At 39.8% G+C, this 72,089-nt stretch overlaps 1 protein-coding gene and 1 pseudogene across 1 annotated transcript; one reads left to right on the plus strand and one right to left on the minus strand.

The window, feature by feature from the left end:
* Positions 1–2,638: 2,638 nt before the first annotated feature.
* On the minus strand, positions 2,639–58,268 carry NOX3 (NADPH oxidase 3). Its single transcript, XM_045544623.1, has 14 exons — positions 58,119–58,268; positions 57,400–57,495; positions 57,176–57,286; positions 55,824–55,908; positions 47,081–47,226; positions 44,413–44,594; positions 40,547–40,676; positions 35,538–35,630; positions 33,520–33,773; positions 28,167–28,329; positions 17,578–17,724; positions 14,280–14,404; positions 4,117–4,263; positions 2,639–2,845 (listed from the first exon to the last, which is right to left on the minus strand). The coding sequence occupies exons 1-13, from the start codon at positions 58,164–58,166 to the stop codon at positions 4,137–4,139; spliced, it is 1,707 nt and encodes a 568-aa protein (XP_045400579.1). The 5' UTR covers positions 58,167–58,268; the 3' UTR covers positions 2,639–2,845; positions 4,117–4,136.
* Positions 50,487–50,574, plus strand: LOC123633598 (annotated as a pseudogene).
* Positions 58,269–72,089: the final 13,821 nt, after the last annotated feature.

Here is a 72,089-nt window from a genome sequence, read left to right on the forward strand (position 1 = left end):
AAAATGGTGTTCAAAAAATACTCTGTAATACAAGAAAAATTCCTGTGAAATATTCAATACCCAAAAGTTATGAACTTCAAAGATAAAGAAAGAGTTATTTAGGCAGCCAGGCAAAAAGAAGTAATTTACTTACAAAAGGAGGATGAAGTTGGCCTCAGACTTCACCACGGCAACATTCATAAAACACTGGAGTAATGTCTTCAAGTTTCTGAGGGGAAGAAAATATGCTCCAAGAGCACTATATTCAGCCAAATATGAGTTGAGTAAAAAATCAACAGGCTGACATTCTCAAATATGAATTAAATCAGGGAATATAACACTCATGAGCCCTGCTTAGAACATATTGCCTGACAATCAAACAGATTAGTAGCTTAGGCTCAATAAGAACTCAAGAATAGAGAAATTATGTTGAAAGAAATGGTGGTGAGCAGTGAATTCATTCAAGGTTATCCCTCTTAATTTACTTATAGAACCTCACAAAGGCTACATTTCATCAACATTTCTTTCATCCTCCTGAACAATATACAGACTTTGGAATATCTTAATTCTAGTTAATTCTCCCATCTTTCATGTTATTGTTGTTCAGTATTTTAGTTTTACTTAAAAAAAATTCCCTCTGAAATAATCATTCATCTTCTTTTACAGGCAATGCTTAGAGATTTTGACAAAAAGTTTTTCAATTTCCATGCTCATCACTGCCATTAATTGACTTTTTTCCTTCTCTGAACATATTTCAGTGAAGTAGGTAAATTTCAGTTTTCTTTTGTTTGGAGATATTTATATTTTGCCTTCAGTTTTGAATAATAATTTCACTGAGGACAACATTCTCAACTGATAGTTATGTTCCCTCTGCACCCTGAAGATATTATTTCGTTATCGTCTGGTCTCTGTGGATGCTTTTGAGAAGGCAGCTGTCAGACTTACTGTTGTTCATTTGTGGCTGCTTTAAGGTCCTCTACAGTTCATGACAGACGATGCTTCTGGATGCAGAATTTCCCTTTCTTTCCCCTTTTCCCCTTTTGCTTCCCTTCCCTTTCTTTTTCTTTTGAGACAGAGTCTCGCTCTGTCACCCTGGGTAGAGTGCAGTAGCGTCATCATAGCACACTGCAACCTCCAACTCCTGGGCTCAAGTGATCCTCCCACCTGGGCCTCCCAGACTGCTAGGGTTATAGGCGCCTTTCTCTTTCTTTCTATTCTCTTCTTTCTCTTTTCTCCTTTTTTCTTCCCTTTTTTTTCCTTTGTTTCCTTTATTTTCTTTTTCACATTTTTTTTTTTTTTTTTGCATCTCTGTTTCTCATGTATTCTCCTAGAGGAACTTTGGAATATCTACCCTTTCAAAAAATTTAAAGAGAATTTAAAATTTGATTGGAATTTTATTTAACCTAGTAATTAATTTGGAATAATTTTTTTTTGTGGGTGGAATGTATCTTTCTTTTTAATTTATTCCCTTTTTCTATTCATCCAATTATGACAATAGCCTGGCATATCTCAAGGTATTTTATAAGCAATTTCTGTAAACCTTTCTGGTGGTAAAATTTCTTTATATTTTAAATTAAATCTCACAGTAGGAAGAAATAAATTCAATGAGAAGTGCCAACTGAAAAAGACCTAAGCATTTCTATTGTTAATTGTGGAAAATGCTTCACTTTCTTCTCCTTAATTAAAATCTACATTTCTCTTATCAGTTTTGCTTTCTACATTTGTGACCCAGTGAATATTCAGGAATGTAGCTGATTGATATCGTTAGTAATATTCAATATTCCCATATAGGAACATGATATTTCTACTCATTTAAAAATGTCTCCCTATAAATGTTCATTTATCAAATCATCTTGCATAATTCTTGTTAAATGAATTTATAGGTTTGCTGTATTTTTCTATTTTGAATAGACTATTTCCTTTTTTTAAAAAAATCCACATTTTCTATTTGGTTATTGTTGTATTGAAGAAATCTGCTGATTTTTGTATTTTTTCCCATCTGGATAGGTTAGATTCTATATAGTACGTAGGGAAGTAGTGTGAAGGTCAAAAGAGATGCAAACAGCATCCCCAGAGGTTAAAAAAAAAAAAAAAGTATGGCCAAATTTGTGTTTAAGGACAGGCATATTCTAATTTATTAAACAAATTTAGATGACCAAAAAGTACATTTTATTTTCAAATAGGCAGGGGGGAAAAGTAATAATTAAATACGACCAAGAGAAAAAATTTTAATGCGTTTAATTCGCCTGCTAAAGTAAAGATTACATTTGACTGCATAAATATCTAGTTGCAAAGACTGAATCAAACTTCAATGGAGAAATAATTACACAGAAAGACTAGGTCTATTAAAATTGGTAGAGTTTGAATTATGTGCATCAAGTAATACTTAAAGATACTAAGAAATATACAGGGCAGAGTTAGTAGAAATCATTTTTGAGACATCATGGGATATACCTAACTTAGAGAATCAACATCAATATTATAGGAATCACAGAATTAACATGAATATCTGAGGATAAAGTAAAAGAAATGATCAATTTATAATTTAGAAATACTTGGAAGATCTTAAGAAGCTGCCTGACTTTGTAAAAACACATCATGTCAGACTAATTTAATTCTCTTTTATGGCAGAATGACAATCCACAAAGATAAGAAGCATTTGAAAAACATAATGTATTTTAATTTCAGTAAATGTTTTTGTTCTATTGCATATGGCATGTTATTTATAAGCTAAGAAAGCGTGGTGTGGTGTGCTGTTCTCAATGGTTAGTTATCATTCACTGGTTCCCAAATGGATGCTCATGTTAACAGGCAGTCACAGGAATTCCTAGTGGAGTTCTTCAGGGTCAATAGCTTGATTGAAAACCTAAACAAAAGATTTGTGATATCACTTATTAAATCTGCAGATATTACTAAGTTATTATATATGCTAGTGTTGGTATTCAGGGCTAAACTTCAAAGCAATCTTGAAATGTTAGAAATAAAAATTCCAAAAAATTAACCAATACTAGTAGAGAAAATTTTAAGTTGTGAGGACTACTTTGGAGAAGACTTTGGGGTAAAACAGCTGCATGATATGGAAAGCCTGGGTCAATGGAAATTTGAAATTAAAAAAAAATTCCCGGTTATTTTGTGGGGCAGAAGTTGAGTTGGGGTGTAAGTGTCAAAGATGACCATAGACCAAAATGTGGTAGTAATAAAAAGTATTTGTTAAAAGAGAGTAAGGAAGAAATATGGAAGGAAGGAGGGAAGGGAGGAATAAAGGAAAGATGGAAGGAAAGGAAGAAAGAGAAAAAAAGAGAGAAAAAGAGAGAGATAGAGGCATACATAGAATCCAGGTGTAAGGATGTGGCATATAAGATCTAAAAAAGCCACTCTTCTACCCAATACTAGTCATGCTTCTGTTAGAACATCATACCTCATTTTGGTCAATGCATTCATTTTTAAAGGATGTGAAGAAATGGAAGTGAATTTGAAAAAGAGCAACAAGAACGACTGAAGCGCTTGAATATATATCCTCGGCCAAAAGGTTAAGAATTTAGTTTAGTTCAGACTACAAAGGGGATAGATGAGGGATGATTTCATTATTTTCTCAAGTATGTAAAGGATTTTTGTGAAAGATGACCTCCGTTGTTAATTTCTCTGGTCCATAGCAGATCAACAAAAGCACGAAGGAGCTTAAGTTTAAAGCAGAAAACATCAGGTTTGGGTGTAAGGCAGGTGTCTCTGCCATCAGGGTAATGGAAATGTCAAATAATTCCTAAAAGAGACTTCAGGCCAAGCCACAAGATGATTCTCCACATCGGATGGAACATTAGGCATGAAAACAAGTTTAGGAAAGGTGACCTCTATCAGGGGTCAGCAAGCCACACCCCACAGGGCAAATCTAGCCCACCACCTGTTTTTAGATGACCCAGGAGTTAAAAATGACTGTTGAATTTTTAAATTGTTGAAAAAAGTTAAAAAAATATTTCATGATATAAGAAAATTCTATGAAATTTGACTTCAGGGTCCATAAATAAAATTTTGTTGGAGCACAACACGTTGTTATTGTGTGGGGCCACTTTGGTGTGCGACAATGGAGGAGTTGAGTAGTTGCAATTGAGACAAAACCCGACCCCTGACCTTGTATAACACACAGACTTTACCTCCAAACTCTAGAAACTTTCCTCGTTGTAATAGAAATGAACACCCCTGGGGTCAGCTGACGAATATAAGTGGCACATCCTTTGAAGTGTCTTGGAGAGTGATTTGGGTCCGCAGGAGAACACGCCAACGCTGCTGCTGCAGTAGGGGTAGGAAAAGGAAAGAAAGTCACCTGGGGCCGGGCCAGCCAGAAACTGAGACAATTATCCAGTGAGGGAAGCAGCTGTGGCTGTGAGGTTAATTTATTTTTCTCCATACATGTCCTTTTTTCTTAGATTCCCTTTCCCTACTTCCAGCACCCTGCTCTCTCCCAGGTTCCCGGAGTTCTGTTATGCCCTGAATCGCACAAGTGGATCCAGGAAGGATTGAGGCTGGAAGGGGCCACCAATACTGTTGAGGGGGTTTTAATATAGACGTGGTGTCATCTGGATTTTTGGTCAGGTGTCCTCTTACTTAGCGTCCTCTTGGATCTGTGCTTAGAATGGAATTCCCTGAGAGCAGGAACCTGATCTGCTTTATCCCAGGTCCTGGAACAGTGCCTGGCATACAGTAGACACTCCATAATGCACCTTTGCTGAATGAATGAATGAATGAATGGCTGTGCTGACTATTTATTATCTGCGTGGTCTTGGGCAAGGCACTAGACCTCAGCCTCCGCAGGTGTAAAACAAAGATGATAGCAACTGTGTTGTATGTTTTATTGAAAGCAAGATGACATAATACATTCAAAAAGTTAGTTATTACTAATATCCTGTTAAACCCTGCCTTTTTTATAGATAATACAATTTATGCTAAAGTAATAGCAACTTAATTAATTTTTCCTGTTGCAATTACTTTAATTTTCAAAGAAGGCCAGAAGGAAGAGCTGGAAAGGAAAGACATTGCTGAAAATGTCGTCACCCAAACGTTGACATCTCTAATCACGACATTTCAGCAATTGTGTTGAAGAGATACTTTTTAACATATCATGACTGTCCCAGGGCTGCTCAAATCCCTTGTGACTCTGTTTATATATAAACACTGTGTTGGTGCAGTGGTTCTGGTTGTCTCTGGAAGCTGAGATGTGTCAGTTTCTATAGAGTCTTACAGAGATCATGTCTTTTTTCCCTTGTCTTGAATATTACTAGTCCTGGTAGCATTTTTCCAATCTCTGGCATAAGCTGAATTAGTTACTCTAATCTGGATTGAAAGTTCTCAAACTTTACTGTGCATAAAATCATTTAGGCAGACTGTTAAAATGTAGATTCCTAAGCTCAAATCCAAGGAATGCATGTTTAGAAAGGACCCCAGGTGTGGTTCTGAGAAATACTGTCTGAGAGAAATTCTTTGGACCTCAGGACCAGCCCACTGTACTGCCTCTGTTTCTTCAGACCTGGCTTTTGTTGGGAAGTGCCTACACAGCCTAGTTTTCCTTAGTTTATATGTTAACATAATCTCTGCCATATGTCATAGCCACATTTGAATTATGTGTCCCAGGACTGTAGCATCCATGGTAGAAATTGATGGTCAATCCCATTCCAAACTTTAGCTTCCAAGGAACTTAATGTCTTAATTTATAAACGGTAATATGTTCAAAATGTACAAGTATTACTTTAAAAATATTATTCCCACAGCTAAATTTGAGAAAGCACTTTTTCAGAAAAATATTTTCCACTGAAAAATATGAGTTTATAACTTCCTGAAGCAATTTTAAGGTGTTTATGGAGATAAAAGGCAATGGTTAAGGTGCTCTTGGTTCCAGCACATAGGTGCTCGGTAATTTTGGGCACTTTAATTACCGTCTCAAAGCCTCCATATCCTCATCTATAAAATGGGAAGAATTACAGCACCTAGGCCCCAGAATCTCTGGGAGGATCAGACAAGACACTGCACGCCCAGCTTTTGGCCCTGTGCTTGGCACATGGAGAGCTGTCAGGAAGTGTTAGCTTATGTTATTATTCCACATCGTGTCTGCTGGTGTCTGCCTGCTCCACAAAGCTGAACAGACGCTGAGGTGTGGGGTGTTAACCCAGAGGTGATTATAGACTTACTGAGATCAGCACTATGATTTTTGAGCTCTGGACTGAAACATTTTGAATGATAGATGGGGTCAGGCAAGACCCTTCCCGGTGAGGAGTCGCAGCTTTGCTTTGTGTCTGATGCCCAGAGGTATCCTTGCATCTATTTCAAAGATGCTGTTATGGGTGGTGATATTTTTCCATTAGTGTAGATGTCACCAAAGAGATTGCCCACTGGCCCATTCCCAACAGGCTAAGACTGCCCTTTCGTTTGCAGCCACAGTAACTGTTTGCAGAACCTGACGATGCTCTTTGATGCTCTCTGCCTTTAAGACTCCATTTCAAAGGATTCTGATTGCTGGCTGCCAGGTGTACCACTGGTGTCCCCAGCAGCTCACAGCTCCCCTGCCCCTTTTGAAGTTGTGGCTATTACACTGCACAGCTAAGTCCACACTTTTCTGTACTCAGGGCCCATGACTGTCATGGTTATGCAATCACCAAAACATCTCACAAAGGCCGTTCATTATCTACCTTCAGCTGAGGCAGAAAGGTCAGCCCTTCACCGGCTCTCTGTGCATCACTGTCCCCACCCACACACGGCATTCTTTTGCTCGCCTTGCTTACCCTCCTCGGTATTTATGATTCCAAGGACAGAGGTTTCTTGTCACAAACGCATACTGTGTGAATCACAGAGCTGAGAACCCACACCAAGTGGTTAAGGCACAGATGCAGCAGCTTGTGGTTTTTCTTTCCCCCCTTTTATGAGGCAACAGACAAGTGCAACAGAACCCTAATGGGGTTGGTAAAGAAAAAATTCTTCTATAAAATTTAATTACCCACGATTGTTTAGAACTGAAAAAAAAAAAAAAAAGATTCTCGGCAAAAGAAGTATAAAAACACAAGGTGCTGTGCTTCAGTTTACAGCCTGCAAGCTGCGGAGCTTGCACATGCGTGAGGAGCTGGATCAGGGACAACGTTAATGGCATTGATCAGTCCAGGCTGCTGACTTTGATGAGTAAAGGACAAATTTTACACAAGCTGCGAAGATGGCTAACCTTCACGGCATTATTTTTAGCTCTGATAAACAATAAAGAAAATCCTCCTTTCCCTCTCCATGTTTGCTAAATAACTATTGTGTTCTTCTCTGTGGGTTTGGTGCATTTTTCAAAAACAGTTCAGTGATGCCATGCATGAAAGGCATCCAAAATATCACCCACCAGGAGATTTCAGCCCAGCAGATATATGGGCGTGTGGGTGCGCCCGGGAGTAATCCCACCACCTCGCTGAATTCCCAGGTTCTGCCGCCCTGAGCCCTTCTCGCTTTAAATTGTATGTTTGTTTTTATGTGTTGGCTTTTATGCTTGGTAAGTTATAACCCTGTAGGGGCAGACCCTAAACCCCATTTAAAAAAAAATCAAATTACTTTATACCCTGAGTGCATTCTGCAAATAAAATCGATAAACAGAAGCTTCCCGTGGATTTATGGAGGCTTAGAAAGAAGCCAAGGAGAGCTACAAACTCTGTATCAGACAATGGACACACTCCTGGTTAATCCTTTCTAGTGGGTGTTTTTCATTAGAAATGCCTCCAAATGATTCATCACATAATTGTATTTTGTACAATATCTTCTTTTTTCATAAGTGCATATGATAATTGTGCTGGCCAGCTTTTTTTGTTTTTTAATCTATCTCCCAGTTAATTTGTAGCAGCCTACAACGTTGCTTTTCCCTGCGTCCTAATTACTCAGTTGCTCATCACGGGCTGCAGATGTCCCTAGCAAAATTCACTGTTGTGACTCTTCTCCTGCCTACTTTCCACCAATTCCATTTTCTCTGGTAACCAGAGCTGTGCTGTTAGGATTCTTGTCCCAGTTTCCTTATCCTGGTCATGGTCCTCCCACCCATTCATCACTGGCCACTGTTCTAGGCTCTGAGGGTGTGGATAAAGTTGCTGCCCTTGAGAGGCTTATAGTCAAATGGGGAAGAAAAATGAAAGCAGTTGACTTGTAGCATTGGATCCCAGGGAATAGCAGAGCCATTTTTCGCCAACACTGTCCCCTCCTCCACCCCAATAAAACACTAAAACATATGCACCTTCATATGTAAATAACCTAATATTTTCCCATAACTAGTAATTTGTTAGATAACACCATCAAAGAAACTTTGCAAGGTGGTGATAAATCCACCCTGTACTCACCCGTCTCTCTAATCCCCCTATCATGAATGGAATAATTGCAGTAATTTTCATTGAATCTTCATTTGATTATAACCACAGAGCTGGTTTCCCTCTGGTGGGAAGGAACTATTTAAATATGCTGACAATATCCCCATCATAAGTTTATGGTGGCTTTATTTTTCTCATGAAGCTATATCATGCATTGTATTTCCATTTAAGTCTATTTCTTTCAATATTCTGAACATTTTAGTCATATAATGAATGTTTAGGGTATCCTGTTAGATAAAGGACCCTGTATGCTATAATCAGAATGCTAATTTCTTAAAAATATCATTTAAAAACATTTTGCACATATGCACGTACAAATGAGAATTGAAGGGTGTGCACACAAGCAAATGTGGTTCCAGATGGACACATTTACTCAATTTAGTATAAAGGTATTTTCATATTTCTGAAAACAATGGGTGGTCTAAAATACATTCATGCAATATGGATTAGAAGCCCCCAGTCATATGGTAAGTTGACACCTTTCTTCAGTGTTGGGTTGGGCTAAACTGTTCTAAAAAATGGTAGTACTCTTCTATTCTGTATTTTTTCCTTCAAGATAAAAGAGACACTTCCACTGAAGTCATGAAAAAAAAATGGCCAAATCTTTTAAAGTTTTTGTAGTAATTAATTACATAATTACCTACAAGGCATGGAGAAGTTAGCAGATAAGTCAAAAGTAGCAAACTATAAATATTATCTGAATTGCAAGATCAAAGGTTGAAAGCCTATGTAAAATCATTTTATTCAACTAATTAAAAACAACTGCTCACAAATTCAGAAGGTTGAGTATACGTACAATGTGTGTTTATCCAAAAAGTAGCTAAATGTGACAAAGATATATTTATTTTCATTCTGTCTACCTTCTTGGAAATGATTCCCTGATTTTATGAACATTTGTCTAAAGCTTGGGAACATATTGAGAATGCTTACAAAAAATGATATACAGCTTCCACTTTTGTAAAAGACACACTTCTATAGATTAGTAAGACATAGATGTCAATGCATGTGTTTAATTAGCCTACTATATTTTAATTGGGAGAATGATTTTCATTGTTTTTGTGTTTAGAGTACTTTTCTGTGTCTAACTATACAATTGTCACATGGATGTGGGTTTGAGCATATCAATAAAAGACTTGTTTTTTTATACATCCACTTATTATTTATTGATTGTCTTTTAAAACCATACTTGTTTTTGTAATAGGGCTAATATAATTACCAAAATTAATTACAAATAAAAACAATAGTGCACACTTTCCTATTTTCTACTTTCAGTCTTTGATCTATATTTAATTTTTCTTCCCCTTTCCTTATTTGTATTCATTTTGATGCCTATCAATTTGTTTCTCTATTACTGTTATTTTTGCAATTTTCTGGTTCCTTTATAGCTTGCACTGCTCTCTTTGATCTGCTTCCCTTCAAGCTTTATTTTTGGTGCTGTTTTTCATGTTCTATAAAAAAACATTTTTGCCCCTCTTCACTTTATTCTTTTGATTTAACTCCTTCTTAGAACAAGAACAGACTCCAGCTTTGAGCAAACAGGTAAATGTTTTTAAAAGAGTAAGTCCTGAGAATCCTTGGCTTTGCGCTGATGAATAGAAATGGTTGAGAGCTTACTTCAAAGACCCTCAAGAACAAAGAACCTTTTCTGAGGCCACAAACAAATCCACCAATTCCTCCGGACTCATCTTTGCCAAAAGATATGAGCTAATGACAGGACAGAACAGTCTTGTAAGAGTAGCCAAGTAGGCTTGGGAACAAACATATCCTTGACATAATAAGGGGAAAACATACTGTTTATCTCTTTAATAACCATCTTGAGGAAAATTAATGTTACTTTGTCCTTTGTGCAGAACAGTAATTGGATTGTGTGTTTCATTTATATCTGGACAAAGGCCAGGATATTGAAATACTTCTCAATATTAGATTTTCTTGTTTAAAAATTAGATTTTATTGGCATTCTCTTTCCGAGATTTCTTCATTAAAAGCTTCATTAAACATAAATCTTCTTTTACACAGCAGAAAACAAAATTATTTTAAGGAGGTCATTTTAAAAGTCTTTTGAGAGGGTGGTACTAAGCTTTTTAGGGGTGCCTTGTCTCTTCACAGGGATCTGGCATTCCAGGGATAAAATAATAATTGACTTTGCCTACACTTGTCTATTATTAGTGACATTAATGGTTGAAACTATGTAAAAAGGAACCATGTTCTAGAGTCTAAGGTTGTTAGAAATATGTTTTAAATATTCTGGGCTAGAAGTAGGCTCGCATAGGCTTGATTCAAAGACACTCAAACTTTGGGGGCCTCTTCTACCTGGGAAGAGACGAAGTCATCCTTCAGGGAGAGGGAGTTTGCATAGATACTGTGCTAAAAAGTACAACTAGGCATTAAGTACATATATGTACTTAACTTTGATTATGGCTTCTGAGAAGGAATGAACATACTCGTTACAAGGGCAACAGGGAAAATAACAGGAACATAGCTTTCCCACCTTAAAACTGTTTCCCACTCCTCACTCCCTGCAAAAAGTTGGACAGGCTCACTTCTCAGCACTGTGCGACATAATTTTCTGGGCAGAGTCTGTGCAAGCCCAGTTTTACCCCTGGTCTCTAGACGCTCCATGTTTCTGGCTCACACCTTTCCTCGAGAAAGGAGATAATTAAATGGTTTGTTTTGAAAGGCCTTCCCCACCGGGCTGCAAACTTCATGTGTAACAAAAATAAACAAATACAGTGTGAGATGTCAACAGGGGTGAGCATAATAAAGAGTGGGACTACCTAGAAGAACTTAAAACTGAGATAGATGTGTCCATGTTGAAAGCCTGTAAAGTGAGACAATGTATTCCGTGATGATTGAAAACTGAGTGTGAAACATTTATCATTTCTCCCAAAAGGAGAAAATAGCAACGGAAAAACCTGGCTGTCACATATGAGCTTCTAATATTTCATTAGTTTCTACCTATAATCTTTTTTAGGAAAATTGTAAGTGAAATGAACCCTTCTCTGCTCTGGACAAGAGTCTGATGGGTGGCCGGTGATGACTCTCGAGACTGAGAAGCGTGGGGGGCCTGGGAGCCAGCGCTGGGTGTTGAGGAGGGGCCCAGAGGAACTGGATTCGAAGGCTCTGGAAACCTGGGTGGGTTGGAAGCACCACATTTGGGGAGAAGGTGGAACGATGGACCTGAATTCCAGGCCAAGTGTCAGCAAGAGTCGAGGTAAGAGGCGAAATGGAACAAGTGGCCCTCAGGAAGAGGTGCCTGGAGAGAGTCTCCAGGGCCACTTAATGTAGGTTGGCAGCTCTTATAGGGCCTCTGTGGCTGAGCCCCACGGGGTGAAAGCCAGACTGGAAGGTGTGAAGCTGGTCCACACCCTCCCTCCCCTAACCCTGATGCTCAAAGTGAAGCTTCTCTTGGGCTTTCTGGCTGGAAATCTTTTGCTTTCAGGCTGATTCAAGGTCAGGAGTGAGTCCCCACAAGTACTCGCTCAAACCGTCTCTTCCCCAGGCTGATGCTTCTTTGGGGCTCCTGGCATGGGCTGCCGGGGTGCAGTGTGGAGAGGGTGGCAGGGGTCTCACAGGGCATGGGGCAGTTTAGGTGGGGGCGACTTCCCAGTGGAAGGATGGGATGGATTGTACGGTTATGAACCTTGGGCAGTTCCCTGGCTACTCCTTCCACACCTCTCTCGTCGCTAAACCTCCTTCACGTGGCTGGCCTGGGGAAGTCTAAGGAAGTCAATGACAGCTGATAAGAAAGAAAATGGCATAGTCTTGGCAAAGGAGAATATAAGAAAAAAAATGTAAAAAAGAGTAGCCAAACTGACCAAAAGATGAATAATAGTCAGCAGAGAAGTATCCTATGGAGCAGAAAAAATACTAAGGAACTACAAAGAGGTTAATGAAGCATGGCTTCTCTGAAGGGAGCCCCCGAGGCAGAAATGCAAGGGCTGAGGGAAGAGATGGCAAGACGATGGGGACGTCTTGGAGGGTGGAGAGGGGGTCAGAGATACCGGAGTGGACTTGCACTTACTCTTACTGGTTCAACTCCAATAAAGTGGATGGGAAAAGGGCAGGGTACAGAAGGCCTAAGTGGTGTGATTAATAAGTGGGTATGAGTAATATGTATTAAACTCCCTGACCTGCAATAGAGAGTCCATTTCCCCACCCTCCAAACATTGTGGTTCTTGGAACTCTAGTGGATCAATATCTGCTCCTTTGGTCGTCCCATCCAGTTTCACAGTTATAAACACAGTTTATGCGCTCACACCACCGGCTGAACTTCTCCCCTGAGCTCTTGCCTCTTCGGTTCCTCTGCCCACTCCCCATCTCCACATGGATGAATTGCAGACATCACAAGCTAAACTTGTCAAAAATGGAGCTCCTGGTGCCCCACACCTGCCAAGCAGCTCCTCTCACGGTCACAGCCACATTAGTGAACGGGGATTCCATTCTAGCTTGGGTCGTTCCTCACGTCCAATCCACCAACAAGTCATGTCAGCTCAACCTTCAAAAATACCCACAATCCAACCACCTATCACCACCTCCACTGCTGCCCCCCATCCAAGCCACCAGCACTGCTTCTTCCTTACTGGGCTCTCTGTCCCAGCCCCTTAACAATCTATTCTCCCCACAGAGGCCAGAGTGGTCCCATGTCACTCTTCTGCACAAACCTGCAAGTGGCTTCCCTTCTTGGAATAAAATGCAAAGTTTTACAATGACCTGCCACTGTCCCCATTACCTCTCCTAAGTGTTGTCTCCTACTGCTCTCCCTCTCGCCTCCTCTCTTCCAACCACCAGCCTCCTTGATTATGCCGGGAACAGTGACTCATGCCTCAGGGCCCTTCCCAGTTGTCCAGCGACACAGTCCCACTTTTCTTTCAGATCTTTCCTCCAGTGTGGAAACTGGTCTTTCATGAAGACAATATTAGGACATGCTGACTTTCAAGAGCCATGGATGATGAAGGATTGAAGCAAAGACTGACTTAGGAGACATGTAGCAGCGATGCCTGTTTGCATTAGTGCTTTATGCTCTACCAAGCTCTTCACTATATTCTCTCTACTTATATATTTAAACTATGAGAACAACACTATGAGTGGATATTATAATCCATATTTTACAATGGATCTCAAAAGCTTAAATAAGCTGCTTTATCCAAGGTCATGCAGACAATAACTCCTAGAAACAGGAAGTACAGGCTTCACCCCAATCTGTGCCCCCCAGAGCAAGTGCTCTTTCTTCTCTACACTGAAGTTTAGTATGTAATGATAATATCAATATAGCAATAATTGAAATGATGATGATAATAATAAGAGTGAGGATAGCAGCTAACAATTCCTAAGTGCTCCATACAAAGCACTGTTTTAGGTTCCTTACACATATTAATTCATTTAATTTTTGCAGAATCCTGGGAAGGAAGCATTATTATTATTTGCAGATTGCAGAGGAGGAGACTGAGTCAGTACCAGAATAGATAACCTGTTCAAAGTCAACCAGTAGTAAAGGGAGAGCTAGGATTTAGACCCAGATCCTGGGTCCTTAACCACTACCCTAAATCCCTGCTTGGTCTTACAACATTTTCTCTCTGCTTTTGCTAGACATGCTAGATACCGTGTACAGTTGGACGTAAGTGAATTCTCCAGTTGAGTAATTACAGATCAACTGTACGCAACAAAGATTTCTTGAAGGCATATATAGTTGAAGAAATACCATCTTTAAATTGAGGTTAAATGTGAAAAATTTCAACATAATAACTGTCAGAGGTTGTAAACCAGTTAAGCAGAGGTTTGTGGTTCTTGAAATATACCATTACCACTTTTTCTAAGGTTGATGTTTTGTCTCTAAACAAGATGTGCAGTACTGTAGATTAAACTTTTCATTTCCGCAGCAGCTTGTATTTCTCCAGGGAGGCTCCCAGCAGGCGGGGGAAAGAGAGCTTGCCTTACCTGGGGTGGTTGTAGGCGATCCGCTTGAACTCGTTGTTCCAGTGAGGTCTCCCATAGAAGGTTTTCTGCTTTAAGCCTGTGATCACATCGTTGTTTTCATCCCAATGTAAAGCTATGTGAATGGCCTAAAGTACAAAGTGTGGGATCACATGACATTTAGAAAAAAAAATGGAAACCTCTATAATTAAAGGATGAAGTAATTATGCTCATCTGTAGATTTAACACAATGTTTTTACAAGGCTAGAAATGCTTATCACTATTATCAGATACTACCAATTTTGCACTTTAGGGCAAGCATCACATCTCGTTTATCTTTGTACGGGGACTTATGAGAACAAAGTGCCTCCTTATACTTACTTAGTAGGTACGCAATAACAACAACCTAGAAAGAATATTTTTCTTTAAAAGGACGAGAGTTATAAAGTAAATATGGCTAAGAAAAAGCAAGCACTAAATGACTTTCTTTTTTTTCCTGCCAAACTTCTCAAAAGTTAATCTGTACTTGCTGTCCGCCTTCCCTTCATGTTATATCCTGGGGATTGGAGAAGGGCATTGCTAGATCAAAGTGCAATGAAATGTCCCGGGAGAAACTGCATCTTACATACAATCAGATCTGCCTAGTGGGTTGCAACGGTTCGATGTCTGCTGTCTGGTTTCGTGTGCTAGGAGGATATTGAGTCTGGCAGGCAGGACGTGGTGGCCGGAGCCTCGCAAGGGGTGTGGCTGGAGCTTTGTGCCCAACCATCTGCCTTTAAATCAAGCAAAGCCACCCAGGCAACATGGATCTAGTGGTCAATAAACAAGAGACCAGGGCATATGGATCCCTCGTAATCAGTTTTTAAGTTGCTGTCATTCGTTTTAGCCCTTACTGCATTCTGGTAACTACCTTGCTTCTTACCTCTGGGGAGCTGTGGCCCCTGTGCTATTGTCTTGGACCCATCAACAGCTCTAGAGCTCACATATTTTACCTATTGGTGCTCAATTTGCTCTCTCCCTCTGACTCTTCCCGATCCTGGCCAGCTTGGGTGACAACCCTGCTGGGCACAGCTCATGTCCCAGGTTCCCCGACGCCTGCCCTGGCTGACCGTCTCACCTTGTCTAAGAAAGCAGCCGAGGCTAGGGAGGCTCAGCTGGGAATAATGGAAGTGCCTGAACAGGCGGGGAGATACTGGCAGAGCACATCTCAGAAATCCAGGCCCAAGGGAGTTGCCATCAGGCAGGTCTGACCTCGGTGGCAGGGCCATTAAGGGAAAGGAGTTTGGGAATAGGACTCCAGGCAAAGAGAGGGTGGGAGAATATGGCAGAGGGTGTCAAGTGACACGTCAGGGAGAGGGAATAGCGTGAGCAGAGACAAAGATGTGGGAGAATGAAAGGGCCAGTGACAGGCCAGTGTGTATCCTTGGCTGCTCTGGGGCTAGAGGAAAACAATGGGGTGGGGCAGGACGGGTGTGTGGGAGTCAGGCTGGGAAGAGGTGTAAAGTACTTGCTAAGAAGTTTGGGCCTGATTTCACACAAAAAAGGACCTTCACTACTTACATTTGTGGTACAGCCAATCACCGATGTTCAAACATTTGGAATTATATTTGTTCCATATTTTTCAGCCCAATGTTCAATTAATCTCCAAACTCTGTTGATTTGCCCTTCATAATACCTCTTCCATCTGTCCCGTCTGTTCTTGTCATTTTGCCACTTTGAGGTTGTTGAATTCAGCTTAACAACTGGCTATTTCTAAAACAGCCTCTTGATTCTTTACTGACAGGATGCACCAATTATTTTTTCCTTAAATGTTGAGATTAGTGATTTCCTGTCTGAAATTTTGGAGTCTAAATAATTTCCGACATGTCATGGCAAAAATTTAAGAAGACACCTATTTTCATTTACTTGTATTTAGGAAAAAAATATGCCTTTAATAGCACACTTTTATAGTGGCAGAGATGGGAGGGAGCAGAGTTGTGTTGTCACAAAATCAAGTTCAGTTCTCAGTTATGAGAGCTTCAGTCTCAACCCCAAACGACAGGGAACGTCTAGGCAGGCACTTATGGTCAATTGGCTCTAGAAGTAAAAGGGCAAGCGTGGTTCTAGGAAGCAAAAGACAAAAGCTGTGTCTGTCCTTCACCAAATGAACCATCAGTTAAAAATCCCACTTAAATAAGGAAAATGTTTGTTTGGAAAACATAATTAACACTATATAATTCATTAAGATGTTTCAAGCCTAGTTTCCAAGGCATCTACATTTCAAATCATCCCAGGGGATTAAATATTTAAGGAGGACTGCAACTAAGACCATAAACATTCATTAAGCTACTGGATTTCTAGCAAAGTCTTATTCATTTCCAGAAGCACAGACTCAAATTACAGGGATGTTCCATAGGGCCAGTGAATGTGTGTATGTGTGAGTGTGTGTGTGTGTGTGTGTGTGTGTGTGAGTGACACACACACGAAGTGTATGTTAGTAAATTTAGTGATTAATGAAAATCTCCTGGACTCAAACACACTTTTCTTAAAAGTATGTATCAATAATAGGAGCCACAGAAGTGCCGATTAGAATACACATTGCATAACCTACTCATCGCTTCATTGTTAATTCTTAGATTTGAGGAGTTAAAATGGATTAAAATGTACTAGTTCTTTGATATTATCAACATTGAAATACTACCATTGTCAATATTTTGACATACATTATTTTTGGTAAACTCTATCTTAATATTTCATTAATACAATATACTGTAGAACAGCTGCCAAAACAGAAGATCATCTTGGTCTTAGGTAAATAAACATAGGTGTACACAATTTCTAAGAATGCCTTAAGAAAAAAAAATCTTTAGACAAATCACGTATGCATAATAATTATTTTCTGTAAATGCTCACATACTTTAAACCACAAAATGTCAAATGTAAACATCTTGGAATCTTTTCTGTTTAACTCTGAACAGCTCAAAACATAAAATTAGAACCAATTAGGAAGTCAACAAGACAATACAGCCAATCAGTGATATTCCCTTAATGTCACGCTTAGAAGGACAAATGCAAATTCATTTGGGATTTCCAAACTCTGGATTGTCTTCCATTGCCCAAGCTTTCCTCTCCCTCAGCAAGTTAACTGTAGGTCCTTTTATTGCTACAATCTGAACAGTGCTTTCTAATCTGGTTTTATTTCATTCTCCTTTCCTTTTTAAGAACATAAAAAAGAATTCTTTCATGCTATCAGATAAATATATAGCTCTTTATTGAAATTGTTCCTCTTCTGTTTGCTCCATATTAGAGGAGTCAGGTAATATTGCTCGACTCTTATCAATACCTGATTTTCATCCCAGCCAGTGAGAAATATGTGATAACTCAGAAAGTGAGTTTTCCCTTGCTCACTCATCCGTGTTTCCAGCGAGAGTAAGAGATCGGCAAACCACTCAAAAGCTCTTGCATCCCGGCAAATCCAGTAGAAATACACCTGTCAAGAGAGAAGGCAGGAGAACTGATCTGTCCCTCTTTTCATAATGTGCTGATAATCGCAGACTACTTTATCTCCATTAAATTATTTGAGCCCAAATGGGCAGTTCTGCAAAATAACATGCTTTTTTTTCCTGCCAGTGAACAAACAGTCACACTGTGATTTCTTTTGAAAAAAATTCACATTGTGTTTGAAAAAGCCCAGAGTGAATTGAGAGAGTCAGGAGCCTGTGGGCTGTGCCAGTTTCTCTGGATGAGGATCAACGCACCACATTTCTGGCTGTGCTGCTTCTGAACAAGATTAATAATCATAACTAGCTGTGCCTTTCACTGTTCCCCAAGGGGGATAAACTGCTAGACCAGCCTCCTTCATCTTTACTTATGACCTAAGCTCGGGATTTGAACTCTTCTCTCCAGAGACCCTGAAGGCTTGGGCACTAATCCACTTCACCAGTCACGGCCTCTGGAGAGTACAGATTATGGTAATTTCAGAATCAAGCCACACAAGCCAGAAATTTCCTCTCAGCGAGACATGTCAATGTCCAAGAAAGCTGGTGGGTGGTGCCTGTGCTGGGTGTCAACTGCTCTAATGAAATTATGTTTAGGAAGAATTTTTTTTATAAACTCTCTGTGTTGAGCAAATGGCATGTGCAAGAAATAGTGTGGGTTTGCTAAAATAAAGGCTTCATTTTTGTGCTCTGAGTTTTGAATGATTGTATGTAGAAGAAACCACAGGAGCTAAGTCTATTAATTCTACCGCTTTCCTCACACTCCTACCCCTGGCTGCCCACATCTTTCTCCTGTGCCTTCTCCCCACAGAGACGTCTCTGTGGCTTAATATCTGTGAGGGGCTGGTCTAGATTCCAGGTGTGGCTGGTCTGTCGCCACCTGGAAGTGTCTCCTCCCGTGGTCAGTGTTCTCCTCCCTCCCTCCCTCGCAAGCTCGCAATCATGCAATCAGTGTTACGGATGACATTTAATTAATAGATCAAATTTATGAGAAAAAAATTACAGAATATATTTCAAGGCTAAATAGCTTGTCTATTCTCTTTAGGTTTATGCAAGAATTTATAATATTAATAGTCTGAAAGAGTAAAAGCTGGAGAGAATAAACTTGTTTTTCTCAAGAGTCAGAGCCTACGTATTTGTTGGACAGCTCTTGTTCGGAAGGGCACTTAAGATATTAATTCCAGGACACGTAATCTTTCAGTCCCTAAGCATGATGACCTTCTCTTCTCTTCTTGACTCTCGTCCCGTCCTGGAGCTCACCCTGCAGCCAGTGGGCCTGTGACGCAGAACTGAGCCCGTGGTTCCCTCTGGTGAACACCCCGTGGGTCCCCACGAGCAGGTGGTCTTGTTCGTGTGTGCATCCACTGATTCAGCAACCATGTATTGAACGCTTACTTTATGTCAGACTGCTCTAGGCTCTGCAACTATAAAAGTGAACAAGAGAGGCAAAACGTTGCCTGTGCTTGTAGAGTTTGCATCTTAGAGGAGGAGGAAAGATGATAAAGAGGTAGGATATGGAATATGCCAGAGGGTGGTAAATGCTATGCAGAAACACAAGGCAGGCTGGGAAGAGTTGCAGAGTTAAGTCAAATTGTCAAGGGCGGCCTCAGTGAGAAGGGGATGTTGGAGCAAAGGCCTGAAGGAGGCGAGGGAGTTGCGTGGTTAGGGGAAGAGCTCTGTAGACGTGGGAGGACGTGCAGAGCCCCTGAGTGGGGCTTCTCAAGAGGAGCCAGGAGGTCGCGTGGCTGAGCCCAGTGAGGGAGGTAGAGCAGCAGGAGACGAGATGGGTGCAAGGCTGGGGGAGCCCGGATGTCGTCGGGCTGCAGGGTGTTGAGCAGATGAGGTCCATGATCTGAGGCATTTGGAAGGGTCCCTCTGGTTGCTGTGTTGAGAATAGGCTGGGGGGTGTGGGGGGCCAGGGAGGAAGAAAGGAAGCCAGTTAGGAGGTGGATATTGTATTCTATGTTGGTGATGAATGCCACTATCTGCTTTCTTTTCACTTTGAGTCATGCCTAATCTAATTTTTTCTTTGTAAATCTTAGCTCTCACTTTGACTTGCTTTGCTCCTGGTGGAAATGGAAGATCTACTGGCTGAACTGAATGCCGCTCTAACCAATGCACTCCCCTTCCCTCCTGCCCTTGGTAAGTTGATCTAGCTCAGAGCATTAAAGGTGGCATAGAGCAAACATCATCGACTTATTTTCTCTATTTCCCACTCTTTAAGGAACATGCTTAAAATACACCCATATGTGGAAAATAAACCAAAACATCTTTTCCAAAAAACATTTTTTCCAAAAAAAATTTTCCATTTCAAATCTAGTCCCAATCATCCTTACTTGAAAACTACCTACATCGTAGCTTCCTCCACACATGAACCTTGATCCTTTCAGAGAGAAATCCTCCCCGTCTTTACTTTCTTGTGGCCTAGCTGTGTGTCAGCGTTCTTAGGGCTTGTCAAACCTTTTATACTTTTTGCTTCCTTGTAATGGCTTTGTGTGTTTTTCCCTCCGTAATTGACTTACAGGTGACACCGGGCAGCTTTGGTGCAAGAGGCTACGGAGGGAGAATGGACAGGCTCAATAGCAGTGCTTCAGGAAGAAAAAGAATAAAAGAGACTTTGAACAGAAGAAAAGGGTATTTACTTTGACTCTCTTTCATCTTTCTAACGGTGGGGGCCACTCACTGTGAAAGGACATAAGAGTTCCACCTCTGCATTTCGTCCAGCAGAAAGGACCTGGTCAAGCGTAGAACAAGTGTCCCAAACAATAGGTTAGAACTCTGTGATCTGTGGTTTTTAACACCCACCTCACCTTAGTCTCCAAAAATAAAGCAACCCTAAAATCAGTTACCTGTATAAAGCATGGCTTTCAGAATTCTATGGCTGATATCACAGGCCAAAAATACTTAAGGTCACTTTAAAAGATTTTATTCAACAGAAAGTCATCCTCAGTAAAATAACAAAAGTTCTGAACCTTCATAGTAGTAAAGTTATTTTTTTTGTGTGTGCAGGACTCATCCCACATATTCTTGTAGCTATAGTGGATGGCCAGATTACTTAGGAGACCATGCCGGGACTGTGTCAGAGGGTTTGGGGTTTCTGTGTGGTGTGGCCTGGCAGAAGCCTTCGTTGTCACATTGTGACAGGCACCAACGATCAGATCAGACTCTACTCAGACATGTCCATTCGCTGGGGGCCTGGGTCTGAGTGACACTTAATGCCGGGCTCCCTGTGCTACCCGCCTCATGCCATGTTCCCCGAAGCCTGGGTTTCTCTTTAAGAATCCTTCAGTTGCACGTGTAGATCAGGTAACCGTGGTCTGGGGTCAATAGCTTTTTGTTGAGACAGGGTCTTGCACTGTCACCCGGACTAGAGTACAGTAGCATCATCATAGCATACTGCAAGCTCAAACTCCTAGGCTCAAGTGATCCTCCTGGCTCAACCTCCCAAGTAGCAGGGACTATAGGCATGCACCACTGTGCTTGGCTAATTTTCCTATTTTTGTAAAGACAGGGTCTCACGCTTGCTCAGGTTGGTCTCAAAGTCCTGGCCTCAAGCAATCCTCCCATCTCAACCTCCCAAAGTGCTAGGATTACAGGTGTGAGCCACTTAGCCCGGCCAATTTTTGGTAAATAATTCCAGATAATGAACTGAGAAGAGCTACCAATCTATTCTATACCAGAGCCCATGGACTCTCTAGCAAGAGTTTGATGCTTTCAGGCTATTTTATCTCAGAAACTGAAGCCATATCTTGGATAGACATACACAACACAGGCAGAGGACACTTCCATGAACACAACTTGTATTTCTTTAGATCCAAAATCACTCACCAGAAGATGAAATGGGAGAAAAAATATTTATCTACGCATTTATTTAAGGCCCAGAACCCCTCCAAGGAAGGCAGCTGTACATGAGGTGCAGGTTCTGGGTGGAGCATAGCGCAGCGCAGTAATCAAACACTGTGAGCCCGTGAGTCCCACGCCCTGCTGGCTCTGTCACCCAGGAGCTGTGTGACTGGGCACAGGCTGTTTAACTCGAGCCCATATTACCATGTATGTAAAGTGGCAATAAACACAGAACGGCAACTCATGAGCTTATCGTGGAGATGGAAGGATACGGTTTATTGAAGCATTTAGCACAACGTCTGACAGACACATTAAGTGCTCAGAAGACGTTAGCTGCTATTGTCACTATCCTCATTGTCATTTGGAGGAGCTTACGGAATGAATATGTTATGTTATATTATGCAGCAAAGGGGGACATCTGCCTGGCGTGGTGTGTGTTTCCACTGGTCACTCCTGAGTGACAGAGATGGCAGTCATCCAGAGAAGGTAAAGGCAAACTTTAGCTCTAGCGCCAGTCTCAGAATAAGAACCTCAGCATCCATCATAAAGACACAGTCTGTAAAAAGGAACCTCTTCGCTAGGGAACGCGCACCCCAGGCTCTGTGTGTGCTAAACCCACGTGGAGGCATTTTACAGGGAGCCAGGGGGGGTCTCCTGATCAATGTTTCCTCCAAAAGGAAGGCCAGTGGGTCGCAGTGCCACCTGCCCTCTCCTGGGCAGCACACCTCTGTCCCCAACGCTGTATGAAAGAAATAACAGAAAAGAAAGAAGCTCCAAACCAGAAGGGTGACAAAGGTTCTACAAAGAGGGAATCCTGACTATTTTCCAAAAAGGGGACTTTCTGCCCTGCAGAAATGAAGACTGTGACTGATATTGAGAAAATATGCTACATTCTCAATAAATGGTCGCTATTATTGTCCCAGCTCTTATGTTGTTGTTGTTGTTGTCAAGGTAATCCTGTGTGAATACAATGGCACACAAGAAAATACAAGAAGAAATATTTCTTTGTACTGACAAGCCCCCCTAATGTGTAAAACTTCTAGTTTTAAAGTGACAAAATTATAAAATTGTTTTTCTGATTAACCAGTATGAGACTGAGACCAGCCCTTCTCAATCATTTGTTGTCCTTAAGACTTTTTCTCAAAGCCTGTATCCTTAATCTTAACTGTTTCCTGACCGCAGTGCTGCTTTGGCCTGTGGCTGAGGACTGACTTTTTTTTGTGCCTCAATGTGTTCTAATTACAGTTAATAATCCTTGTTGGACAATTGAAATATTAATTAGTAGTAGAATGATTCAGTAAACTGTGGGCTATCCATACTATGGAATACTCTGAAGGCACGAAACAAAATGAAATAGATCATTAGGTATTGTCATTGAAGGTGCTCTGCGTCATGTTACGAAGGAAAACAAATACAAAACAAATCGTACATCCCTCTCCCTCTCTCTCTCTCCCTCTCTCTCTCTGTCTGCACACACACACCTCTACTTATGCGGAATTAACACCCCGTGCCTATGTGTATAGGTATGTGTATGTAAATATATGGAAAGGAATGGAATGAAATGCACCCAACTGTTTAATGGTGACCTCCTTGGGGAGCAAAGTTAGGGAGGTGGTTAGTTTGGGGAGGGAGGTGAATGAAGGCAGATTTTTGAATGTATGCATATTTTATTTGACTCTTTTACAAGAAGACTGTACTCATGTGAATAATGAACCAAGACATTAGAAATGCTAATACTGGGCACCTCCCCACAGAGCAATGGCGAGGCCGGTGGGGTACCGAAGGCTTTGGAGGTCGCCCCGGGAAAGAGGAGAAGCACTGGCTGCTTTAGGAGTCGCGAGCACGGCCCCTCCGGAGGAGGCCGATTGATTACAGCGCGCTCGCGCTCGGTGGTGAGCAGACAGGATCAATGCCAGAAGTAGCCAGAGCTCCAGTGTGAGGCAAAGTGAAAGTAAATAATTTCTCCGACCAAACAGATTAAATTAAATGCATTTTTCATTCATTAGCAAAGAGGGCAGGCCCTCCTTTGTTTTATTCATATATTTAAGCTGCGTATGGATTTTTGTCTTTCTTGGCCTCTTTTCCTTGTTCCCACCGGCCCGTGCTGTCTTTTTATTTGAATTATCTGTTTATTATATTAGGTTAAGAACCTAAAGGCCATTTTGCATGGGACACACTATAAATACCGATTATCATGGTTATGTATTATTGAGCTGATGAAGGAAGACAATTTATGAAGAAATTAGATTATCTCAGTTTTTCTATAATCTATTTTATTGTAGTTTGAAGATTACATATGCAGTTAAGAAAATGAACCAAATCTTCCAGTTGGCAGTTCTCTCCGTTCTGTCTACACGGCTGTGATATTAGGGAGAACTAAAATGTGTAAGCCAATCTATTTATGTCAGCAATCTCCCCCCTCCCTCCCCATTCACACGCACCTATTTCATTCATCATTTTGACAGTTTGCACAAGCAAACCGTCCTAATTTTTTTTCAGGAGCTCTTTTCACAAATTGAGTGTGATGTAGAATTAATCATAGCCGTTAGTCAGGAGGTGGAGGACGTTTATTGCTATAGGGCGTTTATACCCTTCAGCAATCGGCTTCCTCCGTATTGCAGCGCTAAGAATTCTCAGCCACCCTCATCCCTCCCTCATCCCACAGGGGCACAATGTTCTCATCTGCCTCCTACGCAGTGAAGTTTGGCTCTTATTTCTGTGTTGAAAATAGTTCTTTAATGTATTACAACTTTTGCCTGTTTTCATCACGGCAAGCCATCATTCTACTTATTGTTATTTCGCCTTCTCGGGATGTCTCCTCCTGACCACTTCTCTCCCTTCTTCTCCCCACCACCTCCCATGTCTTTAAAATTAAAAGGTCTTGAAAATAAAGACATTTTAAAATGTCAGTGTCGAACAGAAAGTGCTACATATGATCCTAAGGAAAGTGTCTTACTGGTTTTGCTCTTTCATTTTATTTAGAAATTTTCTAGAATAATGCACAGGAGAAGGGTAAAGAAGATACAGTCTGCTATGCTAACAACTGAGAGAACTTTGGTGCAAATTTTTTACTGCAACTTGAGGCTTGTATGTAAAAGTGTGTGGCTTATGCCGACTGGTATTTTACACATGGAGGAGAAAATCCACCTAATTGCAGTTAACCATTTAAACTTAAAATCCCACCTCCCCCCGCCCCTTGTTACAAAAGAGAACAATCTGAAAACTATAGCCCAGGCCTAAAATTGTGAAGATGCTTTAGATAAATAAGTGCTGCTTGCACAGCGGCACCTTAAAAATTACATAGATGCTGACAGTTTAGTGGAAGTGGTATTTATATCTCAAAAACATGTGGGCAGCACTGACGAATATTAGTTACAAAAACCTAATGAAAGCTGTACTCAAACAAACACAAAGTTGCTTTAACAGACAGAAGCTTCCTAAACTTGTTCTCATGCTTGCAGACTCCAAGGAATTGGATCTTAAGAGTAATTTTCAGCCTAAACTTTCAGTAGCATGAAAACCTCACTTTTTTCCTGAAAGAGCTTTGAAGTGGAAATCAGAAACGTCTGCTCCAGTCCTGACTCAGTGGCTAACCAGCTGGGTGACTTTGGAAAAATCACTTCCACTCAAAGCACATATGTTGCGTTTCATGGTAACAGGCAAAGCTGGGCGAGTAGGGCCTTTCAACTATCTCTGCTTTAGCTGCCTTTCCCATATGCCGTGATTCCAGCCTTTATTTTCAGCTGGGTCTTGTCCAAATATTCCCTCAAATTTGTATAAGTTATGAAAGCATTGTCTTTTTATTTCCTACTCTATGGTTTCTGTTTTTTTGAATACAGACCAATGTCTCTGTTTTATGATTTTGTGGTGACTTAAGCTTAGGCGTCCGGCTGAAACAGCCTTGCAAAGCCCACAAGTAGTGCACAGGAATAACAGTGGTATGATGAGAAAGGAGGCAGTATTAAGATTTTGTGAGTTCTTATGAATGTCTCCTCTATATTTGTAGTAAAATAATTGGAATCTATTATTTTAGTTATAAAATTACTGAGTGGTCTTTTTGGTTAAATAAAAAAATGAATTATCTTTGTAGCCTTAAATTTTACAGAAAAGTATACAGAAGCAAATGTTGATTCTTTTGGGCATGTAGACATTTATTCACTCATTGATTTATTCAATATTTATAGAATATATATACATTATTATGAAAATATACAGAGAAACCATGTTCAAGGAGCTCATAGTCTGTTAGGGAAATAAAGTATGTTGTGAATCTTGATACAGGAAAGAAAGATAGATGACATAACAGGACAGCAAAGGAGTAATGAAGCTTGAGAGAAGGGAGAGGTTATTCTAAGCAGAGTGTGAGGAGAGTGGTAGGTTTTGTGTGTGAGTATGAGAAGGGACTGAACAAATATTGGCTGAGAGTGTAAGTGACTGAAAGTGAGACACATATCCACCGTCAGCTCCACGTGAAGCGTGATTTGACCTTTAATGCAATGAAAACCATGAAGCAGTGAGGTACCTCCCTACGAGGCTTTTATTTGGTAGATGGCAAGAGGGAAGGAAGAGCTTAGGACAGCTGAGAAATCATCACAAACCATAACAAAGCATTGCTGTGAGGTCCAAGTAGCCAAAACAGTGGCTCTTTTGCTTGCTTTGTTGAACATATTATGGTGCAGAGGAAAGAAGATGGGCTTTGGCACTAGAAGGACCTAGATTTGAATTCTAGTTCTAATATTTTTTTTAGCTCTCTATGCTTCAGAGTCCTCATTGACAAGTTGAGGATATTACTTATCTGAATAAGTTATGACAGTTCAATAAGATGATGCTATCATTCCTGTTAGTTTTGTGATCCAGTTTCAGTTTTCTCATCTGTAAAATGGGAGTAAAAATAGCAAGTACCTTAAAAGGATGGCAAGAGATAGTGCATATAAAATGTCCAGCTCCTCACCTGTTAGGTAGTCAATGCTTGATAAATCTAGGCTATTAGTAGTAGTAATACTAGTAATCTATTTATATCTTTGGCAGATATAATTAACATTTATGTCCCTTTATACACTTACACAGTAATATTTCCACATCATTTATTTGTCTTATTTGGTATTAAAACTCCCTGTTGGATATGGATTCATATTTCTTCAATGTGTGGGTCAGGAAATCCAGCTCGGAAAGGTGACTTATGCACTGAATACGACCTATTAGTGAGGGCAGAATCAGGGAGGTTCTCTGACCAGGAACACCGTGGCCTTCCCATAGTATCGCACTGGGGCTGCAGGGGCGGGTGGGAGTCACGTCTCCCGCGAGCTGCTTATGGCACGGAGAGAGCCATATGAACCTGAGTTTGTACTCTGATTCTGCCTTGGATTATTTCATGTATTTTCAGGAAAGTCACTTTAATCTCTCTAAGCTTCAGGTTCCTTATCTGGAAAACAGGCCTTGTATTATTTACTCTATAAGTTTGTTGGGGGAGACTATAATCAAATGAGAAAATGTATGTCAAGCACCTGTCACTTGGAAACCCATGAAATAGGCAATTTTACTCTTGTTTTCTCCACTGGGGAAGCCCCAACTGTAGAGATCTGCGAGTCTGGCATTGTCTGCGGTGCCTCACAGAATACTGTTCCTTAAGAGGTGTTAGGTGAGGACAGGTTCTGTGGCTGAATAAGCTTGGGAAGGAACAAAACTGGATGAGGCTCTTTTCTGCAGGACTTATTTAATAGGACGATGTGAGTCTTCTAGAGTGGGGTGTGATAGGATCATTCTTAAAGTTTCTTGGACCACAGAATTCTCTTTACTGGATCATGTCAGGGGACAAGTGTCCCATAGAACATGCGTTGGGACATGCTGATGAGTTGAGCATCTCCCTTTGATAGATGAGGAAACTGTAGCCAAAGGGTCAACCAGGGAAGTGGCAGGACCAGGACTGGCACCATGCCTGCCTGGCATCCTGATTCCTCCTGTGTTCCCACTGTTTGAGGTTAGCAGGGCTCCTAGTCTACTTGCTCTGGTGCCTGCTGCTGGTCCTCAGAGGGCCAAAGAAGGGGATGGAGTCTCGAGGTAGGAAAAGGGAGGAAGAAACCCTGGAGGCATATAGCTGGAGAGCATACAAGAAATGACAAAAGGGAAATTGGCCGTTGGATGGCAACACCAAATAAGCAGGCCAACATCCCAATCATGGCTTCTTGTTAAGACCCTGAGTCCAGAGGAAAGGAAGATATTGAATTATACACTTGCAACCATGGTATTAAGCTAAAGAGACTAAGGAGAAGGCTCCTGTTAATATCACTAACTGCAGCCCAGTCACATAGCCATTTGCAGCCTGTCCATATTTTATAGAGATGAGCAATTACATGTCCTGTAATGGCAATGAAGCAATAAAATTTATGTCTTGTCATCTTTAACAAGATTAGACATAACCCTACTCATAAATGTAATACTGAGTGGAGATTTTTAAGAACATAAGTATAGTTAAGGATCCTTGAGTTTATCCCTCATAGTTAATTAAAATCCTCCCCAAGAATCGGCAGATGATAGATATAAGGACATTGAACCCTTTAGTCCACGGAAGGGTGAACTAATGATTTTTCCATACCTTGCTCAGCTTCAGCTGGGTCTGCGAATCACAACATTGGTACCATATAGATTTCAGAAGAGCGGCGAAGGGAGTGACTCCAATTCCTGCAGCAATGCACACGCTCACTGGATAGTGAAACACGTCTGTCAGAGCGGCTCCGAAGGGCCCGTCCACCGCCAGCCTGGAATCACAGATGCAGCCCATTCGACCTTCAGAACACCTTGCTCTTGAACACGAAACATCCTGAGCTGGTGCTTTTTATAGGACTTGTTTGCAAATGTGTGCAGAGAGGTGGACTCTGTGCTTGCGAATGCCCTAATTGGACAGCTCGGGTTTAGCATGAGGATTTAGGGGCCTGCTTCATGGGGAGACAACCAGGTAGTCCTGGCCTGGCTGCCATTCATGGAAGGACAAAGCCTGACATACCTAGATGTGGCTCAGGCCTCTTTCACGTGGCCTGCTCTTCTTGCAGTTCTTAGAAGTTTGTTTTGGCTCTAAGCATCATAAAAGCATAGTGGAAGAGGTCCTGCCACCCCCAGCCCCCAGCTGCCATCAGAGGGAAGAAAGCAGAAGCATCAAGGTGGTTTAGGAGGCTTGTCATAATGCAATTCTCCCCTGTTTTCATTTGTTTGGTCACACATCTTAGTATGTTTATATAATTTTAGTCTAATGGAAGCCATTCATTTAGAGTAAATATAATTTTGAAATAATTTGTCAGTTATGTGGAACTTCTAAAACCCATTATTTTAGATTATGCTAACTCAAAATCTGTGGTAATTAGGCCTAGGGCAGCACTGATGTTTTGTCTTTGCTTAGCAAATTTTTCTTCATAAGGATAAAGCATATTCATTGAATAAATAAGATGATCCTCCATGAACTGGCCTCTGGATTCTTCTCCATTTCTCCTCACCAGTTCTCCACACTGGCTTTTCTTCTATTTCCTAAAATACACAGTGCCGGCTTTTGCCACAGGGCCTTTGCATGTGATGATCTTCTCAGTTGGAAAACTCTGCCTTAATTTCTCCCGTCTCCTTACTTGGTTAATAGTTACCCTTCTCCTTGATCTTATCCCAATCATCCTTTCCCAGGGAAGCCTTCCTGAACCCCTTAGGCTAGGTTAATTCCCCTTTTATGTAACCTATGGTGCCATATTCTCCTCCTCTATAGTCCTCAGCAAAGGTATAATTTTATAATTTTTTGTGTGTGTATGATTTGATTTGTGTCTGTCTTGAGCTCTAAGGTCTACGGAAGTAGGAGGCAGGTCTGTCTTTGCTCACTGCTTTATTCCACTGCCCTCCAACACGGAGTTGTTCAGTAACAATGGGTTGAACAAATTGTAAAGGGCACGTTTAAAATATTTCAGTCAGCAGAATGTATTAAATAACCTCAGCTAGTCCAAAAGCACCTGTTTACATATGAATGAAGATATGCTAATTAAAAAGTGTCTAAGTTATTCATAACCATTCCCTAAGGGGTGTTTGTTGAAGGCATTCAAGGTTGGCCCATTTGGGCTTTACTATGTGTTCATGAAAGTTCAATTGGGTTTATTTTAAAATATTCTATATGCTAGACTTCCTAATAATTCAAATTAACTTTCTTTGAGTTAATCTTAATAAGGCTTTATTACATACTGATATATGGAAATGGAAGAATAAAAATAAAAGGTCATTAAACAGAAAGGGTCAGTATCTTAGCCCACCATAGGTTATTTTTATAAATAATTAAAAGGCATTGAGAGAGAAAAAAATCTGCCCATGGATTAAAATGTCTTATTGTTCATTGTTTTTGTAATTAGTAATATTTGAGATTTATTTGACAATGATTTAAAAGAATATAAATTAAATCCAAAGAAGAATTGTGTCATATAATCCACAGAAATATATGTAATAAACACATTTCTACATATTTAGAATTGAGAATCTAAACTGAAAGCTACAGAAGAAAACATTTAGTCCAATTTTCCTATTAATACAGTAATCCTTCCTTCCATATGCCCTAGAGCCCATCATATTCTGATGTTACACTGCAGGGCACCTTGTCCCACTTAGGGACAGTTCTAAGTATCAGACAATTTTTTTCTCTTGTCTTACTGAAATCTATCTTCTGACAACTCTCACCTTTTGCCTTCCTGAGAAGCAAATTTCAGGTCTTTTTCTTTTTCTGCATCTCAGGCCTTTGAATAGTTGATCGTAGCTATCATGACACTCCAATTGCTCCTTTTTTGGACTCAAATCTCTACATTTCTCAAGACCTCTCACAATCTGAATCAGTTTCCTTTGCACAAATTCTTGTTTATAAGTTTACTTAGCTATCCTGTCTTGATTTATTATAGATACAGAGTTTCTAATAATGCAGCTTAGAAAACGTGTCATCTTCCCAGCGTCCGGGACTCCTGGATGGGCTGGCTCCCGGTTGGGCAGCGCTCCCCCACTGCTCTGCCCTCTGGTCATAACCGTTTACTCCTCTCACCACCACTTCCATGGTCATCTCTGTGGCAGGCGACCTTTCTTACTTCATTAATAGCAATAGTAACTAACGTTTTTTTGAGCACTTACCATGTGCTGAGCATTATGCTAAGGGCTTTATATGGACTGTTGCGTTTAATCCTAACTAAACAAAGCCTTAAATACTATTATTATCATCTTCATTGTGCAGATGAGGACACTCAGGCAAGGTGTTACATACGTTCTCCAAGATCGTACACCAAGCTGGGCTTTGAACCCTGGTCATCTAACGCTGGAGCAGGATAACCTGTTGAAAGCACTATCAGCTCTGAGAAATTCCTCCATTGTATTAACACTTCAGAAGCTTCTGCTTTTGAAAAGAGCTCACATTTTCTTCCTTTTTCCTGAGCTCAGAGCTCTTCATATAGGCTTACTTCTTGTCCTGGGCTTCTCAGTGCCCCTGGCCTCATGGATTCCTGGGGCTGGGTTAAACTCATTTTGGGTCCAAAGCAGTAAAAAGATATGGTGCTCTCTCCAATATGGTTAATTTAATTCAAAATTAAAACAATGCCGAACTGTAAAATCATCTAAGACAGTCCAATAAACTTCTGATCCTTTGTATGGTGAAGATTTAAAGAAATTCTAATTTTTATGGAGGCTTTACCACTAATACAAATGCCTGCACACATATAGAGGCAGAGAGAAAACCAACTTAACAGACAAAGGGAAACTGCACTATTTATGACAACTCATTTTTATTCAGTCACTAAGTATTTACTGAGTGCCTACTAAGACCAGGACCTGTTTTAGGCTCTGGGGATGCTAAAGTGAACCAAATACATCAAGTCCTTTTTCTCATAGAGCTTACATTCTAGTGTGTGGAGACAGGCAGTAGTTGAACAAGCCAGCACGTAGCATGCCAGGCGGTGGAAAGCACTATGGAAGAGAAGAAAGTCGGGCACAGGGCATCATGGCTATTGAGTGATGGCTGGGGGTTGTCGTTTCATATGGGGCAGGAAGGGAAAGGCCTTATTAGAAAGAGACCTTTAGACAGAGACCTGACAGAAGGGAGGGAGTCACCAAGCAGAGATGTAGGGAACAGCATTCCAGGTGGAGGGAACAGCAATGGCAAAGGCACTAAGGATTGCATGCTTGGAGTGTGTGAAAAACAAGAAGGCTGGAATAGCTGAGACCACACGGGAGCAGGACGTGGAGCAGATGAGCCTGGGAGGCCCTGGGGACCAGCTCCCGTCCCACCCTGTGGCTGACGACACACTCCACAGGCAGAAAGCATATCAACTACTGAGAAACGCGTACCGAGTTCTTGCGGGGGAATTGGCTGCAATGGTAGCTAGTTTGTGAAGGGAAAGGGTGGTTGAGAGACCAGATCACTGTATACACAGAGCAGAAACCATGTAGCAAATAGAATGAAGTTTTCCATCTTGGCAACATCAAGGGGAAGGCAAGACCACGAAAGCAGTTGGGCGCTGTGTGTGTGTGTGTGTGTGTGTGTGTGTGTGTGTGTGTGTGTGTGCAACGTATCTACTTTTATACTAGATTTTAAGCATTTGCACTATATTCTGAACCTTAGGATTCTGTTGCATTGCTTCCTTTCCATTATAAAAAAGAAAAAGTCTCCTTGGATAGCAGGTGTTGTCATCTGATTTGGGGCTCTGGTCTGAGCAGACGCTGTTTATACCTGGCTTGATATCACACCATTCTTTAGGACCAGTGTTTGAAATGAAGGTGTGTGGCTCTTCCTACATACTGAACACAACTCAGCCCAGTGGTACATAGTTACAGCCCTGTAGGCCGTGGGAAGGGGGACAGAGAGACAATAAGCTGATTACATTCCATGCTGAAAATTTATTATGGTACCTTGTTTGTCACTAATAAATATTTGTCAAGTTAAATAAAATAAAGAACCTGTATTGGGTCCAGGTATTCATTCATTCATTCACCAAATCATTCCTTTGTATCTACTGCATGTGAGACACTGTCGTAGGCACCAGGGATACAGAGGAGGAAAGACAATATCCTGCCCTCAGGAACTTCCCTTCTAAAGGTGTCCTTACTGTGTCCCCTACCGAAGTTCTTATGGCGGTGCGTGGCAGTTCCTGATACCCTCCAAGGATAACAGAAGTAGGAATCTCTTGATTCTTCTTTTAAAATATCAAATTCTTTCAAAATGATTTTCTCATTATTTTTTGTGTCCCTGTTTTCCTGGAGCCCTAAACATGAGCTTTGTGGCCTTTTGGGTAACACCGCAGGAAGAGTGGGAATTGACCTTAGGCTATTGTCTACTGAAAAGAGCCAAAGAGTGGTAATTTCCACGGGGACTTCTGTCCCGTGCCCGGGCTTTTCTGAATGGGGTGGTGGTGTGGGTTTCATTGTGTCCCCCAGTCAATACGCTGAAGTCCTAAGCCCCAGACCCTTATTTGGAAATAGGGTTGCAGATGTTAAGATGAGGTTGTACAGGAGTAGTGTGGGCCCTTACAGCTAATGTGACTAGTGTCTTCATAAGCAGGGGACACAGAAACACAGCATCCTTCTTAGGCTGGACTTTACCAACTTTACAAATATAATCTAAAAACCTCAGACTGTGACAGAAAAAAATTCACAGAGTTGTCTTCCTCATTGCAGGCTGCATATCATTAGCCATGTGATGCTTTTGGAGCTGGGAAGGAAACGACTCCTTCCTGGATCACTGCCTACCTTTGTTGAAAATTTGCTTTCTACAGAAATGCACTTGCTTCTCCAGAAGTTTACTAAATTATGCTTTTTCTACAGATTCTCAAATTTAAAAAATGGACTCAAACTCCCAATCTAATAAAGATATTGCTGAATTTGGTAGCATGTTGATGTATTAAGGTACCTTACTTTTTATAATATTGTGACTTATACATACAGGAGAAATGGGCTCAAACCTTGGCAGGCTCCAGGGCTCCTTGGGGGCCTGTCCCTCTGCCCCAAAGGCCTTGAGTAGAGCTTTCGTCCAGTCTCCTGCTTCCCGGATGTGCACACTGAAGAAGTCCTCCTGGGGGGCGGAGGTGAGGGTGAAGGGGTGCCATTCCAACGAGGAGATGGCTGGGCATTGCACCAAGATGTATTGCCCTGGTGCCATTTTAAAGCCGCGCTTTTTCATGTGAAGTTCCAGGACTCTGGAGGGGTGGCTCACCACCTACATCAGAGCAAGAGAGTTTGTCTTTTTGTTCAGGTTACATAATAAGAAACACCTTTCATTTCATCAAAGGTGTTCAAAATTTTCAATCAGCTTTTTTGAGGTATAATTTACATAACCCATCTGCTGTTAGTGTCCAGTGAGATTTGCCACCATTTTCACATCTGGCTTTGCAACTCCAGCAAGAAGGAGGTTTATCTCCTGCAGAGCTCTATGTTTGAAATGTGGGTGGCTGCACCCAAGTGCAAAGTAGTACTTGATGCATGACTCTGTCTTAAGTGGCCAAGCTTCTCACAGCACAGTTAACCTGATCCAAGAGAATAAAGGCTAGTCTATCGTGCATATCACTCAGTTATGCTTCGAGTTATTAGAATAGTCACCACTATCTCCCTATTTTTAAAATCTTGGAACAATTTGTTACCTTTTTCAATTATCTGCATCTTTTTTCAATCTCTTGTGAATTAACCCTGATATTTCTTCATGCTAAGTGAAAACCTCCAAACTCACTGTGAAGTTTTTCGTTTTTTTGTGTTTTTTTGGTTCTAGTTGAATCTTATCAGGCATCCTGCCTGGGCTGTGAGTTTTAGATGTAGGGAAGCATTATGCAAGAGCTCTGGTTGCTTTCATAAGAGCTTTATAAATTGCTGTTTATCAGAGGGAAAGAACTAATTTCTCTTCTTAGATTTCCATCTTGTTTTCTTAAAAATTTCTTTAGGCCCTTGTGCCTTCTTTTTTGACAAGAGGTATAGGGGAACAAAATCTACTATCTAGATACAGTGACAGTATTTTTCCATTCAAAACAAAATTTCACAGCATTTTAATCATTAGTTCTAAGTTTCCTCTTTCCCTACTGATATTTGTTCTGACACCGCTGTTAAATGGTCTCCCTAGTAACAGCTCTAGTAGGTTTCCAGGAGTTTTACAGTCTGGCTTTTGATATAGCCTGACATCCTTTGGTGCTTAACTTAAAAACAGCAACACAGAAACAGCTTAAAGCAGAAATATGAAGCAATTTCTATACTTCTGCTTTCATGAAGACAGTTAAGGAGATATAGTATTCTGTTAAAATTGTACTAGCAAAGTGGTATAGGTTTGGTTAGCAGAGAATGTCTTCTTGGACATTTAAAAAACTGGGGGAGAATGTTTGGCACCTTTTCAGTCTCTTAGACATGCATTTTTGGTCTTGGTCCATCATTCCCACCTTCCTCCATCATACGGTAAAACTCGGATGTGGGGATGGATAGCAAGCTTGGAAAATGTTCCCAGAAGCACTCTGCTCCTGAGGGTAGAGTTTCCCTTTCCACCTCTTTGAATGGATTCCCTGTCCTCTGCTCAGTAGTCCCAGGTGACAGTGTGTGCACTTGAAAATAGTTGTATATTATTTGTATGGTTGCAAAATTCATGTCTTTATGTGGTGAAGGAAGGGATTATCCTTCAAGTTATAATGCCCAATGAAAAGCATACTCACTCCCCCTGATTCACCCCCTAGAGAGAAACCAGAATACAGAGAAATACAGGTAATTTCGGTGCTGTTCCACAAACCCTTATCAGAATTCTGCGTACCAGTCTGGAGCCCTGATCCCTGTCTTCAGCAGAATTAGTCACACTAAAAGATGCTCGGCATACAAGCAATTATTAGAACAGAAGATGAGCCTCTAAATTACAGACAGTTCTGCAATAAAAATGGCAAATTAAAAACTTGGGCTAATAAAAAATTTTCATCTACACTCAGGCTTTTATTCAGACATAAAGCTACACGCATACCTTGGTAATGACAACTTCTTGTTGAAATCGCCAGAACCTAATTATTCTTTCACATGCATACAAGACCACAGGGCTTAAAACCCATTTCCAAGCCTGCGGAGAGTAGCAGAGAGAGAGGAAAAGGAAATGAAAATAGAATCCAAATATTTCAATCTGAACCAAATCAATATGTAAGACGATAGGGTTTAGACATTTTCCTTTAACTTTGGGCCAGTTCTCAACAACAAAGATGTCTCTTTGTATTAAATACTATAACATTCAATTATTCCTTGAAGTCTACAAGCTTATTTAAGAGATTAAACTCTTCTATATTGGTTTTTATGCTTACTTGATCAATGATGCCTTTATGTAATTAGAAATAATTGAATTTACAAAGAAATAAAAAAGCAGATTGATGTTTATGTTACATATCATAGGGTCATATATGCTCCCAAACTCAGCCAAAGTCAAAGGCTTACAAAGCTACATTACTCAGCCAACACAGGACATGAGAAACTAAATTTAAAATTTTCAAATAGTAATTTTTTGGGCTAACAATACATCACAGCTAGGGAGTCTGCCTGAATAAATAAACACACACACACATACACACACACACACAAAACCAGTGTTATCTGAAACAAAATATAAAGTTAGTTCCTTAGCACCTTAAATCTAAGTTTACAGAATCAGAACAAAAGACTCAACAATTATCTGGAGAATTATGACAGTGAAAGTTTCCATTCTTAATAAATCAGATACTATCTTAACTTTTTATGAGTATAATCTGCATTACGGATGATCAATTTTCCAGCAAGCTATTCATTACCAGGTGTTGTGTACAACATGAGGTATCTTCCTCCAGGAAAAGGGAAGGAACAGAACTTAAAATTTTTGAAGACTGACTTATATTAGGTCTGGTACTGAACAATTCTGTGAGATATACAATATTATCTTTATTTTACAGAGGAGGAAACTAAAACTCAGCCAGATCAAATGTCCAGGATCATAAAGGTGTTATAATAAGGTGTCCGGTAACGATGTGAACTCGGGCGTGCCTGATCTCCCAGCTTGCGTTCTTTCTAGAACCCTGGGCTGGCTCCCTCAAGCATTCACCCGAGAAAGACGCTTCTTTCTGTCCAACATCAAAATTGGTGCTGAGGCTTCTTTTACAGAACATTAGAGACTCATGAACATACTGAACCTTAGGATGTTAGGCATTCTTGGAAACAGAGTCAAATTCTTCCTTTAAATAAGAAAAAACCTGACATTCTGGAAATGGGTCTGAGTCGCCTGAAAGACAGGTAGATCCCAGAGGACCAGTGCTAGAACTCAAGCCTGTTCGTGCTGTCCCTAACTCTCCTCCTTGTTATTCTAAATCCACCATGCCCGTGCTCCTCGAATAGCCTCTTGGGAGCAGGAAGGCTGGCCGTTGGAACTCAGATGCTCAGCACACCCGCTGACTCTGTAGTCATTGCTCCCTTCCCAGTCATCTGGCTCTGTCTCTTCTGTTGATAGGGCACAAATGCTTTAGCATTATTTTTACTTATTTGGAGTTACCTTTCTTGTTTTTCTGTTTGTTTATCTCTGGGTCTTTTTTCATGGTGCCTCTTATCACCTGCATCAACCCTGTCTGCTTTTTTCCTGGGGGGCCTCTTGTTTGCTTGACAAAGGATAGATTTATGCCTGCAACACAAAGTAATTTCACCCACTTGTTCTTTTCTGCCTCAGTGGCGTTCAGCAGGGAGTTTAGCACAGCAAAGAGAACAAAAGCTTTTGCCCACCTATGCCACAGGTGAGATGGTGAAGATGGTCAGGGTAAGGGACAACCAGGAAGCAGCACACATGAACGACGGGGTTGGGCCAAGGGACTGGATCCTAGGTCTCTCATGCTTGAATGAAACAGTGCACAAAGAAAGGTTTTTGAAACTCGGTTTGGATATTTACAGAAACGATAGTAAGAATGCAGTTCTTTCTATATGGGCTAAAGGAGATATTTGCAAAAGCACTCAAATAGTCTTTTTATGTTTTTACAAATAATCTTCCACACCTATTTTAGAAAATTTTGGGCATCAGACTTTTCATTTTGGTGATGTCGAATCAGACATGGTCTCTTGATTTTTTTCCATGTTGCTGAAGTGCAATGGATTGTTTTTTTTCTGTGACTAGTCAGGAAGGAGAATGTGAGCTATTAATCCTTGGCTCTATCTCTGCTCTAGTGTATACATTGCTCCAGGAAGAGACAGTCCAGTTTAGTTATACTGCAATGCTCCTGGAGTCCCTGGAAGTCAGGGCGTGAGGCAGAGATATGGCCAGAGACGAACATTAGGAAACTGTCCTAGCAGGGATGACCGGGATAGACGAGAGTGAGTCAAGACAAGGAGGCCTGGCCTCAGAGCAGGAGGGGCACGAGGCAAAGTGGATCTTGAACTCAGTCTCTGAAGACCTGCACTCTAGTCCTGGGGCTACCATCCCTCGCTCTGTCTTTATGATGTTCAAATTTTCTGTTTTGTGAGGTTAGAAATAGCTGAAGAAAATTATCTAGGTTCCTCCCAAGCTCTTAAGTGCTTTGGCTTTATTCACACAGGTGAGTACAACGTTAGGGGTATGTGCTTGAGGAAAGCAGCAGAGAGCTAACAAAACAGGCGTTGGGGGAAGGTCAGAGATTCAGAGCGAATGTTGTAAAGTGTAGGGAAGAAAGTTCATGGCTACAGAGTTAGAAGCTCTGGTTTCTCCATGTGGCTTTGCTGGGATTGCCCTTTGTGACCAGAGGAAAAAACTGAAACTCTTTGGGACCTCAATTTCCACATCTATTAAATAAAGGGGCAGAACTATTTAGTATCTAAGTTTCTTTAATGCTAAAATACTCTGTGGATTCTTAGCTGCATTTTTTTCTTCTTCAAAAATACTCAAAAAGTCAGACGACTGTGAGTGTTTTATGATAGAAATAAAAGTATGTTGATTTAAAAGCAGCAGTAATGAAACTTGTTTCCTCCACTTTCACTACTGGTTTTTCATTCCTACCAGAAAATAAGAACATGCTGGCTTTGATTTTATTTTATGTGTGTGTTTATGAATAGCCTCTTTTTCTAGACAATAAGATCTCCTGCGGTAGGACCCACGTCTCTGAATCCTGTGTCTGGTGCAATGCCAAGCATGTAACAGCCACTTGGCAAAAGTTCGCTGAATTGACCTTACCTCAGTTAAAGCTTTCCCCTTTACCACTACCGTCATTCCCTGGTAATGAAAAGGGTGTCAGCTTTATGATTATTATTTGTTGATGTTGCAGTTAAATGAAGAATGTACTGATTTGGCAAAGGAAGACCAGGCATCTTTTGAGACTGACTGCATGAACAATCCTGGAATCCGGAGTCTCGGAGGTGTCAGTAAGTTTGGGGTAGACAGGAGGAGTGAGACAAGTGGGGGAGAGGGGGATGCAAGGTACAGTCGGTTCCTTTGATCAATCCAGTTTATACGAGGTGATGTACAAAGCATTCTCCGTCCTAACACCGGGAGTGGTGCACCACTGAAGCTGAACTGATAAATGTTCATTGATAAAAGCACCATGAAAATGCACAAAGTAAAGAGAAGCAAAGAAGCAGAAATAGAGCCTTGCAAAGACCAGGTAGGAGTGGTGCAGTGGAGCTCAGGAAGTCTTCCTTGTCCTTGGGATGCCTTTTGGATTCAGTGTCTATAAGACATCAGAGAGTATTGTACAGTTCAGCCAAGCAGTAATTGCACAGCCCACACACGCTTTGAATCAGGATCCATTAAAAATAATGGGAGAGAGTGACACCAGGAGTTTGGGTGTGCAAGGAGGTGCAGCAGGGGAGAGTTAGCAGAGCAGTGGGTAAGATTCCCCCCTCTTAATGATAATTAATGTCGGCATACGCTGCTGGGAGCAGCCCCTGGTCTGTATTCATGAGGTGTGGGGGAGTATTGATTTTTTTATGGAGTTGCTACAGCTGAAAATTTTAGAGAGGCATTCATGTTCTTCATTAATATGCAGGCTGGATAGTGGCTACTGAGAGTTGAGTTTAAGACAGAGACAATCTATACTGGCCATTAAAAGAACCACAGTCTAATGGGCACATCTATTCTGGTTCTCTCCATTTTAAACGTTCCTCCTAGTAGTTTCACTCTTAAAATCCAGTGCTTAATTTAATGTATTTGAGGATTTTTTTTAAAAAAGGCAATTATTTATATTCCTATGTTGATGACTTAATTTCCTAAATCTTCACCACTTATATACTATTATATCCTGTTCTCCCATGTTTTACGATACATATTTTTGGGCACTTGTCTCCTTCTAGTCTTTATTTGCTGGCTTCATTTATTTTCTTTCCTACATCATCCAGTTGTCCTAAAGGTTTTCACTGTTCTAAGATACCTGAGGAGATCAAATAGGATTATTATTTCTATTTACCTATTCCACCAGATGTAATGGTTACCACATAGCCACGGAATCTTACTTTTGAAGTCTGTGGACATTATCACCTACACAAATTAATTAAGTCTCTTCTTGGCTAACATTGGCATAATTTCAGTTATGGGGAGCTTAATTAGAACAAGAAGTAAATACATTTGACACCCACATTTTTTTCAATCCAAAAGTTGTAGAAAGAAAGAAGGCAAGCTTACAGAGAGGGCATGAGTCTCATTTGGTTGTCACTTAACGTTAAGTTTGAGAGGTGATGCTATGAATTGTCAGACTGGAGGGCAGTTATGCAGGGGGACAGGGGCCTGAGGATGCTGGGAGAGACATCCCTGTGCTGTTATGAATTCCCACAATATCAGATACCCATATTTAAAGGTAAGTAGAAGAACACATTTCAAAGCTGAACAGAGTGCTTTTGGCAGTAAACCTCTCTTAAAATTATCCATAACCTGATTTCTCCATTAGCACACTTATTAAAGAGTTGGCTTCATCTAGTGGTGAAATGGGTTGTTCTTTTTTCAAGCATATAAAAGCTCTAGTTATTTTAACTGTAGGGACAGTTATTTTTAAAAGCTCCTGGGTTCATTCTTACCGAGGGTTCCTTGCCAGAAAATTGAGGCACGGGGCATTGGGTGGCTGTCTGCCATTCGGCATAGTGGTCTCTGCAGAAGGTAACGTTGTGCAGCGAAAGACTCTCTGGGGTTTGGCCTCGCACAATTCGACTTGTTATTTAAAAAGGAAAGAGAAAAAAATGCAAAAATGTTAAACTGATTGTGTGCAGTCTTGTCATACACAGATATATACTGTACAGCAGGCTCTAAGATCACCTTCTTGAAACTTGGGTTGTCACTCATTTCCCTCAGAATCTTTAAAAATAGGCATTTAAGAAGCTTCAAATAACTTTGAAGATCCCAGAAAAGAAGTGCCCTTCTGTGGTATCCTGTGTTAAATTGAAAGTGTCTGTATTAGAGAATTCATAATGAAGGGAAATTGTTTGAACACATCCTTTTGTAGACTGTTGAATTTAATTAGGTTTCATCTCGTCCTGATTGCTGATTTGGGCTAATTGGCTAACTTTGTACTATTTGGTTCTTTTGCAGATTTATTTAACTTCTACCCTTCTTGGTTTATTTCTGAGTGCTTAGAAGTTTTCAAGTGAAGAAGTCAAAAAAGTGCCCTGAATAATGGTATTTTTCCCCTAGTGACCACTAGCAGGCCTAGTGTATGACAGGGTCAAAATAGGTCACAATGAAGTGGGTCCTCAAGATTGTATTGATAAATTTAGGAACAGCAAAGGAATCTGGCCTTTGTGAATGGAGCACTGGATGAAGAGTCCTGTAATCCTTCTGTATTTGCCACAGATGGACCAACTGACCTTTGACGAGGTGCTTTAGTACACGTTCCTAGGGTTATGCTTAGTGCATGGGCAGTGAAGCACAAGACATTGAGGTCATGTAATCTGGGAGCTGCTCAATTCCTAGGTGTCTGTGAATATAATGCATTGATTTATTTTGGGAAACATGCTACTCAGAGACTGAGAAACTTTAGACTCCTGTCTTGAGTAGCCTGTGGAGTCGCATGCTTCATTTTGCATCACAGGGCACGGAAAGAGGAAGCAGCCTGGTGCCAGCTAGAACTGACACCTTGGCCTTTGTCCCAGTCTGTTTTATGGAAGTCATCCAAACTTGATAACATCCCCTCTGAGTTAGATGAGAAAAACTATCTGTAAATCTCCAATATACAAATGATGCCCAGACGTGGGCAGGGTGAGTAACAAATGGGATCCAGAGGAAAGACTCCATATACTTTAACACCTTCATTCTCAGGCTCCAGGCAACATTCCCTATATTATCCAAAAGAAGCCTCAGATCATTCTACAAATGCTGTATCTTTTTAAATTTTTAAAACTTTTTTTACGTCCTCCTCTATTCCATCCCATAATAGGAAGATTAGTGGGCCTTAACACATTCCAATAATCCTACTTTTACTTGGCATTTTGTATAGAATTTGCAAATTACTTTTGCTGTAAACAGTAGCTGTAGAATACTTCAAGCTGAGAAGATTAAATGAGGCCCTTATCCCAAAATAAGCCTTTCAGCTAAGTTAAAATGACTAAAAAATTTCTTCTTATGAAATGTTATTTGGATATTAAAAATATCTCCAATGAAACACTGCCCATTGAAATCCTCTTGTGCTTCTAGAACGCACCAGGGTGTGCATGCAGGGGATGTACATTCAAGGGGATAATTTCTGTGAAGCGGACTTATAGACATGCGTGGGCTATGAAGAGCCTCATGAATGCGCACAGGGGTTAACAACCCTGGCATTGGGCGCAGAATCACTGCTAGAAAGGAAGGACTGACAGCCCCTGAGGGGTTATCCTTGGTGCATGGGCAGTGAAGCACCATCCCCCACGCCCCACCAAACACACAACGGACAGGTGAGATTCTCACGTTCAGAAGAGCCTTCCCGCTGAAAGAGAAGAGAAAGCCCCTAGCCAGGTGGCCGCAGAGTTGGCTGACTAGGTAACTAAGGATTAACGGAGGATGGGCAGTCTTTTAGGATAAAACATGCCTCACGGGCATTTCTTCCTTGGACAATGTGTCTTTGTCAGACCAGCTGATGGACGGTGAGAGAGCTCTTAATCAGGCCCGGGCAGTGGCAGCGGCAGTGTGACCCGCTTCTAGAAGTGGGGGACTGAGAAAGAAGCAGCCTCTAGGATGAGGAGGGAGGTCGCAGGGGGCAGGCGAATTGGGAAGGGGCAAATCCCGTGGAGCTGCCCCGGGGCCCCACGTGGGACCCAGAGTCACGGAGGCTCAGTGACTCCCTCGGCCGGGTTGCTCTGCCGCTATGCGCATGCTCTTCCGGGCTGTGCGCTTACTCTTCCGGGTTGTGCGGAAACAGAGGCCGCCGCTGGGGCACGACCCGGACCGGCGCTGAGCGGCCACAGTGGTGGGAGAACGAGGAGCGGTGACGGGGGTTCTGCTGGTGTAGGAAGCAGAGGAAGAGCTGCTGGTGAGCCAAGCAGGGCGTTTGCAACGTCACCGGCCACAGTCTTGCAGGTATTGAGGAGGAAGGGTTTCATCAAGGTGAAGGCGTGTTCTTCACGTCTCTCTTGTTAAGCGTAAAGGTTGGATCGTATAAACTCTGGCATCCTAGGTCTGACTCTGCCATTTATTCATCATGGGACCCTGAGTGCCTCACTTAACCCTCTGAACGTCTGTTTTCCCCTTTATGAAATGGGGACAACAGCACCTTCTCTGTTTAACGGGAATGTTGTTGGGGTCGATCATGCATGTTGAATGTGCTTTGAAAATTGTAAAATGGAAAAAGCCATCTATTTCTGAAATAATTAAAAGGGACAAGCTAATTCATAGATAGAAATTGATTAATTAGTCCAAGGCCATTTATTAATATTTAAAGAACTGAAAACATTATATTTGAAGGTGAACACATTTTGCGCGCTCAAATACTTCAGGTGCTACTCTAGCTTCCCGATGAAGGGATTAACAGCCCCACGCAGGTGTTGAATGCCAGAATATCATGTTATGGGATGTCTGAGCAAAAAGGCATCTTAGAGGTGAGATGGGGAAACTGAGTCCCGGAGGACTTACAGGGCTTTCTCACGGTCACTCTGATAACTAGTGGCAGAGCTGAATCTAGAGCCAGGTCAGACTACTCATCTCACACTCTGTCCTGTCCCGCACACTGGGTTTCCCAGCTGATGGTTTTGGTTAAGCGGAAATGAAATTTGGGTGTCAAGAATATGTATCCAAGGCCGGGCGCGGTGGCTCACGCCTGTAATCCTAGCCCTCTGGGAGGCCGAGGCGGGTGGATCGCTCAAGGTCAGGAGTTCGAGACCAGCCTGACCAAGAGCGAGACCCGGTCTCTACTAAAAATAGAAAGAAATAATCTGGCCAACTAAAATATATATAGAAAAAATTAGCCGGGCATGGTGGCGCATGCCTGTAGTCCCAGCTACTTGGGAGGCTGAGGCAGTAGGATCGCTGAAGCCCAGGAGTTTGAGGTTGCTGTGAGCTAGGCTGACGCCACGGCACTCACTCTAGCCCGGGCAACAAAGCGAGACTCTGTCTCAAAAAAAAAAAAAAAAAAGTATCCTGACTAATCCCACATAAACTGGATTGCAGAAACAGGTACTGAATGAAACATACATCTACTGCCATCCAGCATTCGTTAGAATTCCTGCATCTTGTAAACATGTCATGACTCACGATCAGAGTCAGCCAGGAAAAATAAATATAATATTTCACCACCTATGTAGCTTATTTTCAGCGTTTCAGTGGTATTTTCAGTTTTCCACAATGAATGTATTTTTTATGTATTATATGTGTCCTTTAATCACTGCATGTCGTGTTCCTTCATCAAAAGGAATTTCTAAGATTATTTTGAGATTCACAGAGATAAAAGTATCACACAGTTAGCATAATATGGACTTACCCTGCTCCATGGATAGCCAGACTGATAAAGAAGATGATAAAAACATGGTGTGTGTACCAGAACAGCTCATAGGAGACCTGTCTGATGAACTCGGTTGAAGAAGTCATGATCAAGATTAAAGCCAGAGAAATCACCAGGCCAGTAATGCCTGCTATTGTCTTCAGCAACTCAGTGATTGTGTTCTAAGGAAAAAAAAATGAATGCCATGACATTAATATCTTAGTACATTTTTCCATTTTTAGAATCAATACTTGAGAGTCCAAGCAGGCAGTCATTCAAAATGTTTTACTCAGAAGCATGTTAGCCTCAACAAGGGTCCAGGTGCGACTTGAGAAGTAAGAGCTTCCTTCTTCTTCCTCTCCCACCATCTTACAGTAGACGTTTGCTTTGCCAAAATTTCATAAAATAGCATTTTAGTAATTATACTTTTTTCATTTGTGTAAGTCAATTTTCACATCCAAGTTATTATGTTGAGCTGAAATTAGGACAATATATGAAAAGAGCATTTTAAAATAAAATACTGTAAAATAAATCTGAGTTTTAAGTTTTTAATTTTTAAAATAAATATGTGGAATCACCACTCTTAATTGCATATTAACATTAATAAACACGGTTTTTGAGAAGGCCTTTTGGGGCATGCCTAATAAAGCAGCTGCACACTCTGTCCCCCTGGTAGTTATTCCTTGCTCTTGCTTTTTAATTGGAAGGACCATGACTTGCATTTCTTTTATGCCATCTCTGGGGGCTTGGAATAAGGCTTGGTAAAGCCTAGGTGATCAGTAAAGGTACAGCTATTCTTATCTGGTGGACACTGCTAAAAGGCCAGAATTCTGACCCGTGAGTGCAAGGGACAGTAAAACAGCCTTTTAGCGTATGTATCAGAAAGCATTTTTTTATCTTGAGTTTCCCATATTCTTGCCAAGTCATTAATATTCATACATTGTGTTACTATCCTTGAGACAGCCATGAGCTCAGTAAACTCACACTGTATCTTTTGTCAGTGAAACCTCATTAATTTTGGCTGCTTTGAGATCTGGAGGTAATTTGGATAGGGACTTCTTCATTGTTTGTTTTTTCTTCATAGAGCGAAGAGTGGAAATAAAATTGAAAGGGTATGTCTCAAACATTTTAAAAAAGGTGGGTTTTTTTTGCAAGTACACTCAGGCATTTTAGGAATCCATTTACATCATGTGGTGTGCTAATTTCAAATCATTCTTCTTTGCTTATTAAAGCAAATCCCCATGTCTCTGTTCTTAAAACACATTTATAGACTGGTTTCAGTTGCGATGTATCCTCTGATGCAATTGTGATGCTCTATAATGTACATTTTGTGTTATTGATACTCATCTTTCTCTAAATACCCCAAATTAGAGGGTTTCCTGAGCTTAATTAGTATGTATATAGTATATTGCTTCTAAAATTTTGAAATTACTATATTGGGAGTAGCTTAATTATCTTGTTCAATTGCTTTAAAACTATTTATCGTAAATACTATTTATTAGATATTCAAAATGTGGAGATTTATTCTTGGGTGTGCATAGCAATGAATCTTCCAGAGCCTTACTGGGGGAAAGTGTTAACCCCAGTAGGTGCATAGACTAATGCTGTGGCTCAACTGAGTGACAGACACCAAAGGCATTCCCACATGCTGAGGGCAGCTGTAGTTTTGATTTATAACTGTGAAATTTGTGCTTCTAATTGCTGTCAGCTAGGGAAGGGTGGCTCTACTTGAGCAGTGGCCTCATATTGAAAATCATCCTAGGATAATTAGGGGATATGACATGGAAGAATTTCCCCAAAAAAAGACTTTGATTTTTTGTTCTTCAAATAAGGCTGCATGGACAAAATGGTCACTTACGAGCTGGGCCAAATAAGGATGGAGAGATTTCCATTGCTGGAGTGTATTGCCTTAAGGCTTTTCTTAGACAATACAGGTTTTTTTTAACCTGGTCAACATGCTGGACACATACTCCGATGTGTTAGTACCTGGAAAAGGGTTGAGATCAACCACAAAGACAGGTAGGGTGGATGAAGGGAGAGGAATGTCTTCATCTCTTAATGTGGATTGCTGTGGCTACCTTTTTGGTTTTCTTTTCCACAGCTGCTGCCATTCTGTGCACACAGGTAATTAGCATTAATGATGTCACTAGCCATGAAAGTCTCATTATGAAATTAGCTGCTTTGCCCAGTATCTGATTTGGCAAATCAGCTATTCGCACATGTGCCAGAGTATGAGAAATTGGAAAAGAGATCCAGAAAACAATTTGCAAATTGAAAATTAAGACATCCAATTTGTATTTCCTGAATTTAAATGGCACTTCACATTCTTTATGAGCCTAACATCAGTGGAAAAATATCTAATCAAGAGCTGCTTTTAAAATTTTAAAATATTAGAGTTTTAACAGGTTACTGCATTTCTCAAATATATATATGTGTAGATATATATGCTGTAAATTAAGTGGCACATGTTTTTCTCCTTGCTCATCACCTCTCAACAACATGAATGATAGAAAAAAATAATGTTTTTTTAAAAAATGTGAAATTGATGTTAACATTCGGCAGAAACTTTCTCTCTCCAGCTCTTTTATTAAATGTTTTTGAAATATAGTGTTCCTCATAAAAGGAGGGGCTTTTCAGATGAGAAACTACTTAGCATGCAAGAACTCACTGTGTGGAAGGTCCGGATGGGGTTGAGGTAGGTCTCATTTGGGGTGTTGCCAAGTTTGGAAAGTGCAGCCACAAGTCCCCCGGCTTCCTCTGTCTGGCTCAAGTGGTAGCGCTCCAGGTTGAACAAATGTGCCACGATGTGGATGGCTGGATGAGGTGGACATGACACAGGACATGTACCATATGAATGTCTTCCTTCGCAGTTACTAAAAATTCAAATGTCTCTGTGCTCAAGTTTCTCTATTCTGGGTTTTGCAATCACCAAGGAAAAGTGATTTATTTGTGCATCTTGAATGAAGTGATGCATTGAATATTTCTGAAGATACTGATGATTCTCCAGATTCATTTTAATTATATTAAGAAATAAAGTAAATCCAATTCATCATAATTTAATGGAACTAAAGCAATGCTGTGTTATGATATCACAGCATAATTATATATAAGATATAATTCTTAAAGAAATTTTATATATATATAAAACTTCATAAGAAGTCAGAAAATATTATTCTAGAATACTCTACATCATACATGCTGATATATATATATATATATGATATACATGATCAATACCGGGGAAGATAGGGGTTTTGTTTTCTTTCAGACATTGTATTTTTTATTTTTTAATGCATTTTAATATACAGTAGTTCCCCCATCCACGGTTTTGCTTTCTGTGGTTTTAGTTACAGGCAGTCAGCAGCAGTCTGAAAATATTAAATGAAAAATTCCAGATATAAACAATTCATGAGTTTTAAATTGCATGCTGTCCTGAGTAGTGTGATGAAATCACCCAGTGATTCACTTGCAGCGCCCCACTCTCTTCCACCTGGGATGTGACTCATCCCTTTGTCCAGCTGTCTATGCCACCCAGCCGTGAGTCACGTAGTAGCCATTTCGGTGATCAGATCGACTGTCACGGTATCCCAGTGTTTGTGTTCAAGTAACCCTTATTTTACTTAATAATGGCTACAAAGCTCAAGAGTAGCAATGCTGGCAATTTGGATATGCCCCCCCCCCCCCAAAAAGCCATCAAGTACTTCCTTTAAGTGAAAAGGTGAAAGTTCTCAACTTTCACTAATAAGTAAAGAAAAAAATCTTATGGTGAGGTTGCTAAGATCTACAGTAAGAACGAATCTTCTATCTGTGAAATTGTGAAAAAGGAAAAAGAAATATGTGATAGTTTTGCTGTTGCACCTCAGACTGCAGAAGTTATAGCCATAGTGTGTAATCAGTGCTTAGTTACGATGGAAAAGGCATTAAATCTGTGTGTGGAAGACATGAACAGAACTGTGTTCTGATGGACAGCAGTCGGGTCAGTACTACCCACAGGTTCAGGCTTCCACTGGAGGTCTTAGGAAGTATCCCCCATGGATAAGGGAGGATTACTGTATATGTGCATATACCTACACACACACATAAACACATATTTGCATGTGTCATTCCTGGTAGATTGAAATAAGCCAATGTTTATGGAACTAAACATACCTTCTGGATATTCTTAAGAAGTAAACAGAGCTTTCTAGTTCTGGGAATTGCTGATGTCTAAATTCTAAATGAAGAGAACAAGGTCAGGAGCATAGCATCTTCTGGCCTGAGGAGTCTGTGTGTGCGGCTACTCTTTCCTGTCTTGTGAAATCAGTTGGGACACCAGCAGGCACAACATCCAGACAATGACATTACAGATGCTTTTCTTGCAAATGGAACCCCTGGCTGGGTGGCCAGTTGATACCTGCCATTGGGATCAGATTCAAGTATAAAATGAGGATACATTGCCCAAGGTACAGATAATTTTCCAGTTGACAACCTTTTTTCCTGCACCCACAGGAGTAGCAGGGGCTACTACATCATTCAGTCTATATGAGTTGTGGGCAAATTATGGGATCCCCCTTGGCTGTACATTGTGGGTTGAGGCATGAAGGAAGATGTGAAGGGGAAAAGAAACAGCAGAAACGTCTAAGAATATTGGTGTCGTCTTGGTCCCTGTGGTCCTAGTAGCAGATTTATTTAGCAATGCCATCTTCTGTTTAGCCTCTTTGCTCTATCGCCTAAGTTCCTTCTATCATTCCCTTTTCTGACTTGCAAAGTTCTATTCATGCTTTATGACCCAATTCAAAAGTTGTTTTCTATTGTTGCTACAGGTATTTATTTATACCTGCACCCCCCAGTGGACTTTGACTCTTCAAGGATGGACTTTATTGATAATCTTGAAACCTCTGCACCTGGCACATTGTTTAGCACTAGTTAGTATTAAATAATTATTTTTTAAGTGACAATGAGATTACAGAAAGGCAAAAGGGGTAAACAGAGGGACAGGAAATCAATCTATAGATGCAAACTTGTTGGAGTGGTGTTTTCTCTGGTGACATATACATTTTTTACACAATTTTCTTCAGCCTTTAAGTTGAAAATCAAGTCAAATGTACTTTTAGTTGAGGCACACCTAAGAAGGCAAAGCACGTGATGGTGTTTCTGCATCTGTGGTGTTTACTGCTTCCTTATGGGTCCAGTGGGGTTAGCACCCAGGAGGTAGTGGTGTATTTCCACCTTAGGAACTTAGTCAACATATGCGGCCCTGTCCATGCAAGGGCTGCCTTGTTTAATCTCAGCATCCGGAAAGCTAGAAAGGCTTATCTAGCAGCCTTCTTTTCCAGCATGCTCTAAAGAAAATGGGAACTGTTTGCTAAATTAAACACAAACACTGTCTAGTATTCTTAATTGCTGTTTTCTGATAATTATCTCAAATTATTTAAAAAAACAGATAATACTTCTCATAGCTAACGTACATTGAATGTTTACTAAACATCAGACACTGTTATAAATGCTGTAGGCGTATCATCTGATTCCATCCTCAGGTATTAGTCTTACTCCCATTGTCCAGACCAGTATTCAAAGAGTTAAGGAATTGGTAGTCCATTAATGGGAAGGGGGGGATAAAACCCTGCTTGTGTGACTGCAATGCCCCATCTTTTGCTCTAAGCTGTATTATTTACTAATCAATGATTGTTACACCTTACTGCTCAAAGCTGGTTTCTCTTATGGGCTTCGGTAAAACTCGTTGGTTCATGTGGTGTCTTTAATCTAGAGTCCAGCTGTTCCTAAGGCTTTGACTGAGGGGGGTCCTGGTCGCAGGCTGGCATACGTACTCTTTTTACACTGCACCCCCGAACCCTCACCCCTCTGTTCTGGCTTTCCTTCATCTTCCCTCCAGGCAGGGAGTGGGGCTGTTCCCAATTTACAGAAATAGAAACTGAGCTTCCGACCAAATTAAATGATTTGTTTACCATTGCATAATCCATATGTGGTAGAGAATGCAGGATAAATTCTCTTTCATAGCATTCTATATTTTATAACATTCTTCTTCCGTGTAATGAGCTGTTGATCACAACTGTTTTCTATTAGATTGATTTCCAAAGACTATACTTTCAGGGATCATTTCTATAGTCTGTTACTAGATTGATTTCCACATGAGAATTTGACACCGTTAAACTAAATTTAAGTGCGTTGATTGAGTGAACAAAGATATTGAACTATTTATTTGTTCTTATTGCCAGGTCTCCCATAACAGAGCTGAAGGAACTAATGAAGTAGTATAAGAAAGCCCAAGACGATTTTCAAGAAGTAGCTCCGGAGGGGATGTGTTGAAAACTATTCTCTCTGGTATTTTTCATGTGCTTTAAAGTTCATGTCTTTAATATTCCTTTGCTCCAGCTTCCACCATTTTGTTTTCTTTTCACAAGTTGGAAGATAAAAAGTGGAATATTTTATTTATCTCAGGAATTCTCAGAGAGAAAACTGCTTAGGCACATTTTGTTTGTCTAAAGATTTTATTTTCTTCTTAGATCTGGTCCTAATTTTACAGTGATCTAGGCTGGGAACTAAAGATATACCAGCTGCTAAATTTAGGACTCTGGGGACTTGATAGAATCCAAGGGAGATACTGTTTTTGTTCTTTTTTAGATGTTATATATTTTTTCTTTATACATTTTAGTTTTTTTATGAGTGGCCATGATGTCTATGTTATAGTGACAGTTGCTTCAGATATGTGACAAAATAGTGATACGGTTTGATTTTTCTCTCTCTTAGTCATCAACGTCATTCCTGTTTCTAGGTTATATAGTGTTAGTATGTAGCCGAAAGAATACTGAAGAGGATACTTTCGGTTACTTCTTTTGGTCTCTGTTTTCTCATCTGTGAAATGGCTAGATTGCATTAAACTGTATGAGTCTAAGATTCCTTCCAGCTGAGTGGCTCTTGTGTCTTCCTCTAAAGTTAACTGGAAACATTTATCATCAAAAAGGATTTGTAGATAAATATGGAAATAGTGCAAACATGAAACTTATTTTAATAATGCTTTCAAAATCAACAAATCAACATTGGCTTAAATGGGGCTTTTCAGTCCTGGGGTCAATCCAATGCCATCTGCTATGCTGGTGAGTACTTACTTCCTGGTACCTCTGTGGACTTCCTATGGTACACGTGGCTGTGCCCTTGGAGGAGCCCAATTGTGCCAGGCTAAAGGTGCTATAACTGGATCTTTCCACAATTTTATGTTGTCCTCAAAGTACTTTTAAGAGAGCAGCGATTTTGGAAACACTGCACATGCACATTTAATTGGTGTGTGAACTTCTGAGTTCAAATAAGGAGATTTCATTGAAGAGTGAACAAAAAAATTATAAAGGCTACAATTAGAGCCAGTTGCCCTGAGAAAGTTCCTTTTCCTTCTTTCTTCCTTTCATTTTATTTTTCAGGAGATCAAAGGAAGCATAATTGAGGGGAATCTTGGAAGTGTGGTCAGTTCTTGCTGTCTTTCTGCCTGCCTCTCAGTGATAACAGTCATTTTGGAGTTAGTCACCTCCTAATTAAACAGCCTTCAAAACACGGACCCAGGGACAAATCCTGGCTTGATTCTGCAGCCAGAATTTGGCTGCAAACTTTCAAATTTGTGGTCTGATTTCTGTAGGGAGACTCGTTGACTCTGGTACCCTGTGTGCGCCACACGTTTGTAAATCCCATTAAATCCTGTTAGGCAGGACTGGGGGTGGAGCATCCCTGGAGCTCACAGTGCCTCAGGCAGAACTGGTTCCTAGAAATTCTCTAAGGGTTAGGGACCTGCAGAGTTTGTGCCTTTGGGCTATCCTCAACCTGGAGGTCTCCAAATCTTTATTTTCTCAGTATCCTTATTCTGCGCTCTCTCCTCTCACCCCACATGTTATGTTTATCAATGTTTGTAAGCTAATTTTAGCAACTCACCAGGAGCTGCAGTGGGCGTAATTCTACACCCCTAGAACCTGGCAGATGCAAGCCACGGAATTTGCTGAGAGAGCTGCCTAGGTCACTATTTACAGCACCCTTTGATGGAAGCTCAGGCTCAAAGTACTACTTTTCAATTGGAAGGGTCTTCAAAGGCTACTGTGGACCCGGGATCCAGAAAGATCCAGATTATAAGAATAGAGAGGCTGTGAAACTATGATTTTTATACCAGTGGGGTTATAGGCCCCTGAAAATGATTTATTAGTGGTTGAAGAATGCTCTGGCAGCTCTTGTCATAGGCAAGCAAGCAGGAAGGCAGGAAGCCAAAAGAAGAGTTCTCGTCACTGCATTTTCCATGATGTCCTTGATTATAGATACCATTGTTTTGTCTCTTCCCTCCTCCTCCCTAGCCTGCTTCCACCCGTCTCTAATTACATCCTTTAATGATTTGACCAATTAAAGCCTGCAATGCAACTTATAGGGGAACGGATGAGAAATTAGAGGCTGGCACGCAAACTTCGATGTGGATGCGCTTCTTCCAAGGTTACACACCTCTATTAAGCCATTCGGCTATTTGAAATGCAGCATAATGGGCGATGCTAATAAAATAAGCGCAGGGACATTTTCAGCTGCTCCCAAGTGAATACACCAGAAGGACAAAATGGGAAAAGCAAAGGTGTATCTATGAAACCAGGGCTTAGCATTTTTGTTTCCCTAAAAGTGCAGTTGCCAGCCACATTTCTTTAGTAATGTGAAATGTAGTAATTGTTCTGTCAGGGTTTGGGAGAAGCAGAGAGCTTTCTTCCCACTCTCCTGCCTTTGCCTGGAGTGGAAACAACAGCAGCACTGCTGGTTGCCATGGAGGTGCAGGACGAGGGTGCTTTGCTCTCAGTTGCAGTTCTGACCCTGCCTGGGGAGCCCCAGGAGATATCTGGGAGCCTGGCAAAGCAGCGGGGGTCCAGGAGGAAAGGGGCTGGAAAGAATACTTGATTCCCTTCAGGGATGTGTGAGGGAAAGAGGGAGAAAAAACACCCTGTTTTCTCTTGTTGCAGCTGAATGTGAATTTATTATCTTGGATGACTGGCATCATTTGAATCTCTTCACTCCACATTCTGTGTTGTCCACCCAAGACTGCTCATGGCTCCCTGAATGGCTCATGCACTTGAGTCCTGTGCCTTTCTCAGGAATTCCTTTGCCCTCTCTTGCCTGCGGCCAACTCCTATTCATCCTCAGGTCTGACCACATTTGTTGAGGACCTCTTGTGTCAGGGACTAAAAAAGAATGTGTAAGGTGCAGCCTCAGTCCTGGAGTTGATCAGAGTCTGAGGAATTTCCCTGTGTGGTAGGAAGTGTGACTTTAGACCTGTCAGGGAGGCGGCTGTGTCGGGAAGGGGAGGACCTGGCAATAAGACACGGATACAGCGATGTCCCACCTTGTGAGCATGATGAAGGAGAGCAGTTTAGGCAAAGGGACAGGACATGCAGGGACTCCCAGGAGCTGATGCTGCCCAAGGGGAAAAAGCAAGGGGGGTGTAGTGGGAGATGAGATGTGTGCGGAGCAGGGACCACTCTGAGGAGCTTGGGTTTGATGTTATTTGCAGTAGCAGCAAGGGAATGACCTTGCATTCTGCAAATTTCCAGCTAGGTCCAGTCCTGACGATAATCTGCAATCTGCACATCTCATGGAGACGGATAGATTGTATTACTGTTCTGTGAATTCCACAGAGGAAAGGGCATGAAGAACTTATCTGAGATCACACAACCAATCAGCAGCAGGGGTATAAAATAACGCAGCCATCTGCTTTTAGCCAGCCGCTGCCCATGCTAAATTATACTCCATTCCTAAAACAGCACTGACCATGCTAGTTTCAGAAAGTTATAGCTGCTCTCAGGGTGTCTTGCACATGGGAGACATTCAACATACATTACTAATGCTTACGATTACATATGAGGAACTATACATACCCAAAGGTTTAAGGAGAAAACTATTTCATAACATAGATTTTTCTTTATCCTTTGCTTCCTTTTCTGATTTGTTTTAATGCTGTTCCCCCCCCTTCTCTATAATGCCTTTATTACTTTCTCATAGAGTCCAATTCTGCCTTACAGCTATTATATGGTGATAGTATTTTCTTGCCATTTTACTGTGTTATTCAGGAATTAAGCTTACTTAAGATTTTAAAGGAATCCTAGAGATTCCTTGAACTCTTTCTCTGATGAGCCTACCAAGGAGCAATCTGGCTTCTGCTTGGACACCAGCACACGATGGGGAACTCAGTACTTTTAGGGGACCTTCATTCTTATTTAAGATAACTTTCAAAGTCCAGAAAAGATTTCTGTTTCTGAGCTGAGATCTGCTTCCCTGAGTCTTTATTTCTTCATGCATTCCCTCATTCATCAAAGGTTATTGGCACCTGTGCATACTCAGCACTATGTGTACCCTGGAATACAAAGATGAAGTGTGCTTGTTCTTTGCCTTCCATCCTTTAGCTGGTTTTCTCTAGGACATGATGTCTTTTTACCCTTATTTCTTAACAAACCGCAAAGACCTTTTGCAAAGCATTTCTGGGGTTGGTTTAGTCTGGCATTGAAGACAATCAGTGGGGAGAATCTTCCCCTCGTGTCTTGCTGCACACCCAAAGTTGTGTTAATTGGCACTTGGGCACCGTCTGTCATGTCTTGTTGCTTAATTAAATTCACATTTGTTTTGAGTGTTCCTTTTACTTTGCTATTTTTTATGCATGAGAGGATAAAAACAAATGAGGAGAACATTTTATAGTTAAATTAGTTTGAGAGAAACAGTCCTGAATCATAACTCTTTATTGTTCAGATAGCCTTTTATTTCAATATCTTTGTTTTCCAGCAAAACCACCAGCCAGTTGATCATTGCCCTGTTCCTTTCTTCCCCACCAGAGTTTAACCTTGGCCTTGGATGCTAATTCTAGTGCCTTCCTCTCGAATTAGAAATATAATAATAACAATAGCACTTTGTGTGCCTACAAGGCTTCATATCTTTTCAAGATCCTTTTATATTCTCTAGTTCAATGCTATTCAGAACCTTGTTCACATGATCGTTTTTTCCTCTTTTTTTTTTTTTTTTTTTACTGCCCGTGATAGTCATTTCCCTACGATTGTGAATGAGATTTTGAGCATAGGTCAATTTTATTTTCATTGTGAATTATATTGAATACCAAAGTGTTCATTTTTCAAGTAGGTATTTATCATTGTATTACCAACGAGCTTAACTATTCACAAGTGACAATGAAGTTTCACCAACTTCTCTTTGACAAATTTAGGTCTTGATAGGGGAAAACTAATATATTAAGAGTATACTTTGGAAATTTTAAAATTCATTTGTATAAGGTTTACATGGCCAGATGAAGGGCAAAAATTTCTTTTACCTAAGGGTGAGACTTGGGGTGAGGTGCAGTTAAAACAAAACTATAAAGTTAAACATTAAAGATAGTGAAATCCATCAAGCAATGAATAAGTACTTACTTGCATTAACAGCTATCCCATAGGCAGTCAGTTTGTGAAATGTGAGGTTTTTGTCTAATTGCCTTCTCCATGGTCCTCTGCAGCACTAGAGTAACAACAACAACAAAAGCCTGATTTAGGGAAAAATCACAGTGTTATAAGAGTTAAGAGATTAGGACTCAGGCTTTGCCTCTAAATTGCTTAAAATGAGGCCACGTGATACAAAAGTTAGTGACTGCTAGTCAGACTGGCAAAACAAAAGGTTATTACTTGCTTAGCCGAAGTTTCAACTCAAAAATGATTGAATTAATTGTTCTCTGGCTATAACTCAAGACTCTTAAATAAACCTGCTAATATCCATAATCTTACACAGCCTCTTTTTTTTAGAAAATGAAAGGTGATAGCCATCATCCTCATCTATGTAGTTTAAGGAGTCTGTAAATTATTCCTTATTAGGCAAGGAAAGGTACTATATGCATATATATGTAAATATTCATAAAATCACAATGGTGATTTTATATGGGCATACCTTGGAGACATTGTGGGTTCTATTCCAGATCACCACAATAAAGCAAATATTGCAATAAAGTGAATCACACAAATTTCTTTGTTTCCCAGTGCATATAAAAGTTATGTTTGCACTAAAAAGTACATACCTTAATTTAAAAAAATTGTTAAAAAATACTGACATGGAGACACAAAGTGAGAACATGCTATTGGACAAATTGTGCCAATAGATTTGCTCGACACAAGGTTGCCTCAAACATTTAATTTGAAAAATATGAAATATCTTCAAAGTACAATAAAGTGAAGAGCAATAAAATGATGTATGCTTATATAATAAATTATTTTATCTGGTAAAGGTTAATGAGGATCTCATTTTCTGTGTGTTATTCTATTTGACTAGAAGCGCAGGTAAGTACCCCAAACAGTGAAGTCAATACAATTAGGAAATGTAGGTGTTAAAGTCTACACACTAAAGTCTATATACTGTGATTGTGCTTTCTGGGGGTGAGAACTTAGATGATGCCTAAGTGGCGCTTTTCTCAACTGCTTATCTGTCTTCTCTCAGTCAAAAATGGTACTAGTTCAAGCTGTTATAATGCTTCCTTCAATGGAGCAAGTGCATCAGGAAAGGATTGTGCAATGAGTCCAATGTCATGTAAGAAGTCAATGGCAAAAGCAAAAGTCAAATCAGACGAGCAGGTTACTGATGTTCAGTTTTAGCCATTCTGTTCTATCTTACGAATAAACAAACCTAAGTTTTAACAAGATTACTGGGAATATCATAGTAAAGTACATCTTTGTTTTCAATGGCACTTATATTAGGAAGTGACAACAATTAAAATTATTTCAAATATTTTAGTACTTACGATGCTTGTTCCTCTAATGAATGAAATGAGGTTCCGACTGACAGGTAGTAGAATTAGCATGCAGTTGAAATTCAGGCACAGTGCAGATGCTCGTGCCCAAGCCAGTGTTGACTGTCCATAGGTAAAGACACAAAAAAGAGATACAGTGAAAACAAGGATGCCAGGGAAAATAAAATGCATTTTGTTTTCTGAAACAATAATGTTAAATCACCAACTGTACTTACACCCAAAATAGCTCGTGTGTAATGGAAAGACTCCTCCTCTTCATACCAACAGAATGTGTCAATAAACAGATACAAATTCACTCCCAGCCATGAGAGCTAGAGTAGAACAAAAACAGAACCAATCAATACTATCTTCAACCTTTTCTTCTGTTCAAAATCATTGGGGTTCTTCTTTTAAAGTGAAATGAAAAACTTCTCAATATTAATTAGAATTACTCCATATATTTATTTCTCATAGACTAGTTTTTAACAGTGATTATAATGGTAAGAAATTGTTAACTTTATAAAAAAGATTTTAAACACATATGACTCAATTTTAAGTAATTTAATGAAATCGCAAAACCTTCTCAATCAACATTGCTTGACAATGATGTCAAGAAGGAGGAAATCTCTAAAAACAACTCAGAGAGTACTCTAGAAAAATTCCAATTTCATAGTCTAATTCAAAGACTTCATTTGATTTAGAGAAACATTCATACATTATGCAAAAACAAACCACTTGACTTTAAAAATAATTAAAAATGAACTCAATCGGAAAACAACTTTGCATGATTCTATAAGGGTAAATTAAATATATCAACTGAATGTTTTCTAACAAGTTTTAGTCTTTTGACTACAGTAATACTTCAAGCTATTTAGCATTCCTATACTAGTTATCCTGCAAATCAAAGACTATTCAATCTATATATTTAAAGGTGAATAATAAAAATGATACTTACTACTAATATGATGGTGAGACCCTCATGCAAAATCCAGCACCCCATCATGACACTATCCTCTTTTGCTGTCAGCAGGTTATTCGTTTCATTCACCGGAGCCTGGATGTTGGGTCCTCAGTAAGGGCTTCCGTACTAAATTATTTTGTCTTTTTGTCTTAGGAAGCACCTACTGGGAGCAGCTCTCGAGGAATTTCTAATTAAGGACTTCTTGCCAGAGGCACATCACCAAGCTGACATGCCTCATGACCTGGGTAAATACAAGGCAAGTCTCTGTCTAATGATTCCTTTCTTCAAAGATTTTATAATAAAAGAAAGCTGGTTTTATTAAATTGTCCTCATGTACTTTATACCCCATTCATTTTCTACATGATTGCAGTGAAGATGATAATAAGTCTTTATGTAAATTTGAGAAATAACCTGACTGCTGAAGGCTGCATACAGCAAAGCACTTGCTCTCAAGCTTTCTCTACTTTGTTTATTTTTACTTCTTTACTTCCTTTTCCCTTGTCTTCAAAAAAGCTCTCTATAGAAGACATAGTGTGAGGGCTAAATAAATATGAATTAAACAGTCTTCGAGAAGATGGGAAGAAAAAAAATGATTCTAAAAATAACAGAAAACTCATGAATCTAAAAATGTGACTATAAAAAATGACCTTTTTTTGGTAGGATTGATGGAATAAATCTCTCTCTTTTTTTTCTAATCCCACTTAATGCACCCGTGAGGCAAGGGAGAATATCCTTTCATCCCTAGTGATCCCAGGAGTGCTTGCATGGTAGCCTGGTCCTTCTCTGATTTTTGTGTAAGTCCTAGTTGTTAAATATGACTATGACTCCACACTCTGGTAGGCAAAATTGTCCCAACTGAAGAAATTTTCTGGCTAGTTCTGGCCCAAATATTTTATTGAAAATTTTTAGACAATTAAGATGAAAACAGGAGGAGATTCAAATCGTTTGGATAATTGCCTGAGCTTTCTATGTTTTCATGTGGAGGATCTGTTTAGTTGTCCTAAAAGAATTAAAAAATTTAAAAAACCTGGTAAGAATAAGAATTGCAAGTATTCATTGACCTATATTTATCCAGGCACCACGTTAAGGATTTCTCAAATATTGTCCAACTAAATCATACATTGACTCTGTTAGGTGGATATTATAAGCCCCATTACAGAAAGGTGGAAACAAGTTCAAATACAGTAACTTTCAGTAGGAGTAGCTGGGACTTGAATCCAGTTCTCTCTGACTTTAGCATCTTCATTTTTAACCGTTACTTTATATCACTTCCTTTATGAAACATTTATTTATGGATTTGTGTATCAAAACATATGCAATGTACAGATATAAATTGTTAATATGTCTTTATAAATTGGACACATTTAAGTTATAGAAATTAATTTAATTTATTAATTATAAATAAATATGTTGTTATAAGTGATTAAATGTACTATCTCCACATAATGCTAATGAATTACAGAAAAGTGGGCCAGGCATGGTGGCTCACACCTGTGATCCCAGCTGCATGGGAGCCGAGGTGAGGGGATTCCTTGAGCCCAGCAGTTCAAGTCTAGCCTGGGCAACATAGTGAGACTCTATCTCAAAAAAGAAAAAAAAAGGATAGATAAATTATCCTATTGTATTAATCACATTTTTCCCCTTACATTTTGTGATGCTTTGATATCTTGGGGTCTTGCAGTCTTGGAGAGGAGCTGCCCAAGTTAGGGTAGTTGGCTAACTCCTAGCGACAGCAGACAACTTGACTGTGAGCACTGTATTAAACCAAAGAATCCTGAATCCATACTCCCAACCACCTCTCTTATCAAACTCTAAAAGACCCAACATTCCCCTGCCCTAAGTCACCCAAGGCCAGATACTGGACAATTAGGAACCAACCACCTCTATACCCCAGGGCCTGCCAAAATTATTCAAATTGTCCAGTCCTAAGCCTTGTGACCTTCTTCCCATGAAAGCCACAATAAAGGCTCTGGCCCGCGCTTCCTCCTTGCTCCCTCTGCCTCCTGACAACCACGGGGAAGCATTTCAATGAACAGATGAGCTTTGGCCTTGCCACCCAGCCTTGACTGTGAGTTACCTCTTTTGAGTCTCATATTGCACATTTGTTAAATGGGACTAATTATAATTCCTGCCTCACAGAGTCAGTCTCGTTCCTTCTCCACCTCCAGTTCTCCTGACACACATACACACATACACACACACACACACACACACACACACACACACACGCACGCACGCACACACTCATAAACACATTCATACATGCTCACACTGAAGCAAGATGATGCCTCTTCTGAAGAAGTCTTAGACTGGACAGTAAAATATTTAGTGAATTTACTTCTTCTTAGAAAAAGATATTCTTTTTTAGGAATTTTGCCCTCTAGAAATATACAAAAGCACAGGTATTTTGGCAGCATTAACCTGAGATTAGAGGGTAGTTAGTAAAATATCTTTGGTTGCTTCTTTCACCGTGAGCAATATAAAGATGTAAAGTCTTTATATTCATTTCTTTAAGCCAATAATCTTCCACAATGAAATGATTTGTTATTTCGGAAGTGTTTAGGATTTACATATCTTAGAGGCCTTATTCAGCTGGGTTATAAAAATTAATTCAGAGAGAATACATCTAGAATTTTAGACAATCTCTTCTATTTTAGATTCAGTGAGTGTGAGGACGAGTTGAAGTTTTCTAGCCTTCTGTACTCTTCATACCGTATTACAAATGAGACCTATTTATTACTGAACAATAATGTATGGTCACTTTTTCCGTTAACTGCTTATAATATTTCTAATACTACAGTAAAAATAAAATTTAAAGGTTTAAGTTTAAAAATTAATCTTTACATGTTCCATCCTTATTTCTAAAATGTGATTTATTTTTCACTTTTCCTAAAAGTATTTATAAACATCTAAGTATTAAAGTAAAAATGGATGAAAAAAAGAAAGAAAAAACCCAATATATATACACATAAAAACACATATAACCCCAAATCTTTACATGGCTATTTTGAGGAGCATTTATTGTGATAATTACACAACTATATTGGATAAATCATATGTTGGATAAATTTCATTTTTTAAAGGAAAAGCAGAAAAAAAAAGTTATGAAAGTCCTTGCATTAAAATATATCTGATTTTTAAGTAAGATTTAATTTAAATAAATTTAAAATAGCTTTTGCTGAATTATGTATATAGTGTTTTTATTTTGGGAAACATTTTGTTCTCTTAACATTATTTTAAAATGGCTTGTGTCATAAACTTAGTTAACATTACCCAGTTAAGCCTTTTTCCTCCACCTGGGGCATGATTCATTCATTCATCCAAGTCTTACAATCTCCAGTGAATGCTTCGAGACCATTGCATGCATCACACAATCCCGGGCACACCAGGTATTAGAAGTTTGGCTTCTATATTTAGAAACTTATGATGGTGCAGTTGGGTGGTGACAGGTACATGTGCAACAACTAAAAAATTATTTAAAGATGAGGGCACACCTGGTGCTCCTGTAGCATGGAGAGATCCAGGTGAGTGACTTACTGTGGGGAGAATTCTTTAGAGGAGGTGGATTAAGCTGGATTTTGTCAAAAAATATATAGTGTGAAGAAGAGAAAGAGGAAAATAAGTTTGAATTTCTGAGTCTCTCAAAGAATCATTTTAATGCTCCAAAAACATCAAACAACAAGGAAAAAATACCCCTGCCTCGAGTCCTCTTCTTGTGGCCACTTCTGGCCTGGTCTGCGAAACCCAGAACTTCTGAGCTTTGTTTGTGTTTTTCATTCTTCTGACCTCGTCTTCCTCATTGCTCACTTATATTTGCAACACATTTCTTCTTTCCATTTAAGTCCTCTAAAACGCTTCTTGTAGTCGTTTGGAGAGATGCTTCTTGCAGGGCACTGATACCTGAGGATCCCAGTACATAAGAGAACAGAGTGACTAATTCATCCTTTCTTACCCCAAACTAAGTGGCACAGTTCAAAATCTCCTGTATTGCCAGTTTTAACTTTTTGATTTAGAAATTTGGTGAAAGCCAGGATTGTCATGCTCTTTAAATGTTTTATATTGTGTCTAGCATACATTGGAACTCTGTAAATGTTAAATATTAAATACAGAACCGCGTTCATTTCTCTGCTTCTCGACACACAGACAATTCTGTACAAATCCCCGCATAGATACAGTTGCAAGGATTTCCAGACAGTCAATGGTTTTCATTAAAGTTTAAAAGTGAAAGGGAAGTTTTCCTTTTTAGGCAGTGAATCATTTAACTTCTGAGTTCAGGAAAATTTAAAGTTTAAGAAGGCTAGTCTAGAAATCCCTTCTTTGCATATCCAAGCTGTTCATCTCTCAAAAGTCAAAGTGGATGCCAGAATTCCATAGATTTCATTTTTCAAGATGAACATTCTTATTTGAACATATTTCAAGCCAGATGGTTTACAGTTCATGTATTTGTTGGCGTTTTCCTGCCACAACAACTAAATATTGAAGACACATATTTGTGATGAGGAGAGCATTTCCAACCATCTTTTCCTGTTGCTCTTTCAGGCGGTGCACTCGCCCCTCCCCCAGCTTTATATCACCTCGTGCTGCGGGGCAAGGCTCCGCAGATTCCAACGGTGAATTACATCCATTTGATTTAATAGACAGGCGATAGGTGAAATAACATAAAACAAGCTTCCTACGAATAAATATTTCTTGTAACAGCCATGAATTTTCTGGTAGCAAACAAGAAAGCAAATGAACAGCTATTGAAATGTTCTGTTTCCATGATCCGTTTAGACAAGCTGGAAAGTTTACTTTTCATCCATCTAGTACTTTATAAGCCAGTTTGCCAAACTGTGGGATTGTTTGATCAAAGTTCAGAAAAGAACAGGAAAATCAAACAAAGGTTTAGTATTTTTTTTTTTTTAAGTAAAACCACCAGATATGAAAATACCAGCTGGAGAAAGCATTGCACATTTGTACTGAGGGATGCCAATGTCACTCACCAGGTTCCGTGATATCTCTCTTCCAGGATAAAACAATTCGCTGCTCATTTGTCATCTCATGTATAATTTGTTACTGTTCTACTCAACTATCAATGTTTGCATTATTACAATTTTAAAGATTCATTTTGTTGACAAAGGCCCATCAGGAAGCTGAACCAAAACAATACACAATTTTAAAAGATGGAAAACAGAAGAAAGAATGTAAACACACAAAAGGGGTATGTTTTCTCGGTACCATAACAAGATTTCTATAAATATTCCATATGCACTACACAAGAAACTGGCAAAATGGGATAAAACAAACCTGTCCACAGCCAACAGTATAACCGTCATCCGATAACACAGGACATGTACATACAAAAAGACCTGGTACTATTTTTTTAGAGATGGTTTGCAGAGTCCCATATTTTGAATCAAATTTGCCTAGAATCATGAGTCTCAAGAACAGAAGGAAATTATAGGGATCATGCAGAGTGATTTTCTCATTTCAGAGGGGAGTAAACAGAGAGCAGGGAGGTTAGGGGATTAGGCTTAATCATATGGAGAAATGAGACTAAAGCTGGGTGTTCAAGTCCACTGGGTATTTCCGTATATCACTCATTACCCCTGTGTTTTTATATCTTTGTGGTCTACAGTGGGCAGGGCTGAAAGAATTAGCAAAAAGTATCTCCTGAGAGCTCACTCTGGGAGCCTGGGTCCTAAATGATGGAGTCTGGGAAATGCTAAAAGGAAGGATCTCCCAAAGCCTGGAGAATGGATATTTCTGGAGGGCCTCCCAGCTGCCAGGCATTTCTCGAAGACCCATTAGGATGGTACGATAAGAACTCTTTTGTAGATGAGGAGGATGTGGAGATGCAAAGAGGCTACTTCACTACATTAAGATCTCCTAGTTAGTAAAACCACATCTGAGTTGCAAGCCCATTGTGCCTGACCCCTGGTCCTGTGGTCTGCCTGCCTGGCCATGTTGCTTTTAAGACAGATGCACAGATGCATGGTGACAATTACAGAGGACAACTTCCCTTATCTGCATGAATGATTCTGTTTTGATTGGCATCCAGAGCTAGCGGCATTTTATGGTGGCCTAGCTGATTAACTTAAACCAATAAAGAAAAAATGTTATTCAGAATGACTGGGGCCATTAAGCTGGGTTTCAGTCCTATGTAAAGAAAGGTTCAGTCATCTGCTGCTACTCTGCCTTCCCTGACTAACGACCTAGCTCTTGAGAGAAAGTAGGTTTTATGTCAAATGTTTAAAAGTTTATACTTAGAATATGAATTTTCCCAATAGAAGAATACAATTTAATAGGACAATTGTCCTGAAGAATTGGCTTGTTACTGGTGGATAATTTAAAATTAAAATTTATTTTTCCCATTGCTATGTTTTTAGCAATTCTTTTGGCCAACAGAAGGAAACAAAATAATTGCCCAGAACGCACATTAGAGAGCTTTTTAGAAGATGGATCTTTATCCAGAACAATGAATTCCTGTAAATATGTTGAAAATCAGGTATCTTGGTCTATAGTTGCTTTTGATGCCTGGTTCTACTCCCACATTCCTCTCCATGTGGTCTCACCCAGCCAATTAAAGTATCATTTGAAGCTATAGGTGCCACAATAGATACAGCCCCTGTCTATCTTCAATCTTTCAGTTCAAAGTCTCCTCCAGGAGGTGAGGCTGATGGACACAACAGTGAGGCATCACAGCTACACAGCATGTGGTACCATTAATTCATACTGGGCATGAATAAACCAATCTGTACTTGGCACTTCAGCCTTTTTGTGTATAACTTTTATTTCAATGTCCCTATCTCATTCTGTGTTAGTGGTACAAAATCTTTTCAGATACCTCCCTACATATTTCCCTCAGTAGAGCTAGCCTAGGCATAAGCTACTATACTACTTTGCCTACAATTAATATTTACTTAATTTGCAAGGGATTTTCTTGGTATGATATTATTGTCATAAGAGATAAGATTTCTTGTCAAGGTGATTGACAAGAGGTGGTGCAATGTGTAATTTGGCTTTTATCAAACCACTTGATCAAACTATGACTTAATTCTTGTAATCATATATGATTGCAAAATACCCAACAGTTCTCTTGACATCTTCCTATTTTTCTGCCTCACCACACTGTGTAAGTAGATCTTGCTGACCTGAACATTTTTTCCAAGTTTGATAATATTTAATTTTTTGATGAATCTTGATTCTTTACCTCCTCCATTAAACTAAATCTCTGCACTGAGACAACCTGTCCTCACATTCATTGACCACATCTCATACATTTCTGGCTCAAAGTGATAAAAGGGAGATGTGGAGGATGGAAAAAGGGAAGAGATTGGATACACTATGAAAATCACAAGTTAGGCCAAGGGAGAATAAGTTTTGTGGAAAGTTGAACCCACATGGCTCCTGAGTATTTCTGGACTATCCAGATTTGTGAGTGGGCAAGGAGATGTAGAGCTCAAAAAAGCTACAGAAAGGAAAAAATGCCCATTCTGATGTAGAAGCATCAAGGCTATCTTTAACCCTCTCTTTTTTCCCCTTTTGTATATTCTTCCATTTTCCCCCCGCGTTTCACAAATACTATTGTGTCTGAAATGACTCCCATGAGAGGCTGGCCCCGAGTTTCCATTTCTGCTTTGTCTCTTTCTATATCCCAGCGCATCCTATGAACCAGCCACCGGCATGTCTGTATTTTGCTCCTTTTTTCTGAAATGCTCTTCCTTCTCTTTTCTGCCTTGTATTAGTAGTCATGGTTCTCCAGAGAAACAGAACCAACAGGATAAACACACACACACACACACACACACACACACACACACACACACACACACACACAAACACTTATTTATTGTAAGGAATTGTCACATACTGTTACCAAAAGTCTGATACTTGTCCCCAAGGCTGAATCAGTGAGAACAAGGAATGACAATAAGTGGTTTGAGGAAAGGCAAAAAGCAGTTTATTAATTTGCTAGCAAATGAGGAGGGCAGCAGACCAGCATCTCAAAAGACTACCATCTTGCCTTTAAGGAGAAAAACAGGACTTTTTAAAGAGGGATTTTTGGCCGTTGGGCTCATGTCTACATGACCAGTGTCATGTGTAGTGGCTTCAGGCTATCATTGTTTAACTATAATTGGTGGTTTCTGTTGGTGCATCTTATCTCCAGGGATGATGATCTTGTGATCCTTGTCTGGACAATTCCGTTGATCCATCTCCTGTGGTTTAAGATACTAGAAAACAAACAGCAGAGAAGATTTTTCTGCCCCTTTGATTACTAGCCTTGGGAAGGAATGCACGTTTTAATTCCCAAAAAGGGTGGGAGGTTTTAAAGAGAAAACTCGTAAAACATTTCGTTTCCCTTTTCCAGACTTTTACCTCTCTGTTACAACATGATTATGGGGTCTGGCAAGTTTGAAATCTGTAGGGAAGACCAGCAGGCTGGAAAGTTGGGAAAGAGTTGACATCGCAGTCTTGAGTCTGAATCCCTCAGGGCAGCAGGCTGGAAGCTCAGGCAGGGTTTCCACATTGCAGTCTCGAGGAGAATTCCTTCTACTTGGAGGAACCTCAGTCTTTGCTATTAAGGCTTTCAACTGATTGTGAGAATCACCCACATTACGGAGGCTAATCTGCTTCACTCTGTCAATCACATCTTAAAAAAAACACCTTCATGGTAACATCTAGACTGCTTTTTGACCCAGCAACAGGGCAACATAGCTAAGCCAAATTGACATATAAAATGAACAGTCCCAAGCCTCGTAAACTTAAGTCCCTTCAACGATCAGTTCAAATATGACCTCTGTAAGGTTTCCTCTCTTGAAACAGTTTCGGTGGGGTGTGGAGAGTGCTAAAGAGAGTTGCGGTAGTTTAAGGGACATCCGTGCCACTGGGGGCAGCAATCTGCTCAGCTTGGGGGACAAGGAGGCTGCAAGCCTTCAGCAAAGGTTCCCAGTTTGACCAGGAAGAAAGAAATGTGCAGAGTCTTCCCCGCAGGGGGAGCAGCAGTTGCAAAAACAGTCACAAAACCACATGGGTGTGAGGGAACTACAAGCATGTAGACAGAGGTGGAAGGTGAAGACAGGGCAGACCAGAGGAGACGGGAGAGGCAGCCCCTGGCCAGGGCTGCCATTACAAATTGCCCCATAGCTGGCCCCTTCAAACAACAGGTTTTGTTCCCTGGCAGTTGTGGTGGTCAGAAGTCCAAAATCAAGGTGTTGGCAGGGTTGCTTCCCTCTGGAGGCTCTACGACAGAATCCCTCTTGGAGCCTCTGGTGGCCGCTGGCAATCCTTGGCCGGGGCTGCGTAATTCCAGCTCTGGCCTGTGTTCCTTCATGTGGCCTACTTCTCTCTGTGTCTCCCAATCTTCCCCTTCTCTGTTTCTCATAAGGACACTTATCATATTTAAGGCCCGCCCTAATTCAGGATGATCTCGCCTCAAGATACCTTAATTATATCTGCAAAGACACTTATTTTCAAATAAGATCACATTTTGAGTTTCCCGGTAGACATGTCTTTTGGGGACCACAATTTGACCTACCACAGCCTTGTAGGAAAAGTAATAAATTTGGATCTGAGCCGACACTCAGGGACCACAGACTCAGAATCTAGGCAGCCACTGTCAATGAGTCAAGGGGGTGGGAGGTGCCTGCTGCTGACCAACTGGCCATAGTGACCACCTTGTCTAAAGGCAGCGGCCTCTGCTTAGCTCTGGAAGGAATGTGGGCCAACATTGTGATATCTTTTTAATTTTTGAAGGGCAGTCAGATTTCCAGAATTTTATATAAAATGTCTTTACCTTTTAATTTGGCAACAACTTTAAATTAAAAGAAAAACAAAACTAAAATCATAGTATGAGCCCAAGAAACACATCTGTTGGCTGGAAAAGGCTCATGGACCCCCCAGTTTGGGTCTGCTACTATAGAGATGTTAGGCCCTCTAAGAGCATAATACACAGGGGGACCGGTCCCAGATGGCTGTGTCAGAAGATGGCCTGGGTGTCAGGGTGGAGGATGGGCCGCAGGGAGTGAGCGTGGCAGCCAGCAGGCAAAGTCGGGCCCTTGCCATAGACCAGGAGCAGAGGGTTGACTCGGGAGTGGTAGCTCCTAACACATTGCCGAGCCCTGTAGAAATGCTTACTGAAAGAAAACGTGAATTAAGGGGCATTTTAAAAATCTACAGCATGAAATAATAAAATCTATGGAGGCAAAACTTTTTTCCTATGGAATTATTTCAAATATCAAAGAGTTCTTTTTTCTCTTTCAGGAACTAGATCTATTAACTATGGCTCTGCTTTCATTTTCAAATAAAAAATATAGCCATATATACAACTAATTAAATTAATATAGCTTATTATGACAAAAATAATTCCTTTTAACTTTGTGGACAGCACCACATTTTATATTAAGCTGCTAATACTCATAACCATATGATTTCAAAATCTGCAAGCTTGAAAAATTATTGTCTCTGACATTCCCAATGATCAAAGCAACCCCAATTATAATATTATATTAACCAAGCTAAAAAATAGTATTACAATTTCTAACCTTTCTGAACTGTAATTAGTCATATAACTGTGTATCCAAATTTATTTGATATATTTGCATAGTTAATTAATTATGATTTATTTAAAAGTATTCCATTTGTAAAACTTTGCTCTCTTTAGCCTGCAAATCAAATTGCAAAGTGATAAATTTAATTTTTAAGTATCTCGTTTCATTGTGTTAAGATATGTTTAAGACATAGCAGAAGAAAGTGTTGAAAAGATACAATGCTTTCTCTTTTAAAAAATTAAACTTTTAAGAAGAGATGGGGACTAAGTTTGAAGAACCTGGTAACTTAAATGCAAAGGCACTTGAAAAAACTCAAAGTCTCCTTCAGAACAATTGACTAAATAATGAACTGATAAGACAGTGCCCCTAAAACATGCTTGATGCACACCCAGAGAAAAAGCTTTCAAACTTGTAGGTTGTAGTAGGCTTTAAAGGGTGCATTTATGGATTAAAGTCACATTATCTAGAAGGCAATAAAGCATTCCCATCGAGTCACTGAGAGCTTAAGTGTGATGCTCAAGGTCAAAATATTACAAAACATAGATTAAATGTTTAAAAATCTTTTCAAATGCCTACCAGAAATTAAACTGGATATATATCTGGATGAACTCGAGTTTCCAGATGAAAACTTTGGTCAATTATTCAGATGTTTACAAATACCAAAATATCTGGATGAAGAAAGCATCCAGATTTCACCTGGATTTTCTGGACTATGTGAACATCTCTGTAGAAATTTACTTTTTGAGACTTCTGGTCATGGCTGTAGCCTTAATAGATGCAGGGAGCTCCACTACTACTTAAAATACATAGAAATGCCAGCTATAATATTTTTAAATAATAAGAAATAAGGCTGGTGCTGTGGCTCCTGCCTGTAATCCCAGCACTTTGGAAGGCTGAAGTGGGAGGATCACTTGAGGCCAGGAGTTCAAGACCAGCCTGGGAAAAAAGTGAGACCCTGTCTCTATAAAAAAATAATTACAAAAAAGAAATACATAATTATATTTATCACAAAAATGAAAAATTCTAGGTACTCAAATGATGAGGGTAAGCAAAACAGTAGTGATGCATAGGGGTTCCAGGATGGAAAATTAGAATAAGGTGGCCCAGGCATACCCAAGAAATGATATCAGGTCTCCTGCCTAAAGGAGCAAGCTGTGAAATCACTGCTTTATCAATAGGGATGGAAAAGGCTTGTAAGATTGGAAGAGAATGATTCATTCCTTATCGTGGAAGGAAATAGAATTGCCTTGAGAGTTGGGACCCTAAATTTATACTGAAAGGTGATGAAACATGGAGCCACAAATTAATGTAAAAATGGTTCATAACCAGTTAAAATTCTAGGGTCTTGGCAGAGACAATGGTAATGTCCCACGGAAGGTAGAACTGTACTATTGGGTTTTCCTTAAGACTCAGAGAGGACCTTACATATAGAAATTTTAATATAGGCAAAGTTCAGTACAAAGCAAAACAGTGCATAGACAATAAGTTGGGTAAATGCCATCTAAATGATTAGAAGACTGAGCATAACAGTAATGATTAAAGAAATGGATTGATAATCAGAAGTTTACCTTGTCCTTTCCCAAGCCAGTGTTCAGACAATAGGTCCAGGTAGTTTTACAAGAGAGAGTTTTATGAAACCTTCACAAGAGATCTCTATCATAAAAACAATTCCATGCTAGTATAATTTTGATGGTCAAACTAGAAAAAGAAAATATAAGGAAATAAAATTATAGACAATTTGTTTTGAAACTTGATATAAAATACCTAAGTAAAATAGTACCAACCTGAGTATAAGGGTATATAGAAAAATTTGTTAGGACCAACTAGTATTTATTTGAGGAATGCAAGGATTTTTTAAATATTAGGAACATCTTTAAGTATTATTCACTAAATTAGCAAATTCAGATAAAAATCTATACGATCATTTTACTAGATTGAGAAAATCATTGTATAAAACCAGTACTCATTTATGATAAACACTCTTAATAAACTAGGAATAGAAGGTTAAGTTCTTATGCTAAAGAAAAACACCTAACAAAAAGCTATATTAAACCTCATGCCTAATGATAGAATTTTAAAACATTCCCAGTAATGGACTGCATAAGGCAAGGATGTTCCTTGTAATCATCCAATGTTGTTCTCATAGACCTAATCAACAAGACAAGAAATAGAACTACAATGTATAGAATTGTAAAGAAAAAGATAGACTGCAAATGATCATCTAAATACATGATCCAAAAGAATCAACTGACAACATATTATAATTATTTAAGGATTTTAGGAAAGTTACTATATAAAGAATAATGTAGACATTAATAGGTTTCCTATTTCTAAAACATAATCAATTAGTAAATCCAATTTACAATGGAAACAAAATTTATAAGGTACCCAGTAATAAAGTTAACAAAAGACGTGTTAAACTCTCACAGAGAAACTCACAAAGCTTTATTAAAAAACATTGAAATAGACTTAAGGTAATGTAGAGATATACCATTTTCATGAATGGGGAGATTCATAATCATAAAAATGCCATTTTTCTTCAAATCAATCTTTAAATTCAATACAATTGTAATACCACCACTATATTTTTGTATTAGAAAATTATTATGAAAAAGTAAAAAAGTACAAAAATACCTAAGATGATTCCAAAACAAAATTAAACAAAAGTAATAGACAAAAGCAAAGAAGTGACAACAGTCCTATTAAATACTCAGACATAACATAAAGCTTAATATAAAAAATATATAGAATTTAATACAATAATATGTGGTTTTGGGATAAGAATAAATTGCTTGTACAGTATATAATGTCTTGAAGTAGATTCATCCAATGAGAGAACTTATATTAAAGATTGCAACACAGGGAACAGACGAGAAAATATTCAGTCCATGTTAAGGTGAAGTGATAAATGGCTTTCAATATGGGAAAAAACATAATTAGGTGCCTTCCTCACACCACGTACAAATCAATTCTGTGGGGGATTAAATGCATAAAGATAAAAAGCAAATTTATCATGTGGGAGTAGAAAAGAATGTCTTGAGCAAGATATAAAAAGCACAACTCCCAAGGAGAAGATTTATAGATATGACCACAACAAAATTACAATTCTAATACATATAATAGTAAACACAATATGTAGTTAATGTGAAAACTTAGAGAAAATGTTTAAACATATAAAACTGGTCCAGAATTACCAGTGTATTATCTTTAATATAAGGAAGATATAAGAAAATTGTAGAAATCCATAAGAAAAGTACAAAGAACCCTCTAGGAAACCAGACAAATAAAACTGGGCAACTCTGAGATGAGGAAACGAAATTGGTCAATGCATATATAAAAGGAAAATTAAGTTTATTAATAATCAGAGAAATAATGCTAACAGAAGAAAGTACCCTTTCTTACTCATTTGATTGGCAAAAATTAAAATGCCAGACTG

This window comes from Lemur catta, chromosome 2 (assembly GCF_020740605.2).
Source record: "Lemur catta isolate mLemCat1 chromosome 2, mLemCat1.pri, whole genome shotgun sequence".
NCBI lineage: Eukaryota > Metazoa > Chordata > Mammalia > Primates > Lemuridae > Lemur > Lemur catta.

What these genes read in the sequence shown, in the direction of transcription:
- NOX3 (XM_045544623.1), bottom strand. Translation starts at nt 58,166, where the DNA reads ATGATGGGGTGCTGGATTTTGCATGAGGGTCTCACCATCATATTAGTA. An exon ending in CCATCCGGACCTTCCACACA is followed by an intron (nt 44,595 to 47,080) that starts GTGAGTTCTTGC and finishes TTTTTTCCTTAG; the next exon opens with AACACAATCACTGAGTTGCT. An exon ending in CTGGCTATCCATGGAGCAGG is followed by an intron (nt 40,677 to 44,412) that starts GTAAGTCCATAT and finishes TTAAATAACAAG; the next exon opens with TCGAATTGTGCGAGGCCAAA.